The sequence below is a fragment of the Rhipicephalus microplus genome, chromosome 2 (genome assembly GCF_043290135.1).
Source record: "Rhipicephalus microplus isolate Deutch F79 chromosome 2, USDA_Rmic, whole genome shotgun sequence".
NCBI classification, from domain to species: Eukaryota; Metazoa; Arthropoda; class Arachnida; order Ixodida; family Ixodidae; genus Rhipicephalus; species Rhipicephalus microplus.
This window is the reverse complement of record NC_134701.1, coordinates 178,288,972-178,361,060: the sequence shown is the minus strand read 5'-3', so window position 1 is coordinate 178,361,060 and position 72,089 is coordinate 178,288,972. Positions and strand designations below refer to the sequence as shown.

At 45.5% G+C, this 72,089-nt stretch overlaps 4 protein-coding genes and 1 pseudogene across 5 annotated transcripts in view; 3 read left to right on the top strand and 2 right to left on the bottom strand.

The window, feature by feature from the left end:
- The window catches only part of LOC119183258 (uncharacterized), a 9,641-nt gene extending 5,663 nt beyond the window's left edge, over positions 1-3,978 (top strand). The window contains exon 4 of the mRNA XM_075887127.1: positions 3,026-3,978. Coding sequence (XP_075743242.1) covers positions 3,026-3,349 — 324 coding nt within the window. The 3' untranslated portion in view covers positions 3,350-3,978. The remainder of the gene's footprint in view (positions 1-3,025) is intronic.
- Positions 3,979-12,810: 8,832 nt separating this feature from the next.
- LOC142792799 (basic helix-loop-helix ARNT-like protein 1) lies at positions 12,811-17,933 on the top strand (annotated as a pseudogene).
- On the top strand, positions 17,716-24,424 carry LOC142786729 (protein cycle-like). The gene is made up of 3 exons (XM_075884375.1): positions 17,716-17,954; positions 18,982-19,211; positions 23,041-24,424. Exons 1-3 carry the CDS (start codon positions 17,946-17,948, stop codon positions 23,105-23,107), a joined length of 306 nt encoding a protein of 101 aa, XP_075740490.1. The 5' UTR covers positions 17,716-17,945; the 3' UTR covers positions 23,108-24,424.
- An 8,130-nt stretch (positions 24,425-32,554) lies between these two features.
- On the bottom strand, positions 32,555-53,453 carry LOC142786722 (acid-sensing ion channel 1C-like). Of its 2 annotated transcripts, XM_075884364.1 has the most exons (8): positions 53,358-53,453; positions 46,493-46,607; positions 45,252-45,339; positions 37,721-37,766; positions 37,606-37,637; positions 37,165-37,237; positions 35,325-35,513; positions 32,555-33,091 (listed from the first exon to the last, which is right to left on the bottom strand). In XM_075884364.1, the coding sequence occupies exons 1-8, from the start codon at positions 53,370-53,372 to the stop codon at positions 32,792-32,794; spliced, it is 858 nt and encodes a 285-aa protein (XP_075740479.1). In that variant the 5' UTR covers positions 53,373-53,453; the 3' UTR covers positions 32,555-32,791. The 2 variants fall into 2 exon arrangements, with proteins under 2 accessions (XP_075740479.1, XP_075740477.1); XM_075884362.1 differs by lacking the exon at positions 53,358-53,453 and having other exon boundaries at positions 46,493-46,844.
- A 452-nt stretch (positions 53,454-53,905) lies between these two features.
- On the bottom strand, positions 53,906-58,729 carry LOC142792783 (acid-sensing ion channel 2-like). Its single transcript, XM_075885683.1, has 6 exons — positions 58,725-58,729; positions 58,115-58,463; positions 57,300-57,463; positions 55,309-55,427; positions 54,524-54,684; positions 53,906-53,914 (listed from the first exon to the last, which is right to left on the bottom strand). The coding sequence occupies exons 1-6, from the start codon at positions 58,727-58,729 to the stop codon at positions 53,906-53,908; spliced, it is 807 nt and encodes a 268-aa protein (XP_075741798.1).
- Between the last annotated feature and the right edge of the window lie 13,360 nt (positions 58,730-72,089).

Below are 72,089 nucleotides of genomic sequence, written 5' to 3'. Positions count from 1 at the left end.
AGAGACTGGCTCTCTAAAACATTTATTTTCGAAACATTTATTTCTGAACCATCACTCATAAAAACTGTTACTCATAATACCTTAACATTACTCATAAATACCATCAAGGTATTCTCCTAGCGTTTGTACCATTTCTAGTAAACAGAGGTGAAGCTACTTTTAACCACCTGCTCGAAAACTGCCTCCAAACCTTGACTGCATTTCGGGCGGTGTCGAAATGACGTTGCTTCAGTTCCATTTTCGCCACGGAGTACAAAAAAATGGCAGCATATCCACGGAGTGAATGATGGAGAGTGGGGCGAAGAATTCGTCCGCCCATTCGTTCTTGCTTCCGTCCGTCCATGCGTCCGTCAGTGTGACCGTCCATGCGTCCATCAGCCCGTCCGTGCGTGCGTCTGTTCGTGCGTCCGTCCCTGCTTTCGTCCATGCAGCCGCCCCTGCGTCCATTCATGCGTCCATCCATGCATCTGTCTATGTGTCTCTTCGTCCATCTATTCAACACTCCAAGTACTACCATCTCGCATCTTTTCATCATATATTCCCCATATAGAAGCACCGCCATCCAGCGGACATTTCAAGGACTAAACGAGAAGTGGCACTCGCACACTTTCTTACTGCTTGCGCTTCGGGTCCACTTCCCACCTTTAACCACCTCGAGTCCATGTTATATACCAGTTCACTGTATTCATGGCACTGCGGCCTAACGCTCGCTAAACCTTTCGAAAACCAAGGAGGTTACGCCCAGCGAGTATCACGTAGCAAACTTTTTCAGTCAGATAGTGCTCAATGTACATGCCAATGACTGCTAATGAGAAATGAGAGGCGGAGAATTCGGCTTTTACTTTCTTACGGCTTTCCTACGGCAGTATCTACTTCCCATTTTTAACCACCTCGAGTTCATTCATGGTATATACAAGTTCATTGTATTCATGGCACTGCGGCTCAACGCTCGCTAAACCTTTCTAAAGCTAAGGAGGTTACACCCAGCGAGTATAACGTAGCAACCCTTCCTTGTCAGATAGTGCTCAATGCACATGCCGATGGCTGCTAATGGTGATCGCAGCCTGCGCGTTAACTAAAGACCGAATGCTCCTGTCTCTCATTCCCCATTAGCAGCCATTGACATGTACATTGAGCACTATTTTTTATTGTTCAACAACGCACAGAACAAGTCTCTCACCGGCACCACCTTGGAGGTCACAATGTTATACTTGTTACATACTACCGGCGACGAACGGGTGCCGCTATAAGGAGCTTCGCCCCTAAAAAGTCACACCTTTGCCGCAATTACGTAGCAATGAACGCGATAGCTACCAATTGGAAGGACACACAGAATGAAAAGCAGATCGATGCGTGCGCCGCGTTTCCCATGCGAATGTGATGTATGAAACGTACTCACAGGCACAGATGTACGCGAATGACCGTCTAAGTTGTTACTTCGCTGTTCTGAAAAGCGCACACTTTTTGCAAACGAAGACTTCAATGAGTGCAGTGACCTTTGTTCGCCCTGTAACTACAACATAAATGTTCCAGGTAAAGCCCAAGGCCCGCCATAACCCACAATCCTGTTCTCCTCCCCATCACGAAATAAGGGCGCGTGAGGCAGCGTCACTCCCCTCCTCTAAGCGGGGCTAAGTACGTGTGAGAGATTAGAGCACGCGCCACCACGCGATGTGGTGACGCGCGCTCAATGCGCCATCTTGCTGGTAATGCTGAAAACACGATTCCCCCCGAGATGCCCGTCAGCCTCGGTAAGTGGTAGATATGAATACCTTGTTATTTAAATGTTGAAGGACGTGCTCCTCGGTTGCTCAGTGGTTAACGCCTCGCATTCACGATGCAGAGGTCCCACGTTTGATTCTACGCACCGGAGTCTTTTTCTGGATTTTTCTCTTTCTTGCGCTTTCTTATATATATATATATATATATATATATATATATATATATATATATATATATATATATATATACATATATATATATATATATATATATATATATATATATATACATGGTGAATGACGCTTACGTCGACGCCAGCCACAAAATCCAGCGAGAATCCAGCAATAAAAGAAGCCGCGAGGAGCCAGATGAAGACAATATGGTGGCTGAGAGGTTGTTTAGATGTTTTTCCGACGAGGCATTTAACCAAAGTGTACGCAGTGTGAGCCCTTGCTTCATCCTAGTGAAGTTTACAATTCCCCACCAGTTAGGGCCCATTTCGTTGAATGTGTTCTTTTATGAGCGTCTACGAAACACTTCTGCAGTCTTCAGCGTTCACAATCAGCCCCGTAGGAATTGACTGGGTGCAGAACACTTCCTTGTGTTTGAAAAATATGATCACTGTTATGGCTACCTTTCTGCTTTAGCCCACATCGATGCATGGAAGCTATGACATGCGAGTTCATGTTTGGAGGCGCTACCGCAACGGACTGAGTGATGTGAAATCTGGCGAAAATGTATGGAGTCACAATGTCAACGAACCATGCGAAGGGATGATGCAGCCAGCGCGCCATGAAAACTGTCTGACCGTGTCAGAGTCGCTTTGAACACCCCTCGTGCAACAGCACAATTACCTGCGTCTGTCTGTCTCTGTCTCTCTCACCTCAATCTACCTAGGTGATGGTTAGAAGGCTACTACTATGTCCTTTATGCCAACATGTCTTTTATTGCAAATGAGTTCTGTGGAAACCCGCAAAGTGGTGGAAGGGTTCAGAAAGAGAAATAAGACCCCGAACCAGGAAAAATTTTTGGCAAGTAAGCTTTCTTTTTCGAGAAATTCGTATGGATTTTCTTGTGGCTTCGTGCTACAAAGGGTGGTTGTCTTCTTTCCGTTTTTGAACCATGTCTTTTATTTTACGTTTGACTCCATTCTCAGTCTGTGTTTTTGCACAATCTTCTATTTCTTCTATTTCTCCTCTTTCTTCTACTGCTACTACTGCTACTGCGGATGCTACTACTACTAACTTGTCCTCGTGTGAATTGAATTTTCGCACAAGACATGCAGTGTACGTGCTTCTCGCAGGTCTATTTCGACAGCATTCTGACTCGCTCTGACGACATCGCGATGGACATCAAAGCTAACGTGACGTTCCGGAAAGTACTGGCCCGCCTTGACGTGCACTTGGCTCCGTGGTACGACCCAGTGGTGAACCTGACCGTCGGCGCCACCTTCAGTGACCTCCGTTCGACCTTCGAAGGACTCGCCGAGACACCTGAAACACAGAAACTTATCTGGGGCTACGAGAAAACGGCGAAGGACATTGTCGCTCGGGCCATTACCGTAAATGTAGCGAGTGCGTTGACGAAAGCCGCGTCAGAGCTGGTTTTTCCTTGCTGTCACAGCTGATGACATGCAACGATTAGAGAAGATGTTAAATGAAATCCGCATAGCTTTACAAATGATTGCCGCCAAACAATCTGCCTCTAAGTGTGAGCGTGGATATTCACGCTTATTCCTATAAGCAATCTAAAGTAGGCCTATGATGTTTTTCTTCAATTTAGCGTGAGAGAGCCAAACGCATTCCTTGAAATAAAGGCTGTGCATGGTAACTGTGAGGGAGCACCCTTCCCAAAGCTTCCATACAAAAGAGTTTTACTGCAAAAGACCCCTGGCCATTGCGTCAACAAGTTCTTGTATCCTATCGTAAATGTCCCCGGTTTCTTTTGCTCGACAGTCACAACCAAAAAGAGCATAAATGATAACAAGGATTGGCGTACGCGGACACTTAGAGGCCCCAGCGCTAAAAGTTGGTAATAGACAGTTTAGTCGGGCTTCCAAAGCAGCTCTGCGGATGCCCACATGAAGCTGACCAATAGTACATGCAAACGATGTAACAACACCAGGAAGGAAAAACTGGGTGACCCTTAAACTGGCGGTCCCACTCAGGTGACAAACGCTCCGCATTTTACGCAATATTTGCGGACGCACTGTGTTCGCTGCGCTTAACGAATAAATTTCAATTATTTTAAACCAGACACCCCATCATATCCGCTTTACAATGACATCTGGTGTTAATACCAGATTAATACCACATTAACGCCATCACACAATAACAATATCCCATATCGAATGAATACAGATCTCGTCAAGATCTACAGTCATCCACGTATTCAACTATCCTTCGCGAGCTGCATTCCTTTCTGTGTATTTTCACCGTATGATTGAATGAACTTAAAAGAAATAATTCCAGCATCTCTACAGAGTGGTTGATGGTGGGATGGGCGAAGCTCCGGTGGGTTTTCAGTGACACCGTAAATCCTCCGAGGAGCGACCGGCGGGTTCCGCCTGGCGCCGCGCACGCTTCGCTGCCGCTTCCCGCTCTCGCATTCCGGGGTCCCCTTCTCGTTGAGCCCACTTGGCAGCGTCGTCCTTGACGCGCACGGTCTTCAGATCCACCCGACCGTAGCAGCCAGCCTGAGAGGAGCGGCACCTCCATCGCCATCTAGTGTTCATTCAGCCAACCACCACATTGCACACGAACGGATGGGTGGATTGATATGGCTGTACCCTTGAGATCGGGCGGCGGCTAGCACTACCTATCCGTCATACTTAGTGAACCAACAACTTGATTTATCTTTTTTTCTTCCTTAAAATAGTGAAGTTGAGGACTGATACTTTGCAGTGAAGGAATTATTTTCACTCGTGCCTTGATTTCGGCCACGAATCATATAACCTCCTTTTAATTATTTCTACCCGCTTAAAGTCTATTTTTTCTTTGCTGTCCCTAAACCCCAGTGCTTTGAAAAACTCTGCGCCATCATCATGAACTATAGGGTGAAGCCCCTTGCAGGACATTATCAGGTGTTCGGCAGTTTGCTCCTCCTCTCCACACGCACTGCATACCGTGTCAACTCCTTCGTAATTGGCCCGATAAGTCTTGGTTCGCAATACTCCCGTCCTGGCCTCAAACAGTAGAAAACTACCCCGAGTATTACCATAGATCCTTTAATTGGCAATTTCCTGCTTAAAAGTTTGATAGATCTCTAGTGCAGACTTCTTAATCAGGCCAATTCTCTACATATCGGTCTCCGCTTCCTTCACCTTCTTCTTAACCGACAGTTCTTTTTGTTTGGCCCCCTACTCTTTTCTGAGTACTTACCCGTCAAATTTCTGGTTTGCTTCCTCCATTTCGTATCGACATTCATCAAGTACAAGTAGCTGAAAACCTTCCTACCCCCACGCTCCTGCCCCCAATTTCTTCTCAAACTTTATCTCGCTGCTAGCTTCCCTGCCCTCAAATGATGTCCGTCCCATATCAGCTTGTACTCCCTGATTTGTTGCATCCCCGTGAGCTCCTAAAGCAAGCCTACCTATTCCACGTTGCTTCATTTCTAATCTTGCTTGAACTTTTGATATCATGCACAAGACTGCATTGCCGAACGTCAGACCACGAACCATGACCACGAACCATATTCCTCTCACAACATCATACCTATTGTAATTCCGAAGTGACATATATTTTTCATGACTGCTGCATTCCTGGTACCTTTAGTCGTCGCGTATATTTCGTGTTCCCTTAGGTACTCGGTCCCATTGCTTATCCATACGCCCAGATAGTTGTATTTATCTGTCATCTCTAGTGTGACCTCCTGTATTCTAAGCTCACTACCTTCATTATCATTAAACATCCTGACTGCTGATGTCTCCTTACCGGATGTGAAATCTAACCTATCTCGCTCATTACCGCAGATGTCCATCGATCTCTGCAAATGTTCCCTGTTGTCGGCCATTAGCAATATATCATCTGTGTACATCAATGCTGGTTGTGGCTGTTCAATCAGTTTTCCTTGTTTGACAAAAAAGAGGCTGAAGCCAAGTCCACTTCCCTCTAATTTGGCCTCTAATCCTTGTAGGTACATCATGAATTACAAGGGTGACAGAGGTAACCCCTGCCTAAGCCCCCATTTTATCTCTGTGGGCTTGGATACCTGTTTTTCCCATTTTATAACGACCTTGTTACTTTTATAGGTATCCTTTAAAAGATTAGTGACTCCATCTTACACACCTAGTGTGTCCAGTTCTCTACATAAGTCCTATTGAACCACGCTATCGTACACTCCCTTGATATTCAAAAATGCTAGCGCCAAAGGCCTGTGTTCCTTTTCTGCTATTTCGATGCACTGCGTCAGTGAGGTCAGTGAGAAGAGGCTGTCTTTCAACCTCCTGTGCTTCCGAAATCCTTTCTGGAGTTCCCCCAGCACCCCCTGATTCTCAATCTATGCCAGCAGTCTTTCCTTTATAATCTACATCGCCAGCCTGTAGACCACTGATGTCACTGCTATAGGACGGTAGTTGTTTAAGGCAGCTTTGTCCCTCTTTCCTTTATAGGCCATGCTCACCTTAACAAGGTTCCATCCCTCGGGTACTTCCCCATTGATTATTGTTTTGCTCCCTGCCTCTCTCAAAGTCAACTTAGACTTGGGTCCCAGTGCCTTTATCAGAGTAATTGGGATGCCATCTGGGCCTGTTGATGTACTACTAGGAACCCTCTTCTCAGCCCTTTCCTAATCTCGTTGTGAAAATGGAGCCACTGCACCGCTTGATCCATCCTTGTTTATTAAGGTGCATAGGAAACTTATTTGTTGAAGTTTTTCTGTCACCCTTGTTCTTATACATTCAATAGCTTCGTCCCCTTTTAGCCTTACACCTGGAGCAGTAGTTATAAACCTCTCCTCTAGGCTTGTCTCATTTTTCAGGGAGTTTAGATTGTTTCAAAATTTTGCAGCTGCCTTTCTATCCTTTTTATGTACTTCTGCCAGCCACTGAGCCCCTTTCTTCTAATTTTTTTTATTGATCGGAAGGAATGCTTCCCTTCTACAGCTTAGAAAGATGTCCCATTTTCTTTCAACATCATCGGTTGGTTCACCACACTGCTTAGCACGCCTTTGTTTCCTAGAGGCTTCCTGACGTTTTGCTATGGCTCTCTTAACTTCCTGATCCCACCAACTCTTGAGTACGTGTCTCCTTTTCCAGGTTGACTTGTCACGTGCCTTATCAAGCTTTAGTTCAAACAGTCTACTTAGATTCGTGTACGTCCACACTGTTTTAGTATCCTCAGTAATTACTTCTTCAATTTGTTTAGTAGCTATTTCTATTTGCCTTTCTGAATAAAAATTTTTCTGTAGTTGCTCATCTTGTCTCCTTCCCACATTCACTGCTCTTCCAAAACTTAGCTTGATACGTTGTGATCACTACCCACACTTCTGGAACAACATTCATCTAAGTGCATTCCCCGGAGCCTATCATAAATGCTATTTGACATGAGTGCGTAATCCATCGTCGACTGAAGCCTTCCTACCTCCAATGCTATTTGCCCTTCACACTACTCAGCACTGTTGCAAATGAGCAAATCATGCCTTTCACACATATCCATGATCATTTTGCCTGTTGGATCGGTATACCCATCTATATCTTCTATGTGCGCAATCATATTTCCTAGTATAATTATCTCAGACTCTCCTCCTAATTCCTCAGTGTCAATTGTTATACACCCTACCATTACTTGGTTTTCCTCTCTGGCCTTTGCTCCCGTCCACAAGTACACCAAGCCAAGGAGTGTCATTTGCCCAGCTACTTTTTTTAACCATAAATGTTCCGTGCATCAATGCTTAACTTTTTGCGAACACATACTTTTATGTATGAATGCCCCGATTGCACCTCCCTTTTGCTGCCTTCTGTTCTGCTGCAATATTCCCATACGTAGTCCGGATTGCGAGGTTGTTGCTCCATGTCCGGAAGATGTGTCTCCACAACCTCATGTATCATCAGCTCCTCCTGCCTTAACTGTTCTTCTATCTCTCGCGACTTCAACCTATTTCTGCCACCCTGCCTGTTAATACAGCCTATGTCCGATTTAGCTCGGCTCTTGTGCTTACGTCGATTTCCTCTTCCACGGACCCCACGTGGCTTGAATATTGGTGTTCCTTTAGAATTGTCTTTGGATACGCTGTCGGCCTCAAGGCTCTGGGTCTCTCTAAAAAAAGCCATGCCTTGACAACCTGTCTTATTACTAACTCTCCTGTCTGTCGCACCACTGTAATGAATGCCATCTTTTGCAAAGGGGCGAGTGCCGGTCTCTCACACGTCTTGCTTCTCTATGGTTCTCTACGGACATCTCTATAAGACACCGCCATCTAGTAAACTAGCCGAAAAATGGCGATGACAACACAGAACACGTACAGCGCCATCTAGTATATTGTCACCCAACTGCAGTTTGCATGCTTCTCTGCGGGACAGCACCATCTATTGTATGATAAGTAAGACGTTTCTGGGTACGCCGGAAGCACGAGGGGAACGAAGTTCCCCACCTTAGACCGTGGGGAACTTCGCTGCTAAAACACAAATGTGTGTGCAAGTGCATGCCCACACACCCACAAAACTATTTTTCAGAACTTCTTTCTATAGTGTGGCGCTAACACACAGCAAGGTCACCGCTGCACGTAATAGCTGAAGATTTGCGTGACTGTCCCACATTAGCACCTTCAGTGACTTTTTTTTCGAAGCAGGTGAATGATTTTGCTGTCATGCACTCTTGAGAGGCTATACACAAGAACATCGGCCACTTAACACGACCGAAAAAGCGTCACACGACGGCTTGCTTGTGAACGCATGTTCGATATGCATGTCTCCTAACGCCTCCCGTGAAGGACATGAGATCGCAGTTGTGGGCTACAGTGCGGCCTAATCAGCCGTGAACACGCACTGGCGCTCACTCAGAGCAAACATCAAGGCGCGAAACTGCAATGTAAAACTGTCAAAGCAACCAACGGTGTGTCAATAGCGCCGCAGCAGCATTTTGTGAAAGCTTTCACTGTGGGATGCTGATCGGGCTGGGTCACAATGCTGCCCACGGCGAGAACCTCAGTCCGCATCTCAGCGGGTCTTTGCTGTGCCACTCGCGAATGTTTTTCGTCGATCCAGAGAATATTGCCCCCTTGATCGCCCTGTGGTTCCCGACCTTGTGTTGCTTACGTATGAAAATGCGGACGAACGGGGATCTGCGCAGCAACCTTCAGTCGATGAGACGTGTTTTCGGAAGCCAGCGACTTTGTCCTGAATCGTTTCCAACAAGCAGCTATGGTCTATTCGCGTTCTATGCTTCCGAACGCGCGAGGAAAACAAAAGCAAAAAAAAGCGATTGCACACAGCAGACTGAACAAGAAAACACTGGTACTGTGGCGCTTACGAACGAAAGGTCATGCCATCGCTGGCAGCGACATTTCACAGTGACGGCTCAATGGATTTATATGTGGGGTTTAACGTCCCAAAACTACCATATGATTATGGGAGACGCCGTAGTGGAGGGCTCCGGAAATTTTGACCACCTGGGGTTCTTTAACGTGCACCCAAATCTGAGCTCACAGACCTACATCATTTCCGCCTCCGTCGGAAATGCAGCTGCTGCAGCCGGGATTCGATCCCGCAACCTGCGGGTCAGCAGCCGACCGAGTACCTTAGCCACTAGACCACCGCGGTGTGGCAGTGGCGGCTCAAGATGAGCGGGTACTGTGATTTCAAAAAAAAAGTATGTCAGTGGCCAGCATTCTGAGCGTGTGCCTTCTTCGCGGAAGCCCGTCTAAGACGTGGCGTGACCTTTAAGATAGCGCACAACAACGTTGCCAGATATGCTTGAGTAATCGACGTGAATTCGAACCTGTATCTTGGCTAATTCGTTTTATAGAATGCCGCAAGGGGAAAGAAAAAATTGCCACCCACATGTCTCGCATCAAAATGTGAACCTATTGCGTTTATTTTATTTTCCTAGCACAGCCATCACGTCGCTCTTTTTCACAGATTACCTGTTTCTTAGGCGCCGATAACATAACATTGTTGCACAAGGACGAGTGCAATGCACACACAATGATTTGCGATGGGAAGCGTGGAAACTAGTTTGTGATGCGCAAGGCGAATACTGTTCACAAGATTCCTTTTACATGTGAAAGAGTATATCTAGCATGAGATATTCAAAAGGCCTATAGCCCTTGAGGGAAAATGAGGATCACGTGAAGCTTGGCGTCTACTTGCAAGAAGTTCTTTCTTTCTTTCCTTTCCTTCTTTCTATTGTTATTTTCGTTTTTCTCAGAATAAATAACGCCTTAGAATACGACATGCTGTATCTTCCCGTAGAAAACACTCAAACCAACTAACCGCCCCTATCTGACAACATCTGTCGGTGCATCTCGAGGCGTTGCTGCCAAATCAAGTGAACCACTTGAGAGTCAACATGCTTGGGCATATCCCGGCTATACAGCTCGAACGCGGTCCCTGCAACAGTTTTTCAGCATGCATGGCTGGAAAACACGGTGCATCGATAGTTGAGGCTTTTGAGAGCATGTTATCTCCACATTAAAGCACGACATGCAGCCTGGAGCTTACAAATAATTGTCAAAGTCATCTAGAAATCGCTCTCGCAAATGGTGCCGTTATACAAATGATCGCGTGGTAAATATTAAGTTCACAATTATTTTAGCACCATGAGGTGCATAGTTACCATGGGCGCCACACGATGACGCGACGTGTTCACACGGCACTCTATAGCGCTAGAATTACACCTTGAGTATAGAATTGCGCTATATATTGGCCACGAGATCGAGCAGAGTCGCCGCCTGGTGGCAACTTGCCGAAACGGTGAAGTGCGGATTGCTCCTTGCGTCGTCTTCTAGCCACGTCGTGTTTCTATGTGTGCGTACGTCACGCACGTTCTCAAAGGGTGGTTTGTCCACTCATGTCAGCGTGAGTGTAACTGCTTCTATGTATCCCTGAAACGGCGCACAAAAGCATTTGGTCTTGCTCGGCTGCTGGTGCATTGTAATAAGATAAGCGAGCGCAACTTTCCAGAGTGCTGTTTATTGTCATCGTACCCTTCATTCACCAAAATAATTTCAGAGTGAGTGCCGCTTTCTGTTTCAAGCACATCGCATAATGCTCTTGGCATGCTCCCAAACATGAGGACTGTTAAAATCGGTGTGAATGAAACGTTTTATAGCGACTCATTTGTGAAAAAAAAAAAGGCTCTACGTTATGCACTTACGCACTGTAGGTAGGTCTACAACTATGGCACTGTAGGCTATTGATCATGCGAGGAACCTTAGTTGTATTTTTCTGGCTGTGGTACCACTACATAGAAATATTACTATCACATAAACTGTGACACAACGCTATTTAAACTGTACATGAAATAGAGTTACTGTGTGCAACCATGCGCTTATATTTAAGAACGCTTTAGAGAGCCTATACGTTGAAAATTAATTCAGGCGGCATGACTTGTATCTATAGTCTTATAATTTCACTGAAAATTACATCTTTTTACATTGTTTTAGCATCAGTGTGGCATTGTTAGTGACCGACGGAAAGCAGTGATAGTTTTTTGTGTGACAAAAAGAACATTCTTGTCTCATTAACCAGGCATTTGCTCTGTAGCACTGTCATACACGTAATTCATCGATGAAAGCTTTCTGTCGATCCTACTATTTAAGATTTTTACTGGTTCAAGAACATGTGCGTACACGTAGTAAACACAGTGTAGCGCGAAGCGCCGTCGTCCACTAAGATTCCCTGACTATACTTATCGACTGTCCCACAATTCATGATGAACAAAATGAGAAAAAAAAATATATGCGTGTATAAGGTGCAAACGGTGGTACTGCACGAATCGCACAGATATGCGGGCTTTGTACGGTCCTTCTTTCTCTCTTTTTTTAGTACGCAGATGACGAATATATAAATAAGTAGTTGAGTCATGCTGCAGCAGTGCGCATCAGGTGGAACACAAGCTAACCACGTACAAACAACACAGAAAAGACGTAATTTAGTGCGACAGCATTAAGATAGTAACCCAGGGCGAGCATCACTATAAATGGCCGAATTCGCTTTACTCGTGGGTAATGTTAACGTTGCATAGGCGTCGTGCACCGATTCAGTAGAGAACAGCACAAACATTACTGGCATGCTTTAGCCTCAACTAACACAAACACAAAGTAAAGAAACACTCAGCGACAAGCACAAGTCTGAGCCACTTGTGCTTGTCGTTGAGTGTTTCTTTACTTTGTGTTTGTTATTTGCGGCCAAAGCATGTCAGTAACGAAGTACCAACTGGGCCAACAATCAGTATGGTCACAAGCGTAGATATTAGCAGTAAATTGTTTTCAACGTATTTTAACCACCGACCATCGGCTCAGACCACACGCGACGAAGCGCCGCTGACTGCCTATTCACACTTACGCGGGGACAGTGCTGCCACCTATATATAGCCTGATCTCGCCGCGAATAAAATTACACTATCACGTTCATGATAACGCTCAAGGTAAGCTGTGCGTATAAAAAAGGCAAATTTCTCGAGGTTTAATGCCAAAACTAACCTGTATTTCCGTATTATTGCTGAAGGTTGTGGCATGCGCTGAGAAATAGACGTAACTTCTAATATCCTTGTCATTCCATTCTCCCCCTCCTGCGTATAGCTTTCAACCCGCTCGCTCAGAACAAAGTGCTTCGAGCTTGCGACAAATACTTGTACCTGTGCTCACACTTGACGGATTCTTAAAAAAAAGAAAATTTGCGGCACTTTATTCGTAAGGCGATGAACTCATTAATTGAAACTGTTTGTAAATGAGTTGCATGGTCTCTTTGGGGACTATTCTCTTCTATCAGATGCTGCAGGCCTCGATGGTGACCTGTTTTTTTTATTCGCACGTACCGCGGCAGCAGAATAATCAAATGGTATCCGGTTGTTGCCGGTGCCCTGTGTGACCAAGTTAGGTGCCCTCCGGCGGCCCTGATGCCATGCCCCGGACAGCCGAGCGCGTCCAGCGATGTGGCTACCACCTGAGCGCCATGGCCACCCTGCTCGCTGGCCACCCGAGCAACGCGGGGTTGCCGTGCCGCGGGCGGCATTGAGGTGGGAACCGCCTCGCTTCCGCACAGTGAACAACCAGGCATTACAGACAAAAGAGTTCACATTGCCAGTCCGGAACAGCTTTTAAGACTGGAAACTGCTGCAAAAGCGCTTACGTTACAAAATGTACGATATTCACAGCTACTGCGTTAACCGCAATGACGAAACAATGGAGCTTCTGGTGAGTTTTCGTAAAATTGGAGCTTTCTTTTCTTTAACCCCGCCACAGTGGTCCAGTGGCTAAGGTACTCGGCTCCTGACCCGCAGGTCGCGGGATCGAATCCCGGCTGCGGCGGCTGCATTTCTGATGGAGGCAGAAATGTTGTAGGCCCGTGTGCTCAGATTTGGGTGCACGTTAAGGAACCCCAGGTGGTCGAAACTTCCGGAGTCCTCCACTACGGCGTCTCTCATAATCGTATGCTTCTATGTATCCCTGAAACTATGTATCTATGTATCTCATAATCGTATGGTGGTTTTGGGACGTTAAACCCTACATATCAATCAGAGCTTCCTTTGCCGCTTTTACATGGTTTCCCACGCGTTCGTTCTCTTCTCTCTGTATAGCTTAATTTGTCGCCACTTCATAAGCTGCCGCCATTTCTCCAAGAGACCGTAAACAACGCTTATCAGGTTTATCGAAGAATAAAAAGGAAAGCTTTTTTTGTTGCTTTGAGTTCGGCAAAACTTCAACATTAAAAAAGATTTGTAACGCATCGGCTCACAGCAGCTTCGACAGAGCAGCGGTAAGGCTATTCCTTTTCGGTGAAAGAAAATTACTTTCGGAAGCAGCAAATGTTTTGACCAGTCGAATAAAAAAAAGTTTGCTCGTTTCCACCCGTGGCGGCATTGACCAGTCACGGTAAAATAAAAGAATGAACAAGTGATGCAATATTATAGGGTCCCTGCTGAGCGCTAGCCAGCTCTGCAGTACTACAGCAGAAGGCGTGAAAGTGCCGCATAGGCGGCCCGTACCTTAGGCTAACAGCCTAGAAAAATCGTCACTGCAGAAACGGTGGAAACATTTCAGTATATTGTAATGTTCTTTCGTAAATTTTCAGGTCCTCCTTCGTAACAATGTATTTGAGTGATTACTGTGGTGAAGAAAAAACTTCGCCTTAGTTGGTTTCCCCAGCGTGGAGCCAATAGTGACGACTGTTGAAGGGGGTACTCAGTTCTCCTAATTTTTCTCAGTGGGGTGCGCTCGCAACCCCCTTGCCCTTCCCAGCTGATGCGCCTATGGAATATGCTAAGAATTCACTGTCAGATGACAACAAAGGCATGTGCCCACTTCATTTTTTTTTTGTGGGAGCGAGCGGAAATCAACGACTTTTACTTTTGGTGTGCATTGCAAGAGCTTGTATGCCTGCGTTTTATGCCTATTTCAAAGTGTAACCTATAACTTTTGTTTCTTAATGCCAAAGCACGATAATATATAGATATCATATTGACGTTACCGCGGTAAAAGTGTCACTCTAAGTGTTTCGCTAAACGTTCAGCCAACGGGCTCACGGCTGAAGCTGGATTTGCAGGCAGAACCACAGCAAGTTCGAGAAGCAACGCCGGGACAATGGGCATCAGCGAGATGATCTTGGTGCAAACGTGTAAGGCCATGTCCCAGAAGCTGGACAAGCTGACCGTACTCCGCATGGTCGTGCAGCACATTAATACCCATCGTGGTACATGCTCGTCACAATCACTGGGGTCGGAGTACAATGTTCCTTCGAATGCGCTTGCTTTACAGAAGCTTAGCCGAAGATTTACGGCACTGTTAATGAATATTTATTGCACAGAAACCGATGTCATGTATTTGTTCAGCAATAGTTCGTTGTGCAGCGATACCTCGCAGCACTTGCTAGCATTACCAATATCAGTACACCAATCAATCTCATTATTCGACTCGTGAATCATTTATGCCTAAGAGCATTACTGGTGTTCATGGTGGGTGGTCGCATTCAGTTCAGACCATTAATTTCTCTTCCATCATGCAGGTTCCATAATTTCGTACACGGAAGGGCACTACAAGTCCCCATGGTTGTCAAACGAGAACGTCAAAAAAAATTGTTTAACAGGTAAGTGATATCGTAACTTGAATTCTGAAAGTTTATTCCCCTAAATAACGTTCGTGCAACTAGAGTTCGAAGTTACCTACAAAGCTTAGGAATTTTCACTTGCGATCGAGATAGCAATCGACTAGCCATCTGTTGTCGTATTTACTGCAGCTACTTCGAAGCTGTCTTGATCGGACATTGCTTGGTGCCACGTCACATATTCTTTTTGTACTCCCGCACGAATAAACTTTTGCAGCAAGAACCACAAAAGGGTTTATCAGTTATTGACCACGCACCAAAACATACAGTCTTTGCGAATGCTTATCGTGAAAAATCAAAGTTCATAAGCTATAGCTGGTGTGACGTGAGGGTTTCTTACAATGACTTTAATCAAACTTTTTCAGTGAGGCACTGAAGAACATGTATCATTAAGAATGACAGTTACATTTAAAAAGCTCTGACCGAAGGTATTTCTGATGAATTTTGTTTTCTTTCTTTTTTTCCAGGTTGCTGACATTTTTTTGTTCGTTGTGAGCTGTGACCGTGGTCACATTCTGTTTAGGTCGGAATTGGTCAAACAGACGCTAAACTACATCCAGGTGAATGAGAAAGTACCGCGGCATTCTCTCACAAGCATCTCGGTCTCAGCTTAAAACACACGGTTGATACCTCTTTTTGGGAATACTGGTAACACAAAAATAAAACGCGTCCTCGCCGAGGTTGCTGATCATTTCTTGTATATTGTTTCGTCACAAGGGCGAAGGAATGACTGCGTTAGTAACAAATTTCAATGTTACGCGAAGAACGGCAAGCATTCCCAAATTAGCAGCACGTACCTCAAGAAAGACGCGCACGCATTGAGCATATACAGGACGAACTCGGACAAACAACTGTAACAATTTTTGCTTGGTGTTTGAGCAGCTCGCTTTTTTTTCGTAAACCCGCCGCGATAGCGATCAAATTGACGTTGGTACTCTTTTTAACTACTGTAACTCCAAAGCAAACTTACGGTGGAAGCACAGAAGGTATAAAGCACCCAAATCTCGAGATAAGCGTGCGCGCGAGTGAGCCAGTGCGCTGAAGAACATATAACGCGTTTTTGGCCACTCCAACCACGCTATGTGGAGGCGCTAGGAAGCCTTCATGGGTCTGCGCCTCGGAGCCGGCGTGCACGTGCACCGCCAGGCTCGGGTTGGCTGGCAGGACGACCTTTCGAGCGCGCCCTTTCAACGGGCCCCCGTCGTGTCATATCGCTACTGATTACTAAAACGTGCTGAAGTTTCTGAGCTGTAAGGCCTGCCAGCGGTACATGGTGCATATAAATGGTTATCCGGTAACATGTCGGAGGAGGGTCGCTCTGTGGTTTTGTTGTTAGGCGTCGAGCATTGTGGAGTGCGAGGTCACTGGTTCGGCGGCCAACTGCTGTACTTTTTCTTCTTGTTTTTTTTTCTTTGCGATCTTTAGGAAAATATTTCACAACGTCATATTTGTGACAAAAATACGTCATGGGGCCGTAGTGGACCTCGGCATAAAACACTTTCATGTTCAAAAAAACGGAAATAGTGCAGCATTTCACTTATCTTGTTTTTCATAAAAATGTATAAAACGACTCGCAAGAGCTGCGGTGACCGATGTTTCCCAGTCCGACTTTGCAGCATGTCACTGAAAGAGAGAGAGATGAATGTAAGGAGGAAGCATTGGAAAGTTGAAGTAACATTTTGTCCTCTGCAAATCCACTCGCAGCGATAGGTTTGAGAAAGGAAAGAGAGAGACAGCACCGGAGAAGAAAGGCAGGGAGGTTAACCAAGCTTTGGCTTGGTTGGCTACCCTACACTTGGGATTGAGAACAAGGGGGAACGATAGAAAGGAAAGGATGAAAGATGAGGAGTAAGAAATAGGTGGATAATCACAATCGTGTTGCGTAGTTTCAATAGCAAGAAAGAAAGAAATATTAATAGTAAAGGGGGCAATAGTATATAGTAATATAGATGTTCCTGTCTAAACAAATTAGGTAATAAAGTATCACTACTACCCAACAGGAATCGCCACCTTCCCGTCAGAGTAAAACCAACCCAACCCTCACGCTTCACACAAGTTGTAGCAATGCGAATTTTGGCTCAAGACGCTAAACGCAAACTCGGACACAGAACTTGCAGGTAGAGACGCACTTGGTACTGCTCAGAACGTAGGATCTTGGATATCATCTCTCGGGAGGTTTCAGTCTGTCACCAGCTCGCTTGTCTAGGATATGCAAGATCTTACGTTCTGAGGTGTACCGCCAAATGGGTCTCTACCGGCAAGTTCTGTTTCCGAGTTTGCGTTTAGCGCCTACCTTTCTTGACGTCTATATCATCTTTTCGTGTGTTTTTGTTTTCATATGTGCACGTGATTACAAGTTTTGGCTCAGGGCGTGCTCCCGTTAAGTGCTGAAAGATTTGGGTTTTTCCCCGAAATGAGCCAATCAAAGTTACAGTGATGGTGTGTGTGAGCACGCGCGTGTGGGGTATGAGTATTGTTTCACTATACCGTAGCAGGCATTACTAGTGCTGTAAAAAATACAAACGAGCAAATCCTTACAGATGACAGAAACCAAAAAAGAAAACACTGCCATAGACATACAATATTATGTCACCTAACTATCACGAAACCTCGCCGTCGTTGTAAGGCAAAGTGCTTATTGTGCATTATGATGTGTTATGTCGATTTATGCATTCACCATCGCAAAGGTTAATTTTCCATTCCTCTTTTTGGCATTCTCAGAGAGAGAGAGAGAAAGAAACGTCTTTCTTCACAAAAGCATGAAGAAGGAGAGCGTGGGAGGAACTCCTATTTCGGGGTCCCTAGGACGACTTCAGTAACGAGTCGGGCCCGCTGTATCAGCGCTTGGAGGACCTCGGGGATATCTCCTCGGACAAAGCTGGTTTGACGTTCTGCACCCAAGGACATCGCCAAAGTCAAAGAGCAACTCTCTTCGTCGGACCTGTGTCCGAAGAAAAGCCTATCGATGCAACGAGTACGTGCTTGTTTTCTAAGTTGCGCTTCGTTATAATGGCAGTATTCAATCAACGATTCTGACTCATACTATTCTGTACATAAAGAACGAAATGAGAATGGGCATTAAGCTTGCGATTGAGTCGTGTAATCTAACGCTTTTTATTGATCCCTTAAAGGTAGCTCTTGTAACTATACTGCAAACAACAGTTAACAGCTAGAAAAACAAGGCGTCGCAAACCATTTTACGCGTGCTTCTAGTTCACATTATTTTTGACTGATAACCTTGCCGTTTAGTACCGGTGCCAACTAACTTAACGCCGTGAAACAATATAAAGCCGTATACACGAAAGCAAATAGGGTAATTTGGTGTCTTATGACCTGGTTCTCACGCCACTACACACATGACTGAGAAAGCAGTAGTGCAAAAATTAAAAATGGCGCTTTTCATGAATAGAAAATACTATTGTCGATGTATTGTGAAAATCTTGTCTCTAATCAGCTTTTAGTAGTGAAAGCCTCAACTCCTGGAATTCTGAAAAAGCAGAAGTTCAGGGGAATAGTGAAGGTTGAACAGAAGAAAATTGGTGAACATGGAGGGCCGCTCGTGCCGATGTTTCGGCCAGCGGACTTGCCTTACAGCCTTGAACTCAGACATCCTGTGCTCCCGATATTTAGGTCTTTTATAGCTGTGTAAAGCAGAGTTGTCCTTTTTCAACGTAAGTTTAGTCTTATGCTGTATGCACAGGTCGGCGAACTCCCTCATGAGTCGACTCACTCAGACTCATATCGAGCCGTGAGCCTTATTCTGAGTGAGTCCTGGTGAGTAATAATTTGGCCAGTTTGAGTCCGAGTGAGTCATGCACGGTAAAATGTTAGTGAGTCTGGGTTCGAATGAGTCCAGAGCGCCAGATGTGTTTCATGAGTGAGTTTGAGTGAGCTGCACAACTTCTGCCGACCTATGACCCTATGTATTCGTCATGACACGTGACCTTTTTGCCCCGGTTCATGCGGCGATGCTGCTGCTGAAAAAGGAGTTTCCTCCGCAGCCCAGCAGGCTGTGTCCTGGTGCTCGTTGCTCCTTCTTCTGTCGGATGAAATGCAAGACGCAGGCGACCGTCAAGGAGGAGGCCGACACCACGACGGGAGGCCAGCGATGCCGAAAGTTGCACAGCTTTTACCGCCGATACTCAGTCATCCACTGCACTGGCTACCTCAAGTCGTGGGCATCCGCCAACCTCAGTTTGCCCGAAGACGCCCCAACGGATGACAGCGAAGGGTACGAAGACTACGCAAGCGCATTATAGCTTATAAGGGTGGTGGCAGAGGGTCGTCCTTGTTTTTCTACTTGTCCTAGTCTCTAGCCGTCACTTCACGCCATGACAATCATCATGAGTACACTATCTTTCTTTTTGTTGTTGTTGTTATTGTTGTTGTTCCAAGCTGTCAGATTGGTTACGTAACTGTGTACGTAGTAAAGATGCCACTTGTAAAAAGACACGTTGCACGAGCTATCCTCTTACACTCCAAATATTTACCGAACAGTGGGGGGGGGGGGGGGCATGACAGGTATAGAGGACATCGCTCTGATCACCCTCCTTCCCCCACCCTGCTCCAGAAAGTTGAGAAAGGTGTTCCAGGGAAGTACGCAGCGAGAAAGAGACAGACGACATCGTGTGGAACTGAACCAGGCCTGTTCGTATAACCCTGTCTAGAGAAGTTTTAAGAGAACAAGCAAGAATGATCGCACTCGCTAGACTTGCACTAAAAATAAGTCAAAAGCGCTGATGCTGGTGGTTTCGCAGATCTGGCTGGCAATCTTTCCTCCTCAGTGTGTCTTTTCATGTATTATACTTCACCGGTACTTATGAGCTTCCCTTGGGCTAGTCTTTGGCCGATAAGCTAAAAGTAATTACGGACATTTTCTTACGAACCAGCCTTTTACGTTTGGGAAACAAATCTGTTCATTAGAAGGTTGAAGACACTGTTGCGTGACCATCGCAGACTTTACCTGCTCACTTCGCTGCCCGCGGCGTTTAAGAAATAAAATTAAGCTTACTTATGGCGTTTAAACTCGTTTTAAAATAAGCTTACACTGCGCAGAGCTAAGCAATGGTTTTCGCCTCAATGTTCCGAATCTGCAACAAGAGTACGAGACACAGTTTGCGGGTAGTGGGCGAGAGTTTCATTGCGCCACATTTCTCACGTTATGGTTTGTTAACGTGTCGTTCAGGTCCACATCGCCAGCCAATCAAGTCATGGCAAAGGCTGGTAGGTGCCCTGCCCACTTGATGAAAAGTTTGCTCCATCGGTACGTAATCTGTGAAGGAGCGTAAAACTTATGACGCTGTCGACTAACATGCAGTACTTTCTTTCCTTGATTGCATGCAAATGCTTGCCACTGAGTAAAAAGATAGCCTGTAGCTTTACAAGGCTTGGCCCAACTTTTGCTTATGTGAATAATGAAACATTAGGTGTGGTAAAACGTCGTAGAGTTATTACTGGTTTTTGTGGCGAATGTCATAAGTGTCCATATTTCATGGACGTTTTTTTTTTACACCGTTGCTTTTTCCGTATGTTCGTTTTTTTCTTTCCTTATGCTATTTTGTACGCTGTCGAAATGGGTCGTCAAATCCTGTGAAAACTGTCACATTTTCAATCAGAGAGATCGTAGCTGTCATGTGAGTCAATCGAAGTTGGCAAGACAGCAAACTAGACATGGCGGATTTTTACGGCTTTTCCAAAATCATTTTAATATGTGCCAACAAAGTTGTGAACAAAGCTGCCATGTAGCCGTCGAAACATTTTTTCCATCTAATTTCTCACACCTCTGTCCCGACTAGACAGGCTCCCATCATACCGTATACTTCACCTATGCAGAAGCCGTCCGGTTTGAGCACAGAGGCCTGTCAACGTTACGGTTTCCTGTTTCACATCCAAACCAAAATCTTTCCTATATATGAGCTTCTACTCTATCAGTATATAAAACCTGTCAGCTGTGTCGATGAATAAAAACACTGATAACTTTGAATCCCAAAATTGATGCCGCCTGATTACATTAGAGTTTTGAGTCTTAGAGGACAAAATGCTTCTTGAAGAACGCTTTAACTGCTTCAAACGCCTTTGAAAGCTGAGCGTGGCAACACTTCACGGTCGCAACCCTCAAAAACAATCCAGGACATAGTTTGTAAAATAGTTCAGGCAAGGTAGCTTGCAATTTTGTGAAAACGTGTGTCCTGGAGTTTTAACAGACCACGGAAGTTTACTGCTTGGAATCGTACGTTAGGGATCAGGCGGGGAGTACAACCACATTTAGATCTTATGCTGAGCACACCTTATTACATGATATGCACTGGCGGATTGCAGTCAAAAATAAGCAACGGCTGCTTGGAAGTGCACAATGATGTTTTATTCTGCTGAAGTTGAAAACCAATGTATGAAGCTATTCAATCGCAATGAAGTTCTTGGTCGAGCGCAATCTTTTTGTTTCAGGTAGGGATGGAAATAACAGCGCACATTATTGAGTGAATATTCATTTGAAGTGTTGTCAACCTTCGGTACGGGTTACTTCGATTAGGTTTTTATTTTTGAATGGCAGTAAGTTAAAGACTACAAGTGCTTATAATTTTTCGGACAGTACATTTCAAGACAGCACCATACCTGCGACGTTCGCGTAATGCTGGTTTTCGCACCATGTCGTAACGAAGCCACTTTGTGATGCGGTGCTGTGATCAGTTATTATTATTGGAAAACGACTGAAATTAGTACGCGCAGTTTGTGATGACTAGAGATTCAGCATCGGTGAGTGCACCAAGACACTAGAAAAAGCACTTGTGGTGACTCACAATTAAGCCATCACACTTCAGTGTTGTGTTACTTGCAAACATGGCCACATGCCGAGAATAATTAAGCCTTTAGTATACGCACGGTAATGGCTAAAGAGACCCGCCACGGTGATCTGATGGCTAAGGCACTCGGCTGCTGACCCGCAGGTCGCGGAATCGAATCCTGGCTGCGGCCGCCGCATTTTCAATGGAGGCGAAAATGCTTGAGGCCCGTATACTTAAATTTATGTTCACGTAAAAAAACTCGAGGTGGTCGAAGTTTCTGGACCCCATCACCACGGTGTCTCTCATGATTATATGGTGGTTTCGGACGTTAAACCCTAAGCAGTATTATTATTTGTACTATGGCTGAAAAAAAGACATGTCGAACAAAGACTCTATACACGTCGTGTAATAAGATCACTGTCTACAGCTCTCACAGTTGGTACTTGTATCGCTTCCAAGACAGAGGTGACAGTTTTCTTTTAATTCTTTTTATTTTTAGCGACGTGTTACTTACATCCTGGAACCCAACAAATTTGTCAAAGGGGCCCAGCAACACTTTTTGAGCATGGTCAGAAAATGCTGCTGATTAGTAGTAGAGGCTCCCGAGAAAATGCGAGACAAATAATATAGCGCAGCACGTGGTCTTAAACTCACAAAAAATTATCTATGTCAGCTCAAAATTGTTTTCTCTTCTCTCTAAAAATGACGGAAGACGCTCAAAATTTGCGCTTAGAAAGCCACCTATCAGCGATTGGCTGATTTGAACATGGTGTGCTTGTTCATTACAGAGATCGCCGTGAGAAGCCGCGACTTGTCTACGCGTGTGCATGCGATCACACGAAAAAAGCCTCGTATTCGAAGAAAAAAAAAGAGCTCATGGTAACGAGACGCGTGACATACTGTTTTCCCCTGCCATCCCACCCTGCTTAGCCCTCAGTGCTTTTGCCGGAACGAGAGAAGGAAGAACGCAATTGCAGCGTGCGAAAATTCTTTGTAACTCCGCTCGTGCTGGAAAGTTTCTTAATATTTTTGCGGCATTCAATTCTTGAGGCAATAAGCTCTTGCAGTGAATCAATTCTAGGGCTACTTAAAAAAGTGTTTCAGGGCCCTTTTAAATGGTCACGAACGATTGTAACCGCACAAAAAATATGCATTAGAAAATACATGAAACAAGTGTATCAACCATTTCTCGTTCAAATAAGGCTGTAATACACTCACGTGTACTTAGTTCAATAAGAGATTATGCCTGTAGTTTTACGTTCTGCTTCTTTATCCTAGATCTGGACCTGGTGAACAGCTTCGTGAGTCAGTAGATCCTGACTGTCAAAAGTCAGGGCAACAGTGAAGGAAACGATGAGGCGTTCATGGCTCCTCCTTTCCATGTTGTCATGGCGGTCGTCATGAGCTTGCTGCAAGCGGATGCTGGACTTGGTGAACCGGTGGACTTCAGTGGCATGCCGTGGCCTTTGCCATGAAACACCCGTTCTTACTCCTATTTACGTGGACTTCTCTCGCACCGTTTGTTGCGTCGAACAAAGAGGAATACAGCATCTATGAACACTGATGCACAGACATTGTATCTATTGTGTATTCACTTCAAAGTGCGTGAACGTTACCTCACAAAACTATAAGTGACGCTTCGGTAAAGACTGAGCCCAGAAGGAAACGTTTCAAGGAACTGACGTCCATCTCTTCTAGCGTGCTCCGCGGTAAACTACATGGCATGCTTCTCGTAGAGTGCTGGTTTTATTATTTACGCTTCGTGTGTTTTAACAGCGAGTTCTGCTTTTATCCAGCAATGTCGGTTATGTTCTCGTATTTCCCTGTCCACATATTGACGCTGGATCATGTCATACAGCCGCTTCGCAAGCATCGTTGAGATAACTTCTATACCCTTGCTGCGCATTTCCTAAATGCGTGAACGCACAAATTTGCAATCGCAGGCCTCAGAAAAAGTTTAACTAAGGAGCACTGTGACGAAGCACTGCGCTGACAATGATATAGATCACTTTCAATCGGACTGGAGCATATATGGAGCTGTTTGTACAGTACTCGTAAAACAGGCAAAAGAAGTGTCTGATTTACCACGTTTCTGTGTCGTCTCCTTTGCAAAGCGTCAGCCGATTCTCATACTGTGAGCCCTCGGAGGCACGTGATCTTATGCGGGCTTTCACTGACACACAGTTGGAAATGATGGAGGTGTGATTCTGTAGACGCATCATGTCATATTCGACAAGCCTAGTCGTCGCAGCCGTGTTGGCGAAATGATGTGAGCTGTGACATTATGTAAAATACCGAAACACTTCTTTGAATGGTGTGCTTGAATCACGTTGTATTTCAATCAAGGTGATCCTAACGATAATCGTGAAGGCTTTCTTCGTGTCATAAATTCCACAAGCACATGACGATAAGCAGCCAACCAAATTGAGCGATGATTCTGTGTTCGCCATGATGTGTTCGTTGCGATGATTTGAACATAAAAGAAATAACGCAATGATATTATATAGTAAATATGAGGAAACCCCGCGGCAAGTGTGCTCGTAAAATGAAGAATCGAATATGCGAATATCTGCCTCAAGGTCAGGGTCATTACATGAGGTCACCATGTTATTGTTTCATGGCCCATTGTAATAAAGTTATTTGCTTTCTCCTGTTCAAAATACATATGTTTGAAAGATTATGACATGTTTGTTGCTATTGTCGTTATTTTCGTGCCATTGGAGGGTCATTTGCTGGAGCTCCACGACGAGCCATTCTGTGACAGAATAGGAAGATGTTTCTAATGAGCCTAGCACTGGGTACTCATCACACAGGTAACACACAACCCCGATTTGAAACATTCTACTTAGCGATGGCTTGGGCATTTGAAACTTAATTGAAAATTTTCACGAAGAACAGTGCGCTACGAAGCTACCCAAGGGTGCTACTTTCTTAATCGGTGTGGTTATCGGTGAGCCTTACTAAAGCGAGTGAGTTCTACGGAATCCCGCAAGTCAGCGAAGACTTATAAAAGGAAGAAATTTTACCCACACATTCGTAGCATAACCAACGAAAAAATCCGCAAGGATTTTTCGGACAAAGATCTTCTAGTTGATGGACAGTTTGTCCTGGTTCCCGGACCAGGACGAATTTTTTTTCAACTAGAACAATTTGGTCTACATAATTTTATTTTTTGTTAATGTGAGAGAGAGAAAGATAAACGAAGGAGAGAGCCGAGGAGGTTAATCAAGTGAGGACTTTGGTCATTGGTCTATCCTACTGAACCGGAAATCCATGGCAGAAGAATGGCCCACACGGTAAAATGTCTTCACTAGTAGAATGGTGGCATGACTTCTGCAAGTGTGCTTTTTTAGCCCAGGAGCTGAGACACACGACATTGAAGTGTGGCACTAGGGGTTCGAAACTCAGGAAAACCTCAAAGTTTTATTTTATGAGTTTATTTATCTTTAGCTCATTAATAAGATTAAGAGATACGTCCTGCACTCCTGGTTCTTTAGCGTAGTGGGTAAGACACTCACATTTGAAGCGTGGGGCCCTAAGTTCGAAACTCAGTGCAGGATTGCATTTTTTTTATTTGATACATGAATTTCTTCATGGTTCATCCACGAGGTTCAGAGATCATGTTGTTGTGCATGTCTGGGCCTTTAGCCCAGTGGGTGAGGCACTCACCTTTAGAGCGTGAGTCAGTGGTTTCGAAACCCAACGCACCCTACGAGTTTTATTTTGTTTTCTATATATGCTTCTTCAGTGCGATTTCTATTACGTGGCAGAGAGATGGATGGATGAACAGACACCTTTAATCATTGAGGCGGCTTCTATTCCGTTGACGTATATAGAAGCTCCGCTCACAGTCTCCTTTTCGGGTAGTGTAAGTAAATCAAGTCATCAATCAATGTTTATTAGTCGAGTAAGAAAAATGGTAGTACAGTGCAGGTAAATATGCAAGAGATGTCACAGGTTACAAACTGCAGGCTGGAGGTGAATAATAAGCGTGAAAATATTTGTAAGAAACTCTGTGATAGTGACTCAACTTTAGTGTGACGTCACATCGTGCAAAACAAACCTCCTGTGCGCGTAGGAGCCTCCCGAGCAGAAGCTTCCCCTGATGCTTTGGCTTCTCTGCAATGCGTGTCAGAAACAAGACGAAAAAGTTGGGGTTTTTATCACCCCTGATAAGACTCAAGTTTTGTCCCAGGTCACAACTTCCAACGAAGGATATACTGTGCGTTTATATTAGAGCTCACAGAGACGAAGCTTTCCCTGATGCGTTTGCTTTCTCTCAATGCATGTGCAATACCAGCCAAAAAGTTGAGGCTCTTATCACCTCTGATAAGGCTCAACTTTTGTCTGACGTCACACCATGCAACAGAAGGTTATAGTGTACGTTTATGTTACCGAGCTGAAACTTCCCTGACGCGATGGCTTTCCCGCAACGCATGCGAACAATCAGCCGGAAAAGTTGAGGTCTCTATCACAACTGATAAGGCTCAACTTTTGTCCGACGTCACATCACACAACGAAGGATATATTGTACGTTTATATTAGTCTCCCAAGCTGAACCTTCCTTTGATCCGTTGACTTTGCCGCAATGAATGTCAAAAAGTAGTCGAAAAAGTTGAAGCCCTTATCACCCCTGATAAGGCTCAAGTTTTGTCGGACGTCATTGAATTTCTTTAGTGTTTCCGACATATACAAAACAAAAAGGTGCAATATTAGGTCCACCGGCTCAACGTGTGATGTCGAACAAAAGTAGAGCCTTATCAGGGGTGATAAGGGCCTCAATTTTTTCGGCTGCTTTCTTGACCTTCATTGCGGCAAAGCCAACCCACCAAGAAAAGTTTCACCTAAGCAGACTCTAAAAAAAGAGTGCAGTATATCCTTCGTTGCGCGATGTGACATCAGACAAAAGTTTAGCCTTATCAGGGGTGATAAAAGCCTCAACTTTTTCGGCCGCTTTTGGATATGTATTGTGGGAAAGCTTCAGCTCGGAGGACTAATATAAACATACACTACATCCTTCGTTGCACGGTGTGACGTCACACAAAAGTTCAGTCTTATCAGGTAAGATAAGGGCCTCAACTTTTTTTACTTCTTTTTGACATTCATTGCGGGAAAGCCAACACAGCAGGGAAAGGTTAGGCTTGGGAGACTAATATAAACGTACAACATATCCTTCATTGCGCTATGTGACGTCAGACAAAAGTTGAGCCTTATCTGGGGTGATAAGGGCCTCATTATTTTTCGGATGGTTTTAACATACATTTTGGGAAAGCAAACGCATTAGGGTAAGCTTCAGCGCGGGAGACTCTAATGCAAACGTACAGTATAAGCTTCGTTGCACAGTGTGACGTCCGACAAAAGTTGAGCTTTATCAGCGGTGATAAGAGCCTCAACAATTTAGGCTGCTTTTTTATAAGCATAGCAGGAAAGCCAACGCATCAGGGGAAGCTTCAGTTGGGATACTAACTAGATGTATAGGAAGGCATATGTAAACAGGTAGCGTAACTTTCATAGAAGCCCATGGATCCAGTAGTCCACGGCTCGTAGCCACCATCGACGTGAGGTGCGGACAACAACCCTCACACAAAAAATAATAAAAAATAAAATATGGCGTCACTGCCGCAAGTGGTAGCGACGTCGCGCATTCATTCTACATGGCACGAAATTGAAATTTTTCTTAACTGCTGACCTTTTACGTGCGTTAATAATACGCAATCTCATTGCGCCTTAATTGTGTCTCACTAATTGCATGCTAGAGAGAACAGAAACAAAAAACAAGGATTGTGGGAGCAAACTTGTTTTATTAGCCAAATGACGTCCTTGTAATATGCATGAGAAACTTCGCAAAGGCAATTGTGAGACAACTCTTCACTAGCACAATAGAATTACAGTTCGAAAACTCACGTTACCCAATCGTCGAAAACCACTGCAGCAAGACAGCGGCTTGGGAAATATAGTTTTGCCAGCCGTAGAGTACCGCGTCTCGTTGCTTAGCGTGTCGCGTTCACATTCACCAGAGGCGAGTGCACGCCGACCGTTCGCCAGCAAAAGCAGTCGGCAATCGCAAAACTCAACAAATTCTGTGAGCTAGTTGAACTCTGAAATGCCACAATAGTAAACAGCGCATAAAAAAATAAGCAAACGACTGAAGGAACCCACGAAATGAGTACGGAAAAGTGAGCGATGCTTAGTTAGCCTGGCAATGTGTCGAACTAGGGAACACGCCTAACTAAATGCACGCTCGAAGGACAGACCGTTGGCTCTTGTCACCAGACTGCCTGCATGTGCCCGCAGTTTCTGAAACTAAACAAACAAAATCGAGGGCTAAACCACATACCATAGACCAAAGGTTCTTCCTTAAAGTAATCTACTACTTTGCGGTAACAAGTAAAATAAAACTGTTGAAAATTAACGTTTAATTTTTTTTTTGTTTTCAATATTTGTCCCCTCTTCCCCTAGTCGCACTTCATTCGTCGTGCGGTTGTTCATGTCTGTCGCAATAAGTTTCGGATGACCTTTCGTTATGACTTTCACGACCTATTTATATTGATTTTACGTACAGTATATCCTTCGTTGCACGGTGTGACGTCCGACAAAAGCTGAGCCTTATCGGGGATGATTTGGGCCTGAACGTTTTCGGCTACTTTTTTGACATGCATTGCTGGAAAGCCAAAGCACCAGAAGAAGCTTCAGCTCGGGAGACCCTATATCTTTAGTTGCACTGTGTGACGTGAGACAAAACTTGAGCCTTCATCAGGAGTGATAAGTGCCTCAACTTTTTCGGCAACTTTTTTATATGCATTGCGCAAAGCCCATGGATTAATGGAGGTTTCAGCTTGGGAGACTAATGTAAACGTACAATATAAGCTTTGTTGCACAGTGTGACGTCAAACAAATGTTGAGCCTTATCAGGGGGGATAAGGGCCTCGACTTTTTCGGCTGCATTTTTTTCTACATGCACTGCGGGAAAGCTAACGCATCAAGGCAAGCTCCATCTCGGGAGAAAGGAAAGGAGGAAGGAAGAAGCGCAAGGACAGGTAGGTTAGCCAATCTTTAAATCGGCTGGCTACCCTGTGATGGGGAAGAAGGCAAGAAAAGCAGTAATACGGAAAGATGGGATAGCTGGTTTTGTTACATACTGAAGCTTTAGCGCACAGCACGAGGAAAAATATGCTAGTCCCTGCTTCTATATCGTATTTGTCCTCGTGTCTGTGCGTTAAAGCTTCAGAATGCAAGGAAAACAGGCTAACAAAATGAGAAACAGAAAGAAGGGATGAAGATCGTTTTCTTCATCAAAGTGAGTGCCTTTGCCGTCTAAGTGCGCACATGATCACACAGATTCGTTACCCTGAGGACACTCAAGTAAGGTTTGTCATGTCACTATGAAGTTGTCTGTCTACAGCGTGAGCAACCAGCCCATCTTGGAGGTCATTTCGAAGTGGGAATATGTATATTAGGTCGAGTATTATGGAGTTTTCAAATGTAATAAAACTCCTGTAAGGAAATAGTGGAAGAAATAAGCAACAAAACGAAAAAGAAAAAAGCGGGGAGGTTGACCAGAAAGACATTCGGTTGGCTACCCTACACTGGGTGAGTAGGGTAGTGGACAAGAAAGATGAGAAAGAGGAAAGAGAAGGAAAAAAAAGGAGAGACTGACAGTGATTTCGCTGCAGCATGTAGAAGTTCATCGCAAGTCAGAGGTGTTCACACAAACCCGTCTTTCTCAAGAAACAAAGCAGGAATTTCACAGCCATGTGGGCTGTCGAGGGATATGGACGCTGCTGTAATAGCACCTGCACAGAAACGGGCTGATCATCCAGTCGCCGCACTGCGTCGGCAAGTACTTGTCTGTCTGAAGCAAATCGAAGACAGTGGCGCCGCAGGTGTTCGATATTTTCATCTGTGCCGCAAACATCGCATGCCGCACTGTCAGTCATTCTGATTAACGTGGTATAAGCTTTCGTGAAAGCAACTTCCAAACAAAGGTGATAGATAAGCGAAGCTACACTTCGATGTAGGCCTGGTGAATGCCGGAGTAGTAGTGAAGGGTAAAGCTCGTGCAGTCTATTACGTCATATGCTTGGTGTGTTCCACTCAGTCAGTGTGAGACTGCGGGCCAGTTGACGAATCTGCCTCGCCGCGCAGCGTTCCGATTCCGCTTTTAAAAGCGGAATCGGAACGCTGTTTGCTTCTTCGTGTGACTTGGGAGCAGCATGATCTGCAGAATCCTTTTCGCTTACAAAAAGGCCACGACATTGTGTTTCTATGGTTACCTGGGCGTTGTAAGAAAATAGTAAAAGAAAGATACGCTAGTGGGGTCGGGCTTCGCACCTGGGGCGTAACGGTTCAAAGGGGAGTGCCTTGACCACTCAGGTAAGGGTCAACGTAGGCCGAGTGCAAAATATTTTAATCATATGAATACTCTGTACCAGAGTTTCAAAATGAGAAAACAAAAGGGAACACTTTCTGTCATAACATTGGCGAAGTCTTTCGTAGTGTGGGGATAAAATCCCCTTCCAGGAACACTAACATTCGAAGACTTCAAGAAAATTTCGGCTTTGCGAAAACATATTTTATTGCGACAGCAATTATATGGACACTCTAGTCTGTATTTTGCCACCGACGTCAGCGTCGCCGTCGTTTACCGTATATGTATACGTAGATATATATATATGAAAACTCAAGAAAAAAATAATCCAGGAAAAGACTCCGGCGCGCAGAATTGAACGTCTCACCTCTCAATTGTGAGTGCGAGGCGACGGCCGCTGAGCCACAAAGGAGCACCTCCTCTAATGTCGAAACGGGAAACATTTTATATCTACCAGTTACCGCTGGCAAAGGCCACCTAAGGGGAACTATTGTGTTTTCAGTATTACCAGCGAGATGGCGCAATGAGCGCGCGTCGCATAGAGATATTGTATATGCGGCCTTTAGGTAGCTCCCATGTATATCCTGTATGCTCCCGTAGGAAATACATGCAGTTGCTAGTCTCATAAAGAGGCAAACAGTTACAGTACGCCGGAGAACTGCACGTTCGTCACGCGTCCCCAGAACCAGTGTTCCTTGGCGCGTCTTTATAATATAGTAATGTGCATCTCTTCGTGGTTCAGCTGCTTGTTTTTTGCGCGTTCATTGGATTGTTTTCGTGCCCGAGATAAATTGTGAAAGGAGGGATGCCGACATGCCATGAAAATGACAAGTGTGTAGTGTCGCTTCAAAAGGGACATGATGTTGAGTGACATCTAGTAACGTTACGTTATTGAATGTTCTCAGAGCCTGCAATTGCCGGGAATGTCAGAGTAATACTGTAGAGCACTGTGCCGACAACTTCCACTGACCAGCACTGTTAAGGGGTACACAAGCAGATCATTACATCTTAGTTGCAACGATGTGACAGAAGCGAGACTTCGACGAAGATGCAGAACGTTCGTCGTGAGTGAAAAAGTATCATCTTATGAGTCACCGAAAAACTGAGAATGAGGCCAATAAAATAAATAAATGATAATAAATCCTGGCGCATAGTGGGGACCGGTCCAGGGTTGCTTGGGTCCAAGTGGGGATCAAACCAGGGTTGTCTGCATGACACGCGGATGTTCTACCACACGGCCACGCCTCTGCTTTTGTCAACTGTGAAGAGATCTTCCTCTGCTTGGAAATGCCATGAAAGTAGCTTCCATGCTTCGCAAACACACGCATCGTGTATGCATGCTTCACAATCAAACATGAAATATTGCAGTAGTAATGCGTGGTACAAGCGATGGTTGCCAACTGGCGTCAGAATATGTGATTATCAGAATGGCTCCATGGTTGAAAGCCGGTACCCCACTACAAGAGGCACACACACTACTGCATCTATTCTCTTAAGGCCACGTAGTGTGTGCATTGCAAATCAGAAAAAGTTTCGTGCCGTAAGTGTTTGAAGTATGCCCTGGGAACAGGATGTCGTTATCGCGTTCAACTCCGAAAGGCGAAGTTTTGGGGTCCCCTAATTATCAACCCAGTGATAGACACCAAGGCAACACGTTTGAGCTTCGCTGAAGCAAGAATCTGTATGGAGTGTTTCAGCAATACGTATAACGAAAGAGTACTGGGGAACGAAAAAAGGCAACGGTGTCTGCGAGCAGACCTTGGAGTGTTAGAAGGCCTGCTCCAACGACGACGTGCCCGTAAATCTATGAGAGTTTCTGGCTCTAGATTTTGGATACTTTTTCGAGTCTGTGACTGTCTATGATTAAACAGGAACGTCTATGCGCTAAACACCAACCTAGAGACAACGTAGTGTCAGCTAAAGCACAGTAAGAACCTATAAGCCACCACATTAAACTCCATAATCGTCCAGCTTCGCTGTTTTAAGCCTTGAGCGGCTTCGTGCAAGTTTCGCCATTTTTTTTCCTTATTAAAGGCACTCAATAGTGAAAGCTGTATAGAAGAGAAGCATCCTTACGTGCGTCCTTACTCGTCCTTACGGGCTCTTAAAGACGTAATGGCACTGGCTGAGTCAAGTACCCGTGATTTCTCTTAAACACGTAGGGGCGCTGGCTGGGTCAAGCACCCGTGACGGTAACCCTCCGTGGAATTTACAATTCTGGTAACGTATCAGGACACTTTATGTAAACTATGTACTACATGAGAGCACGAAGTTCAATGGAATTCAGTTGTTGACCGTCATTTTCCTACGTAAACATAGCGAGCATTAGCCAGCGCAAGGGCGCGCACGTCTAAAGGACGTGCACTGCGCTGAGGCACACTGATGAGGTGATTAGAAAGAATAAGTAGGATTTTTTTTCGGTTATATATCTTTATTTCTGGTGACGGTTTTTTTTTTTCGTTGAAGTTATTCGTGGTTGTCGACGCGAACTCCCTTACTGAATTTCCGTTGATGTCGTTTTCACTCTAGATAAAGCGCTATCTGTTAAACATGCAGCATCACCTTGCATCGAATAATTTCACTTGCGCTTAAAACAACCTTCTAGCAATCTATATAATTTATAGCAAGCCAAGATAGCACGCAGACGTGTTTTCCAGCATCCTAATTGTTATGCAGATCACGTTCCTCGACGTACTGCCGACGTATTTCAGGCAGCAGGGTGGGACGCACGCCCAGGGACTTGAGGTCTAGCAGATGCCGCCGTCCGTATCGTCCGAAAATAGATCCGGTCACTTGACCGCCGTTACCCCACACGTTTTGCTGGGGACGACTAAAGGGTACTTGGGGAACAGAAATGCGGGAGCGGAAGTCGCCACCACGGTGCCTGATTGGTGGGGCAGGGTAGTAGTCTAGCGCTGCCCTTCCCGGGTAGGGACCGGCGAGGTCTGAGATCTCGTGTACCTGCACACGGAAGCGTCCGTTAAGTAAATGTCAACCACAATCGTACACAAAGTCGACGACGTCCTGTATCGTATCCTGTAAATATTGCGTTATAAGCGAAGCTATTATAACTGCGAGAAGTCCGCGAAGCGATGGAAGGCGTACGCCCACAACAAGGCGCCACCAGATCTATGAGACTTGCGAAGGCTTGGTTTCAGCACGATTTGTCTCTGGTCGGACTACCATGCCACTTATGTGACTGTACGAGAGGTGCGAACCGACTATTTCAGCGTGAGCTTCTTACTCCGGAGTTAGCACATATGTGTTATGGCTGTGTTGCTTATTAAGTGAACCTCTCTCTGCTGTAAAATCAACGTATAGGAGCCACTAGCATCACCTAGCTAAAGCATAGCGACGACCTAGAAGCAACCTATAAACAACCCTCATCGTCAAAAACAACCTAAATGCAAACATATTAGTCTTCAGAATCGTTCACACGCGCATATTTGGGCCGGTCACTACACGATCAACGAAATGGAAAACAGCGCGAAACAAGGGACACTAAAACAGACGGACGAAGCGTACATCTCTTTCACCAATCTGTGTTTCGCACTGTTTTTCGATTCTCAAAATCGTTCAGTATCGCTGTTTCAAGGCTTGCGCGACTTACTACTTCGCACAAGCTTGGCCGATTAATTTTCCTCATGCTTAAGTCAATATATAATTGTGGGATCACCTATTTCATGTATAAACTCGACATATGCCTACCAAAAGCAAAAGTGCACAGAAAGGAAAGGCGGGAAGGTTAACTAGTCTCGCTGCGCACCCCTCCCTATCATGTCAATGTATGGGGGCCGACATTGCGCCCCCCCCCCCTCTAGCGGCCCTCCCTGTTATGCCAATGTATGAAGCGGGCTTTGCGGATGCTCACAATGACTGAGCCGGCAGCGATTGGGGCCTCAGTGCTCACAGTTAGTCACCGGTTATTAAAAGCGTGCACTAGGCCTAAAGTGGCGCTGGGCCACACACGTCGTTTTTTTTTTTCAGCGATGTGTCAATCTAGCACTTTTTTCGGTAGTTGCCACATTGTCTTCATTCTTTGCCAATGGTTACCAGAATATGCAACACCACAATCATGCAAAAGTCGAAATGATTGATCAGCCATTTCCATGCTTTTTCAGCAGCGCAAGTGTACAAGATAGCTACCATCACGTTCACGATGCGATGACCATCCGCTTACGATGCGTCCTGTCAACATTACTTTCAGTTCTAAAACCACCTTGTGGCGCAGCAATGGTCTAAATTAGAGAGAAGGACCCTTTCGGAGCAGTTGGGCGTAGTAATTTCTAGTTGGCGCAGGTTTCTCACCAATTGTGGTGTAGACCTGATGACTTCAAGAGACCGCCTATGCCGCATTTACCCGCGATGACCTTTCAGGACGACATTCAAGGATGGTTCACGCCGTATGTATTAATTAACTGATTACCCATGGCTAACAACCTTGGTGGCTATAGTTTATTGCAGCACTCTCACTCCGAGCTAGTGAGAAATAAGACAACTAAGCAAGTTCGATAGCGTAAGCTAGTTGATATGGCATTATGAAAATGCATACGTATGTCAGTGCAAAGCTGATAAGGCCAAGGATATATTTCTTCATCCCGCTTTTCAGCTGTAATAGTCGCAGTATTAATCTTGGGATTATATATTTCACAAAAACGCGGACGTTGGCTAGGTTTTCGTATGCAGAGCTAGGGCTTTTATTCTAGGTCTCACTAAGGGTGTAAAATTTGCTGTCGTAATGCCCCCTAAATATAGTGCTTACAAAGCGACAACCTCAGCAATCAGTGATAGTTCACAATTACCTACGAAAGCTAACGCTGTGTATGCAGGCAGCCTCCTCAAGCGACTACATCAACCTACAAGTCACTATTTGGAAAATTGTGTCTGTTGAAAAACTTAAACGCAATGTATTAGACTTTATAAAGCGTACACCACTGAAAACGTCATAGAGATTGCACATGAGGTGGCTCAACAGTTCATCACGTCCCTTCAACAGTAAGCCACGCATTGGGCCAATGACAATCTGCATCAGTGAAACGGCAAGCCTTCGATTTCATGTGAGGCGACCATAATTGTATTGACTTTGCGTCAAAGTTCCAGCAGTAACTTCTATTAGGTGTATTGCGTCAAAGTACAGCAATGAATGTAAGCCGGCTCATATATTGTCGAATTGGGCATAGTTTACGTGTCGTACCCCATGCTTGTAATCCTGATGGTGACCTCCTCGTTGTCTCGACAAGTGGCGCCGCCTGGTGGTGAAAGGTCTACGCCAGAGAAGTCGGACGGCCCGCAACAGGGCGTCGAACATTCCGAAGAGTACAAAGAAGGACACGCCCAGGTACATGCCATTGATGCCGCCGATGCTGCTGACGACTCGGCTGCCCTGCGGTTTCACATGGGTACTACAGAGGCGGCGGAGCAACAGTACATGAACAAATTCAGGGTGGAGGCTCACAGCTAGAACACACTGTGGTATCATGCTTGTCGCAACAGGAATAAAGAAATGGAAATACCATAGTTAAATTGATGCGTCTTGTCTATTTGTCAATTCTTGGTTCTTTGTAACCTTGCGGGTGCGCCAAGTACCAATGTAGTAGACATGTTACATCAAACATCTTAGCAAAATGACGTCTCTAACATGCATAAACTTGATATGCATCTATTATGCCTCAGCGTACGAACAAAGCAAGCCTGGTACATTCCGCTACGGCACTTATACCAACCGGACAACAGGTTAAAGCTAAGGGCTTCAAAAAAAACTCGTCTTTGTCAGAACGATAATAAATACAGGCCTCTTAGAGCATAACTTTGAGACTTGAACACTTTCAATTCCTTGGTGTCTTTATATCGCAGCGACCTGTTTATTTGGTGTGAATTTCAGCACTCTGTAGCCGCGCGTACACTACCAGTGAGTCTAGGTGAGACCGTGCATGCTCTTCATTCTTGTCGCGCGAGAAATGTGTCATCCTAGCAGAGCATGCCAACCAATGGTTCATCGCGCGGGATGTGTGGTCGTTATATCATCATTGGTGACTAACTTCTGTACTCGCAATGGTTAGATGCGAGGCTTCTTAGGGTCGAGCTCAATCAGGTGTGCGACGTGATCACCCTTACTGCGCATGCGCGCCCCATTCCTCTCTTCTTCTACGCTTGCTCCTCCCATTTGCTCTAGACATTCTTCCCAGCGGCGTTTACACCTCCGTTGCGCATCCGCGTCCCCTCCGCTCTCTCACCTATCCTGCGCTTCCCCTCTCTCGCCTCGCAACGCCGACGCAGGCAGCATCTGCTAGCGAGTTTCTTGAGTGAAAAAACTGACCGCTCATGCTGCACAACCGTTCACTGGCCCCGCATATATAGGCACAGAATTTGGCCTCCATCATAGTGCCGCAGTTGGAGATTTTCCTCTGCGTTGTATAGCAATAAAAATTTTAGCAACGCCGATTTGAGAGCCAACGTCAATGCCACCGCCAGTGTAAACGTTAGCGCCTACTGCTTCGCATCTACGCATGGTTTTCTTTATCGGGAAATGGTGTTTTTTTTTACAAATAACTGCAAGCACTTTAACTATAAACGCTCGTTCAAACCTTTGACTAGTTCCGATCGTGCGACCATTTTCGACAAGCTATCAAAACCCTATTCAGAAAGCCCGCTGCTCACACCAGCATGTGAGCTATATGTGCGTCACCGCAAAGCATTCACGTCTGCTCGCGTTGACATTACTTCGTAAAATACGCTGCCGGCTTTTTCCTGCACATCCGATTGGTTCAGATGTGTGATCACAGACACGTGACTGAAAAATTTAGCAACGCGTGACTGAGCCAGAGTAGTCGCTTTGCGACCCGAGCTGCCATTTGTGACGTTTCGCGACAGATGGCCCTGCGACTGCCTCGATTGTGTGGCCAGTGCTAGTCGTCGGTGCGAAAGAGCCTCAACTGAGGACGCACCAAAGCATCTCAACGAAGTCCTATTTCGTAATGAAAAAAAAGAACGTGAACTGTCTCTGCGTGACAAATTCGAGCAGGCTGAGCACTCACGCTATATTTTGGCACGGACGTGACCTTGAGGTAGGTGTCTCGAGCGAAGTAGATTGCCACACGAGCAAAGGCCCTGTAAGGACAAGGAGACACGTATTGCCGTCTTAAAGCAACTGTCGACAAAGTCACTGCGTAAAACATTCAACATGCATTGGCTTCATTTGCGGCTGCTCAGTACCATTAGCCTCATTTTTCGCCCACAATCGATGATCATAAAGTTTACTTCACCTATCATAAACTATGTGTCAAGCTTGGCGCCAGCTCTTTGGCTTCATTGATGTCTAGTTAGGAGTCGTAGTAAACGCATCTATCATATAATATGTATGATAAATAAGGTTATACAGGTCAAAAACAAATAACACGTCTCATACTCAAGCGCATCCCTACTAGCTTCATGACGTTTGAATTTTGCTTGCGAATATGCTGTCGCAGAACGCTTACCTTTTTCTGCCATCCGGTGTAATGCCGAAAGACTGGCGTGACCAAAAAGAAGCAACAAGCAGTATTTTATAATTTCGCTTCCACTGCTGTACTATTCCTGGGTCCCAGTTCTTACCTCCGGCAACGCAGCTCGAGAGACTTCCTTGTGGTACTCGACATTCCTGAAAAATTATGAATACGTGTACCCTTTAATGCAATGACCTTTCATCATTTACATAATTTGTTCTTTTATTTTTGTCCCACAATCATTGGTACAACACCGAGAACTGTGTTAGTAATATTGTACGGTGAATTCGAAAGCCTATCAATATGGCACTGTGTTCTACGTGGTGCCATGAGTGGGCTCAGCGGGTTTCAAGACAAGTTGTAAATTGATCGCTGGCGCAGATGTTCCGAGATAATTGATTTAGGAGGACCTTGAAACACTTTTTAAGTAACAATGGAAAGAAATAACTGAAAAATCTCATTGCCTCACGAGTTAAACACCCCAAAATTTTGAAAACCCATTCAGTACAAGCGGAACTAGAATTATTTGTCGCACGCCGCAATTGCATTCCCTTTTCTCTCGTTCCGACAAAAGCGCTGGAAGCTAAGCAGGTGCTGGTAGCATGAGAAAAAAAATACGTCACGTGCGCCTAGTGACCTTGAGTACTTTTACTTTTTTTTGCTTCGAATACGCGGTTTTTTCAGTGTGGTCACGTGGCACACCTTGACAAGTCATGGCCTCTCACGGCGATTCCTGTAACGACCGAGCGCGCCGTGTTCAAATCAGCTAATGACTGATAGTAAGCCTTCCGCGAGTGATTTTTTAGCTTCCTCCGTTATTTGTCGAGAGAAGAGAGAGCGATTTTTAGCTTACTGATAATTTATTGTAAATTTCAGGCTGCGTGCTGCGCTACAATACTTACTTCACGTGTTTTAGGGAGACTCCACTACCAATCGAGAGCGTTTCCAGACCATATTGTAGCGATGCTGAGGCAGGCAGGCTAAAAATCAAGCGTCTTTAATAGGGCGAACTTGTGCCCACGAGTCTAATGACTATGGTCGTCGAAGCCCGAGCAGTCGAGTTGCACAGATCCACTGTCTTCCTCTTCCTCGTAGGTCGCGCACGAACGCGTGGCGCATGCCTGCCCGGTCTTGCCTGGTACTCGTGCCACAATGATTGCGGCGGGCTTCTTGAACGTGGCCAACCTGTCGCGGCATTTTCCCTCCTCAGACGCATCGTCCCGATGCTTGAGACACTGAAAGGATACATACGCACTCTCACTCGTTTTCCGACAATCTGTCATGATAGGGCTTCATGCGGACTACGTGTACCTCTTCCGTGGGATTGTGGCGTCTTGAGCTCTCGTATCCAGCGGATCTGAATTCATAAGTGGCGTCGCTGATACGGTTGAGTACTTCATAAGGGCCGAAGTATCGGCAAAGAAGCTTTCCAGAGAGTCCGCGGCGGCGCACTGGGATCCATATCCACACTCTGTCACCGGGATGATAAAGTGCGTCACTGCGTCGCTTGTTGTACCGACTAGAATCGACGTGCTGTTGGTGGCGTATTCGGTATCTTGCCGTTTGCCGTGCTTCTTCGGCTCTTTGCAATAAGTCATCTAAGTCAGGTGGATAGCTGCTTTCGTCCCGTAGTGGTAACATGGCATCCAGTGGAGTGGTCACTCTTCGGCCGAATACTAGTTCGAAATAAGCAACACAAGTTGCTTCTTGAACGGCTGTATTATATGCGAATGTTATGTAGGGTAATATTTCATTGCACTGTTTATGTTCAACATCGACATACATTGATAGCATGTTGGTCAGAGCTCTGTTGAGGCGTTCGGTTAACACATTCGACTGAGGGTGATACGCCGTTGTTCTTCTGTGATCGGTATTTGTCATGCGCATCAGGCATTGTATTAGCTCTGCAGTAAATTTGGTGCCCCGATCCGAAATAACGACGATGGGCGCCCCATGTCTGAGCACTGTGTTATTCACAAAGAACTTGGCGACTTCGGCAGCTGTCGCACTGTACAAAGAGTCAGTCTCAGCATAACGGGTCAGATATTCTAAGGCTACGACTATCTATTTCTTGCCTGTGCACAATGTCGGGAAAGGTACTAGGAAGTTCATGCCGACTTGTTGTAATGGGGCATCCGGAGAGTCTATTGGCTGGAGAAGGCTGACTGGTTTTACGGGTAGAGTTTTGCGCCGTTGACAGTTACGACAGGTTTTCACGTAGCGCTGCACTGATGCGAGCAACTTGGGCCAATAGTACTCCAGGCGAATCCTGGCGAATGTTCGGCTCGCACCCATGTGTCCAGATGTTGGCTCGTCGCGGCATGCATGTAGAATTTCCTCTTGCATGGCTATGGGCACGACTAGTAAAAACATTTCGCCATTAGGTTCGAAGTTCCTCCTGTAAAGGACACTTCCTCGAAGGCAAAATGTGGAGAGCCCTCTGGAGAATATGCGAGGGACTTGAACCTCGAAACCCTGCAGGTGGTCTAAAAGCGCCAGCCAATCCGGGGCATCTCGCTGCTGTTGAGTGATTTTGGATGCGTCGACAACGCCTAGAAATGGGAAGTCTTCCTCTTCAGGTACACTTGGATCGATGGGAGACAGTGACAGGCAGTCGGCATCGCTTCCAGATTTGTGTACGACAGTAACGTCATACTCCTGCAGCCTAAGGCTTTATCTTGCTGGTCGACCTGACGGATCCTTGAGGTTTGCCAGCCAGCATAGAGCATGGTGGTCACTGACAGCTCTGAATGGTTTACCATATAGGTAGGGTCGAAACTTGTTTACAACCCAGATGACTGCGAGGAACTCTTTTTCAGTTGCAGAGTAGTTTGCCTCAGCTTTTGAGAGTTTGCGGCTGGCATAGGCTAACACTTTCTCTTGACCATTTCGCCACTGGACCAGGATAGCGCCGAAGCCGACATTGCTGGCATCGGTATGGACTTCAGTGTTGGCTGTCCCATCAAGATGGGCAAGTATTGGTGAACCCTGTAGCTGTCTTCTTAATTCGTCAAAAGCTTTCTGTTGCTCGCTTTCGCATGTGAAGGGCACGTCGTTTTTTGTTAGTTTTGTAAGAGGTTCCGCAATCTTTGAGAAGATTTCCAAAAATCGCCTATAGTGGGATCGACGCACTGACTTTTTGTCTCTGGGTGTAGGGAACCTCTGAACAGTGGCTAACTTTGCGGGATCCGGATGAACGCCGTCAGAACTAGTGAGATGACCAAGGAATCGCAACTTTTCGAAGCCGAAGTGGCATTTTTCTGGTTTGATTGTCAAGTTTGCTGACCGGATGGCTTCTAATACTGCGCGTAGTCGCTATAGATGTTGGTCAAACGTTGCAGAGAATACCACCACGTCATCCAAATACACTAGGCATGACTGCCATTTCACTCCCGCGAGGACAGTGTCCATCATTCCCTGGAACATCACTGGCACGGAACAGAGGCCGAATGGAAGTACTTTTAGTTCGTAGAGGCCATCTGGTGTTACGAATGCCGTCTTTTCACGGTCCCGCTCATCGACTTCTATTTGCTAATATCCGCTTTTAAAATCCAAGGAGGAGAAGAAGTTTGCGGATCGCAGCTAATCTAGTGCATCGTCAATGCGTGGCAAGGGGTAGACATCTCGTTTAGTTACACTGTTCAGTTTTCGGTAGTCGACACAGAATCTAAGTGTGTTGTCTTTCTTCTTAACGAGCACTACAGGGGATGCCCATGGCCTATTCGAAGGCTGGATGACATCATCCGAAAGCGTCTACTCTACTTGCTTCTTGATAATTTCCCGTTTTTTTCTGACACTCCATATGTATGCTGGCATATATGCCTCGTATCATCTTACGTTATAATTCTGTGTTTCGTAATTGACGTGCCCTGGACCTTCGAGGCAGTTGAGTAGCAATCAGAGAATTCTTTTACCAAGGCGCAAATCTGTTTTATTTGACTGTCTGGAAGGCTCTGGTTGACAGTCACGGATGTGCCGATGTTGCAGGCCACTGGTCGAGTGGTTGACGTCGTTAAGCTGCATAGTTCGGTCGCCATACAGAAGTGGTGTAAATAGGCATTAGCCGTGCCTTGAGTGATGTGTTGAAGTTCAGTGGAAAAATTTGTGAGTAGGACATCTGCACGGCCATTTGTCAAGTGAACAAGACCCCGAGCTACGCAGACACGTTAGTTCAAAAACAGCCCTACATTTGTCTCCGCTATGCCTTCGCGGTTGTACAATGCGTCATTCTCTACGATCACCATCATACTGCAGCGTGGCAGCACAGTTACGTCATCATGAACAACGCGTAGAGCCGTTAGGCGTCGTTCCTCAGATTCCTCCATAGGTATAGCTAGTTCAGTCGAAAACTACACGCTGGACCTACGCAGGTTAGTTACGGCGCCATTAGCTCGCAAAAAATCTATTCCTATAATGAGTTCCCTTGAACATTCTGGTAGCACAATGAAATCTACAAAGCAAATAAAGCCCCGTATTTCAAGCCTTGCAGTGCATCTGCCAAGGGGCGTAATAATGTGACCGCCTGCCGTGCGTATCTGCGATCCACTCCACTGTGTGACAGCTTGGTTCAGCTTCTTCGCCATCTTGTCACTTATCACTCAATAATCAGCACCGGTGTCGACTAAGGCATTCAGCTCCCATCGTTCCATTCTCAACAGCAAATCTGAAGTAACGCTTTCGTTGCTGCACCCATCTACCGGAAATACACCGTCATCACCCTCAAACCATATTGGAGGATCTTCGTAACTGACGTTATCAGCGGCCTCACCTCCACAGGTCGCTTGCTTCAGTTTTTCGGGAGTGGACTTGGAGAACGATGACCAGGCAGCCTTGAAGATGCACGTGGGCTGGATGACCGGTAGCGCATAGGCGATGGTGACAGTGACTGATGTTGGCGTAGAGGTGGCGAGTTCTGGCGCATGGACAAGTACTCCTGAATCTCCGCTGGTCGTTCGCCGTTACAGGGGCACGGTGCATACGACGGGAAGCCTCTTAATCTAGCCTGTCGGTAAGGGCAGAATCTGTACAGATGGCCCGCTTCACCACAATGAAAACACAGAGGCCTGCGCTTGTGATCACGGCAGACGTCACTTTTCCTGGGCCTATGCTCCACATAGCGATGTATACTACGTGCTCCTGGTGGCAGATAAGTGGCCACTAGTTCCCGTGGACGAGGTGCGCAGCGTGCTGCAGGTGGGAGAACAGTGGCCGCCATCGCAACTGCTGCATTGCTGTGTACCGTGGCGTGTCTGAGAACTTCATAGTATATTCGAATAGGTTGAACCAGCTGCAGCTCACGTTCTGGCTCTCGTATAACCTGCCTCAGTTCGTCACGAACAACGTCTTTAACAGATAGTGTAGTTGGAGTCTGGGGCAATTCCAGTCTGCTCAGTTCTTCTCTAATAACTGATCTAATGAGCTCTCGCAGGGCTTCAACGTTGTTTTGCACTCCTCCAGAGAATACCTGTGCAGATGCGTAGTTTATTTTCCAGTTGTTCTGCTAAGCGCGCTGTTCCAGTGTTTTTTCGATGGCCTTCGCTTCCGAATAAAACTCAGCAACTACGTTTGGGGGCTGCGGACGAGAATGGCGAACAGCTCTTGTTTCACTCCGCGCATTAGATGGCGCACATTCTTATCCTCTGCCATGTGGTAATCTGTACGCTTGAACATACGAACCATGTTCACAATGTACAAAGCTGCGCTCTCATTTGTGAGCTGGTTCCTCGATTGAACAGCAGCCTCCATCTTTTCTTTCCGGTCTAGATTCGCGAACGTGGCCACCACTTGTCGTCGAAATACCTCCCAGGTAGACAAGGATGTTTCATGGTTCTCAAACCATGTCTTTGCGAAATCTTGCAGGGCGAAGTGTACGCGACGGAGAATCTCTCTTTTGTCCCATTCATTCAAGCTCGCCACTCTCTCGAACAGGTGCAACCAATCTTCCACGTCCTCGTTCAAGTCGCCATGGATTACTGGCGGCTGGTGCGGTTGGCTGATGAACACTTGTGCCGGTGTTACCTGGCTAGTCATAGTGGTGGCGTCCAACGTTCTAATTCCCCTTGGCGTGAAGTGAAGAGGACTGAACTCAGATGAGTCACCTCGAAGACGGCGACTTGCCCTATGGTGTACAGCAGTCACTTCTATGGGGTTGACACGCTGGTCGTCGGGGCTACGCTGTCATGAGCTCGCAGGGCTTTGATTCATTACGCCGCACCTCCACCAGAAATGTAGCGATGCTGAAACAGACAGGCTAAAAAAACAAGCATCTTTAATAGGGCGAACTTGTGCCCCCGAGTCTTATGACTATGGTCGTCGAAGTCCGAGTAGTCGAGTTGCACAGATCCACTGTGTTCCTCTTCCTCGTAGCCCGCGCATGAACGCGTGGCGCATGCCAGCCGGGTCTTGCCTTGTGCTCGTGCCACGGTGATTGAGGCGGGCTACTTGAATGTGGCCAACCTGTCGCGGCAATATTCCAAAAGTGTTGCAGGGCTCTTTACCCTCAACTTCAATCGCCAGTTGCATACGTAAAACCTGTTGGGCGGCCAATCTATTAGTGGCGCAGATGAAGACAGTGCCATGTTGGGGGAACACTGGCTTCTAGCAAGCGACAAGAACAAGCTAAGCATTATTCTAGCTCTTCCTTAGTTTCAGTTCATCGGGTCTGTGCTAAAATATAGCAGCGCTCACCACCTTCCTCCTACGAGACGTTGTTTCTGGTTTGTAGCTTGCTAGAAAAGTGTGTTAAAAAAGTGGGTAACAATTCAGACTACTAAGTACTCTACCAGTTCTTCGTGGCGTCTGCTGCAACACCGTGAATGTGGAAATAACCAGATGACTTGATGAGTTTATTGTAAGTTGGTGTTACGGAAGCTCCCACAGTATACGATCCACCCTCGTTATGTTGCAAGGACAAAGAACGCGCTGCTATTTAAATAATTTTTATTCCTTCTCATCTGGACCCTCCTTCTCCAGATTTCTGAGATTTACCCAGAAATGAACTCATTTCTTTACGACAAGACAATCCGCTTACAATACAGTGCAAATTTGTTTACAATCTTCACGTACAAAAAAAAACAGAACGTCGTTCTCTCTAGCTACAAAGAAAGAGTTGGAACAAGAAGTTAACCAGGTTAACAGCACGGCCGAATACTCTGCATCAGAAGCGGGGAAAGGGCAGCGAAGATGAAGACAAGGAAAGCAGAAAATAAATAGTATCCGTACATTGCCTTCTATGATTTCAACAGCTTTAAAATACCATACCAGCTCTTTCATAGCGCTCTTTCATACCAGCTCTTTCCTAAGCCAAGCGACAGAGTCACTTTTGATGTGTGCAGTTCTTAGGCAGTGGCGGATGCAGGATTTTTTCGCCAGGGGCCCAGCCTGTGAGAGGTCTACAGAAGTTGGACTGATAGCACCTAGGCTACTCAGGTGACACTTTGTCGAAAATGACGACAGAAACCGACAGCGTAACGGAAGAGGGTCGACAACATAGCCATAAGCTCGTGCCTTAAAGGTTGCCGAAGCAAGTTACGAGCCTAAATTGCGTCTCACACAATTTCTCAGCGTTATAATGTCAACGACGACGCAGTAAGAAACAGAATCACGCATTCCGGGTCTCCGGTGTACCGTCGGCAACTCACACACATGACCTGTGGCACTTGCACACATGCTCCGCTGATTCCAGGCCCATGATGGCCTTCACTTCTCTGATGCACTCGTCCTGCGGCTCTGTAAATTAGAGACAGGGGAATAACAAGGGCATCCTAATGTGCCTTAGTCACTGTAGTTACATACATACATACATACATACATACATACATACATACATACATACATACATACATACATACATACATACATACATACATACATACATACATACATACATACATACATACATACATACATACATACATACATACATACATACATACATACATACATACATACGTGCATACATACGTACATACATACATACATACGTACATACGTGCATACATACGTACATACGTGCATACATACGTACATACGTACATACGTACATACGTGCATACATACGTACATACGTGCATACATACGTACATACGTACATACGTACATACGTGCATACGTACATACATGCATACGTGCATGCATGCATGCATACATACATACATACGCACATACATACATACGCACATACATACGTACGTACATACGCACATACATACGCACATACATACGCACATACATACGCACGTACATACGCACATACATACGCACGTACATACGCACATACATACGCACGTACATACGCACGTACATACGCACATACATACGCACGTACATACGCACATACATACGCACATACATACGCACATACATACGCACATACATACGCACATACATACGCACATACATACGCACATACATACGCACATACATACGCGCATACATACGCACATACATACGCACATACATACGCACATACATACGCGCATACATACGCGCATACATACGCGCATACATACGCGCATACATACGCGCATACATACGCGCATACATACGCGCATACATACGCGCATACATACGCGCATACATACGCGCATACATACGCGCATACATACGCGCATACATACGCGCATACATACGCGCATACATACGCGCATACATACGCGCATACATACATACATACATACATACATACATACATACATACATACATACATACATACATACATACATACATACATACATACATACATACATACATACATACATACATACATACATACATACATACATACATACATACATACATACATACATACAGCTTGATGAAGCCTAAAGGGCTTCTTGCAGAAGGATCCAGAGTGAACATGGAACATGGTGGCTACTTCACCTTCGCAAATGGGGTATGCTTTGGCTCCCCTCCTGTTCGACGTAGTGGGCAGGTCCCGATTTTCGCAGCCGCACATACTACGCGTGTGGTCCTGTTCGCACAGGTACAGGCAGTCCTGCACTCGCAATCGACGACTGTGGTTATGTCGAGACATCGAAAACAAACTCTGCTGCCACCCTTCTTGCTCAAACAATATTTGACCTAAAGCCTTTTCGTTTTGGAGTGATAAAAGAGGTATTAAAATTCTAAAGCAGATAGTAAACCAAAAGTAAATTTAGAGCAAGACAGTTGGTATGTAGCACGTTTCATGTGTGCATGCGTGTGCCAGCAGCGCAGTCAGAAATATTTTGTGGCGTTTCAACCATACTTTATATATGTTCGTGCGTGCGTTTGTATGAGCGTGTTGGACACGCGAGCAAAATAGAAGAAACTCGCAGGGTCTGAAGCCCCCACCCCTGTGCTATGCCTGTGGTATGTGTGGGGGGGGGGGGGCGGAAACGTGCGCACGTTTCTCGCAGATAGACCACATTTAGGGTTAACAACCATCGAGTGGTGGGTGGCGTGGTGCTCGCGCGCAAGTTCATCATCGTCATGTTTAGCGCGCTAGCGCCACCAGTGGCGCCTGGAGGTGAAGCTGGGCGTGGGTACATGAAACATGAGTGGTCCTTCTTTCTGGCGCATGGCGGCTGTCGTAGTGGTTGTCTCCTGACGGGGTACCATGAGATGCGGTGACCGCGGGCCGCCTCCCGTGGGACCCTAGTGGTGAGTGAAACATGGGCAACGATTACGTTGTGTTTGTTGTAATGTTGATTTACTGTATGATAATATTGTATGAGGCCCCGTCGAAGTGGTCTAGTGGCTGAGGTACTCGGCTGGTGGCCACAGGCATAGCCTCCTTTATTCGTAACTGAAATAAAGGAGGCTATGCCACAGGTCGCGGGATTGAATCCCGGCTGCGGCGGCTGAATTTCCGATGGAGGCGGAAATGTTTAGACCCGTGTGCTCAGATTTGGGTGCACGTTAACGATCTTCAGGTGGTCTAAATTTCCGGAGCCCTCCACTACAGCGTCTCTCATAATCATATTGTGGTTTTGGGACGTTAAACTCCACATATCAATCATTCTTGTATGAGGTTCATTTATCGTGTCACATGTGACATAGCTGATCTGGCTGCCGATATCGTCGATAAAAAATGACCCCATATCTACATGTTACGCTGCAAATGTCGTCGAAAGGCGATAGTCTTGCGTCTGGGCAGAGTGAACAAAACGTTTATTTGATCTTCTGCGCAAGAAAATCAGTGAATGGTATTGTCAGCGCTGCGTTAGAGTGCCTCGAGCGTGCAGCGGAGGCGAACGAGTGCATCGAGTCACGTCACACGTGAGACATGAGGGCTATCTGGCAGTTATCATCTAAAACGCAGCGCGTGCGCCCTGCGCGCCCGTCTCGGAAGTGATAAGATGTAGAACGCAAGGCAACGGGTAGGTGCCACCACCATGTCGTCTTAGCAAACCGTTGGAAACCCTCGCCTTTTCGTGCAAGGGTTGCCTGGTCAGCGCAACGTGATAAACGCTACGGTCCTTATAATTCCTTTTGTATGCCTTTTTAGTAAAAGACACGCATACAGAATATTGACGTGTTGTTATGGTGCCTCAGATATGAGCAATAATTGCTTATTCATTGACAATCGCACAAGTATGAACGCTGGCTCTTGAGCAATGTTGCTGGGCGCTGCGGATGGGGTCAACCGTTTGGAGTATCGTTTAGCCACTGTAGTGCCATTTAAGGCACCGTTAAGGGTGGACAAACAGACAAATGTACAGACAGACAGACCAAATTTTTTTGTAGCAGGTCCCCAAGAAAGACTATCGTCTTTAAAATAGTTAAATAAATGCTGTGTTAGGTTTGTTCGACCATGTCTACTGTTTCCATGTTTCGAAAGCGGTAGCGTTCTCATCTAGACCCCCAAAGCGCGCGCGCGTTGTGTGTGTGTGTGTGTGTGTGTGCGCATCAGGTCAAGCACATACCTTTAGTTTCCTAAATATTCAAAAAATATATTTCAATAAATTAAGTTTTTACGAAGTTAATGGTTCTGGTTATATGTTATATTGAATCCCCACAATATCGGAGCCTAAGCGTACCTACTATAAGGCCCAGTCAACTGTCTGGATAAATAATGAAAATATATTCAATAGGTTTCGTTAAAGAGCAGAAGACTTTCTCATGAGCACATGAGATTGTGGCGGCACTTGGTGAAGCAGGTCTCAACCATGTACTTCTTTCTACACGACCTCCAAGATCTGCTGTGGTAGAACACGACAAACACTCAAACCAAAGAATACACCACGTGACACGAACGCTGACGTGCGAGTGTAGCAACGGACACATTAATCAAGCATTAGTGTCTACTCAAGATTTTTTTTATTTCGTCCATTTAGCTTTTCCGATTCATACTACCTGTTTTAAGCAAGATTACTGAAGTAGGCCAACCCATGATTACCTCGTCGCGCTTGATAAAGAAGTGCTTCATTTCACCATAGCATGCTCACTTTGCGTCAGTTTCTTTTTGCAAGACCGATAATCTGAATGATTGTTGAGTCAATGCCCAATGTGGAGCAATCACGAACCCACCTCTGTTACAGCACCATCTGTAACGAGACAGATGGTGCTGTCATCCTTTTAATAACTACATTCCTTTATAGCACTTGCGTCGTTATGTTCTCTAATTGTTTCCATCATCAGTGCACGCTTCCTGTAACGATAACTCAATAAAATGCTACTTGAAGTTGTGCGTCAATCTAAATGTTTTGCTCGGTTAAAGGGGCAAAAGGGACATGTTGGTGCACAACTGAAAAAAATCAGGCTGCAGCGCAGATATATTTACCGATAGCTGAACGAATATCTGTGGCTTGAAAGTTTCGGTTTGGCACTCGCGATTTTACAAATACCTTATGAAAGATAAAGCGGACGATCTGACTAGTTCACACTTGCGAAAATTAAAAGCGACGTCAATCAATGACACGGCGAATCATGCTAATTGTAGTTGTTCGTTCTGACAGGATGTGGCATGTACGCGAACATGGACACTAAAAGAAAGACTCGGACAAATCAGGTGCCTGACTAGTTTAAGTCTTTCTCCTGGTGTTCGTGTGTCTTCCATGTCCTGTCAAGGTGACGTTAATCAGGCTGAGATACGGTCGAAGTTCACTTTCCACCTGGTTCTCGTTCTTCTCTGGTACCCAGTTTGTCGCGTTGGATTGTCGGGAAAGTTGTCATCTCGGTACAAGGGGCCTTACCGTATCACACGACAGGTAATGGACGTTACCTATAAGCTCGTTCGAGTCTTCGAGACTAACTTGTCTACAAACACCCCCAGTAACGTAGTGCAAGTCCGCAAGTTGAAACTATACCGCCCTCCTTCTGAAGACCTCGTATGAAGTGCACCGAGGCGGCGCTTCTACAGCCAGGGGGTAATACTACGTAGCTAGCACGTCAAGGGGGAAACATTCTACATACAGAAGAAGACGAAAATGACTAGCTTGTCTGCTGTGCGTGCTGTGCCAATGCCACCTAGACATCAGGCCTGCTCACTGCTTCCGTGACGTCGCTCGTTTTTCCCGAGCAAGCGTGCGTACGGGAGTCTGAATCAATTGCCCCAATCGTCTCCCCTTAAAAGAAAACGTTCGCGGCAAAGTTTACGTGCTTAAAAGCTTTATTCTGCCTTTTGAGTAAAATAAATGCACTGGTAATGTATCGCGCTTTGAAGCATTTGGAGACTCCTCTGTGGGCCATTTCTTCCACGATAAAGCCAAAGATTGACAATATCGAACATATGGTCGATTTATAAGTGAAAAAGTTGATGGACCAACAAATTGACAAAATAAAGAGGTAAATTTTGTTCATTTTTTATTTATTTACTCACTTACGCTATCTAGAAAAGGCATAGAAACTGTTCCTAACTCATTTGCAAAAATTCTGCAGTTTTATTTGTACTCTTTCGAACATCTGTCTTCATAGACACGAAGTAATTGAGGAGAGTGTGTGCTGCTGCCACAAGTATGGTATTCAGCAAAATATCAGAGTGATAACCATTGCAAGAGAAAACAATATCTTTTGTTTCACAGTAATCTCTTGTGACTGACACAAGAAGCGCCGTTTCCTCTTTTGCTCTGGCCCCTCTCGCAGTGATGCGTAGCCGGTCATGTAACTTAGGGCATGAGAAAACTGTTAGTACTGGGTTTATATTAAACCGTGTAGCCCGCGTAAGTGCTTCTATCGCACTGCTGGTTTTCGGGATGGTATATTTTTGGTAGTGGTTCATAATTATTCTAGCTTGAAGTAGAGATTACACACCTGAAAACCAATTAGGAGAGTTCTTTACCGTAAGTATCTACACGCATATGAATTTCAGGGAAACATAATAGACTAAGGTTGCGACCGCTATAATATTGCATTAACATGATAACAACACCGGCAATAAAATACTATGCACAACACCGATGCACTAAGTAACGCAACAGCCTTCCTTCCATTGTTATCGCCCAAGTGAACAGAGGTAATACAAGTCCGTGGTGCTAATCTCCCGTTGCAAAATTTTTGCTGACCCTGAAGGAAAAACGCCTGTTCTACAAACGTTCTGCAACGCGCGTTTATTAATTTAATGCCAGGGCCTACGCCAACAAGTCAGAAACACACATAACACATTTATTTCGGAGCAAGAACGGAATATGGTGGCGACCGGGCCATTGGAACGACTTAAAGATATGTAGTACGGACAACACGTACCTCACCTTCGGGTCACGAAGAAAACGGATGCCCCGCCGCGGTGGTCTAGTGCCTAAGGTACTCGGCTGCTGACCCGCAGGTCGCGGGTTAGACTCCCGGTGGCGGCGGCTGCATTTCCGATGGAGGCGGAAATGTTGTAGCCTGTGTGCTCAGATTTGGGTGCACGTTAATGAACCCCAGGTGGTCAAAATTTCTGGAGCCCTCCACTACGGCGTCTCTCATAATCATATGGTGGTTTTCGGACGTTAAACCCCACATATCAATCAATCAACGAAGAAAATGGATGCCGACATCAGCTTGACGAATAACACGCTCCCATTTTGTTCTTTGGTCGTGTTTAGGAAACGAGAACACTCGCGGCATCGGTCCCTTTGCTGCGACAAATCGCCACGCAGCATCGCCCAGGCCCCCGCCGCGGTGGTCTAGTGGCTAAGGTACTCGGCTGCTGACCCACAGGTCACGTGTTCGAATCCCGGCTGCGGCGGCTGCTATTCCGATGGAGGCGGAAATGTTGTAGGCCCGTGTGCTCAGATTTGTGTGCGCGTTAAAGAACCCCAGGTGATCGAAATTTCCGGAGCCCTCCACTACGGCGTCTCTCATAATCATATGGTGGTTTTGGGACGTTAAACCGCACATATCAAGCATCGTCCAAGCATTCTGATTTTCAGCCGTACAGATTGCGAATATCCAGTGCACTAAACGCATCACATATCAGCGCGGAAGTTCACGGTCACAAAAAAAGATGGTATTCTCAAGTCGCCAACAAGAACACTAGCACGCGACAAAAACTTTCGTCTGGCTTCGACGAGAGCAAGCGTAGGCACGTCTGGGTAGCGAAACACGCTGGTCAAAACTGAGTGACGTCAGATCCCGTGGCTGACACAGTGAGCAGGTCTAAAATAATCTAGGTGGCATTGACTGTGCTTGTTTTTATAAGTGGAAATACACTCGCAAACAGTCACGTTTCGTCTCATTTTGCGTAACATAATCTAGGAAGAGACCAGTATACCAGCCGGAATGATATCTTAGTGTAGAATGATGGTGAAAAGTACCAAGCACAAGGCAAGAAAGACCACGGAATGTTCAAACTTGTTGGTAACCACAATGGTGTCTGCAATGCCCACGAACTATACTGATGGCGAACTGTGCGATTCAAGGTGGTGCCCGCAGGAGAGTCAACCCATTTGTTAGCATAGGAACAGATATGCGTGCGTCCATAATAACCACAATAAGTTGCGCTAGATGCCATGCGCCAAAAAAACTATATGCTTTTTTTTATCTCTATCGCCGCTATTGCACATTAAACACAATCAAAATGACTTAGGAGAGTGAAACAAACATTTACGAACTAAAAGACGAATGACTGATAGCCGTATTACGTTATTCATAATAGCACTTTTCTGAAGAAGAGTAGAGCGCCCTATTTTGAAGTATCGCCTATTGAAGATCGCTCAGTTATAAAAGAAAACAATGATTTAAAAAAAACACTGAAGGAAGCTATACACAAGTGAAGCAGCGTTAGTCTCAGCTGAAAAGGTGAGAAGATAACATTCAACTAATCTGCATACCTACAGAAAAACTCCTGAAGCTGGTATGTGTATGCGCTGTGGGCCATCACTGTAAATGCTACTTGCCATGCATATTCATGAGAACTTCACGTCTTGTAAGAACATATCAGGTGTTTTTTTGCGTTTCCGAGGGCCCCGTTTTTTCAAATGTGCTGTAGGTATGCAAACCCATAGTGTTTTTTTCCTGCCAACGCGTTCACAATCAGGCTAGCACTGCCAAACAAGAGAGCTGCTGCTAGAGCAGCCAGTTTGTCGTCTGCTAACGCACGTGTCCTTGGTGGGGTGACAGTCTATGGGCATTGCGAATAGCGCAGTAGAAGAGCGTACGCTACCAAAGCGGAATGAACCGGGTTGAATTCACAGTGCTGCATGTATACCCTAGTACACAGCGTAAGAGTGACCAGTTAAATTCACTCTCATCAGACATTTATTTTCTGAGTGAAGTAAGCACACAGTGATCGGCTTCCACTGAACCATTCACCGAGTTTGAACCGGTGATTGCGCGTACTTACCTCTCTGGTGTACATGCTGTTGTTGCGGCTGAAGCGTCTCAGAGAGCGAGGCCAGCTACTGCGGCAGGGATACTGGTACGGCTCTGGAAGGGCTGCCCTTTTCTCCTGAGAATCACCGCAATTGGAAACCGAACAATACAGTAAGGGAATAAACTAAGATGCACACGCACGTACAGTTTGCTACCCTACTACCGAAAACGTGCAATGAATGAAACCTCCTTCCCGAGCCCAATGCTTCTTAGGGGAATGAAACCTGAAGCTTCATTTCACCTGTGGAAGGTGGCTGACCAACGACGGTATCTCTGCCCGTTAGACAGAGTTGTATTCAGTGGTTGTTTGAATGTTTTACTCAGCCAGGTACCAAACGCTCACCATATCTCTCTCTCACTCTTATACCCTTCGCCGGAGCTGCTGATGCCATGCACCCACACATTTCGCTATTAAACCGCTTCACGGGGTGGTATACGAACCGCGTGCAGCTATCCCATAGGAACTACGAATCGAACCCGCGACCTTCTATTCAGCAGCCTAGCAGCGTAACTACTAGACTACTGTGGCTGGCAGAAAAAAAATATTTTTAACGTTTTTTGAATGGAAGAGGTCAAATTTTGGAGGCGCGCATGCACTCGTTTTCTATAGCCTGAGTCGCTTTGAAACTTTGGAACTCACACACCAACCAGCCATTTCTTATATACTGCGCTGTCTTCCGGTCTCTATATACCTCGTGCCTAAGATATTTACTTCTATCACTCATCGCGTTGTGTTTAGCTTTTCATTCATAGCAGGCGACAAAAAAAGAAGTTTAGACAGAAGCAGCTCAAGCTGTTATCTATTTATATTCAAACGCACCACTATAATGAGACAGAATTAAGACAATGTAACTGTTATAACCACACATAGCAAACATTGCCCAACATCATTGAGCGCTTTCCATCATTGTGTCAGCACTAGCAAATATTTGTTATATTAGTCATATCAATATAACATTACCAAGCACTTATCCACCATCATCTAACAGTGTCAGTGCTGGCAGCGTCCAATAAATAACGGTAGTCCAGAACACTACCCCATACCATTTAGTGGCAAATAATCGCGTAGTATATACACTAAGGAGTATTCTCTGTCGCCCGTGCGATAACGACAAATAGACAAAGCGGGACGCTCACCATCGAAAGGCTTATGTAGGTCACGTATCCAGGCTCCACGAACACCACGTCGTTGCAGAGCACGGGGCGGAAGCCGTGGCCGTGAACCACGACCACGAAGCCCATCTCCGTCGTGGTGGGCAGGTACTCGGGCGCCTGGGCGTCCAGCACGAGCTCCAGACCTGGAGCACAGTGTAAGAAGCTTTTACTTAACAGTATTCTCGCATAACAGTATTACCGCACACTTTTGCAGATCACACGACTCTACAAAGAGAGTATAATGAAAACCTATTGGAGTTCGCGTGTCTCTTTAACGAGAGTAGTATACGTGCCAAGTCTGAACTACTAAAGAAAGTCAAACAAATCTTCTATCTTTTTAGTGTAGCGTAACAAATGTCCTCTTCCTCTATAAGAGCGGGACACGTGCGATCGATCATTATACAATACACCTACAAAATATCACTTTGCTAAAAAGCTGATCTATTGTGATTTACAGATCACAATAGATCGCATGTATTTCTACAGACGACAATATATTAACAACTTTTCGCCTGAAGGACCAACAACTTGTAACAAACCATAGCAAATAAACATTGATTGATTGATTGATTGATTGATTGATTGATTGATTGATTGATTGATTGATTGATTGATTGATTGATTGATTGATTGATTGAAGACGACCTACTTGAATGACAGCAGCAATGTTCATCCCTTAAATGTGTTGTCCGGAGTATGGTTGCAAATTATACGTGCGTTTAGTCGCCTTTGATGGCTTTACTGGAGCTCATCTTCCTTTATCTTACCGTCTTCGGGAGCGGTGGCCGTGTGGTACCGGTAGAACTCTTCATTTTTCCGCTCAGTTGAGCCGCAGTGGAAGCAGAAGCAGTTGCCGTAGTGCGAATCGAACGTCGGACTGAAGAACCTGCGCGTGGAATGCTTCTGTAGCACGCCCGAAGAATCCGCTTCGAAGCTACACCTACTGAAAATATGTATATATACGTCAAGGAAATAAGTGTAGGGCAACATGAGCGGTACCGGTGGCTAATAGACTGGACTGCCATCAATCGTGACTCATTTAAGTGTGGCAGTCACACTAATCAGACCGAACATCGCTCACCATTTGTCGCTTCTTAGTCGCCAATCTGGCACACGCACCCGCAAATACATACGCGCGCATGCAGGCACATGCACGGCACAGACACACCGAGAAAGAGAGAGGCGTACGCACCTGGACCCTCTGTGGCGCCGACCAGAATTAGAACAGAATATCGCGGTGGAAGGAGTTTGTATCTGATGCGTTCGCTTAAAAAATAAACTAAAGTTTTGTTCTGCTATGTGGATATTCCTCCTGCACAACATGTACCAACTTGTTCACACAATCAACATCCTTACCCTTCGATTCATGTATCTACTGCTTTTCCGAGCCCATGCGTTCAGTATCACGAAGAGGCGTGACATTGAGGCCGACGATTTCGTTTTTTTTTTTTCAGTGCAGACTCTCTCTCTTTTAAAGACAATCTGCAAAGCTTGAATTTAAATCATACCCTTTAGAAATCATGCTCACTTCGTTGCTGCAATGGCAGCAATGCTTAGACTTACCAACCACAGCTCGGTGGTTGCTCTGGACTGTGGTGAGTCATTGTGATGTTGAGCTAAGGTGTACGTACAAGTAACTTCCAGCAACTCTTCCTCAAACATCATTCGAAAAATATGGCTTATAATTAATGTTTGCATATCACCCACATAATATTTAGTGGTGAAGTCGGGAGGCTGAAGCGGAAATTAGACAGTCCCAAACAGTTCGATTCGTGGAATGGCCTGTCACAAATATTGGGGCCGAATACAACAAAATTTCCTTTCGTCTTGTTCGTAAGGATTCTCTGCCGTTGGCCAGCCGGCTTCACTAATGATACGACCAGCATAAAAACTCCCTAGAATTTTATTATAGGGTACGGGGTACTTTCGAATATGGGCTTCAGTGAAAAAAATTAAAGGTTTGCTACAAATTTCTTTGGTTCATCCATTCACAGAGTGTACCAGAATATTTTTATATTACAGCGGCAGCCATTATAAGCACCCTGGAGGGACATTTCTGTGGTCAGCTTCGCCATCTTGTGCCACGTAAAGTCCTAATCAATAACAACGCACCACGCGAAGTATTTTTCATGTGCGAGCGAAAGCTTCCGAGTGCGAAAGCGGGCGTGGCTGAAACAGAGACGAAACGCGCCGGCTGGCTGCGTTGGGCGAAGGAGCGTGCTGGAGTACCGAGAAGGAAGGGGAGCTGCGTCACTCGGCCATAAATTTCAAAGTATGATAAAGTATGGGCAGATGATTCCTACCTATTTTTGTATAAGTTCCGGTCCCAACTCTTTGTTGACATTGTTATAGCGACCGATATCGTGTAACCTCCTCGCTCTTTTGAGTGGATATATTCCCCTTACGCCAATGTTCTGCACAGTTACGCGGCGTTGGATCCTAATAGACTTAGCTGCTAGAATTACTTTGCATTACATCCCGATTTTCGGCATCACATGCATATTGATTGATGATTGATATGTGGAGTTAACGTCCCAAAACCACCAACTCATTTTGAGAGACGCTGTAGTGGAAGAGTCCGGAAGTTTGGACCACCTGAGGTTCTTTATCGCGCCCCTATATCTAGGCAAACGGGCCTGAAGCATGTTCGCCGTCACTGAAAATGCAGCCGCCGCGGCCCGGATTTGATACCGCCGCCTGCAAACCAGCAGCCGAGTGCCTTAGCCACAAGACCACCATGGCGGGTCTACTCGCTTACATTTGGTCGGTGCAGTTCTTTTGCGCGTAGCGGCAATACACGATCATGTCCCATATCTGGTGACCGAGACGAAAAAGACGTCGCACGGTGCTACGTTCCTCCTTGTGCCTTTGGGCCATCCATACTTGCAGCTGCCTGAATAGTTCACCATCACCGCCGTTGGGCTGCGCACACCGAAGCAAGGAAGGGGTAGCGTAGACAGATGATAGGAAAAGTGTTAATGTAACGTATTTTGGAACACTTCGGACTACTTAGGTGGAGGTACACCAAAAAGTGACCTTGCAGCATGCACGCCGGCCTAATTAAAGGAAGATTTAATTTATTTATGGACCTAAAATAGCAGCTCTGATATTGACCCATGACATCAGGTTCAATCGAATGCACAGAATAGAGATTACTAGGGGGAACTGTGGCTGCATGCGATCGTTCAGATTACATGATGAAAATGACATTGAAAGCGCATGCCTTTCTTCCCACTTTGTGTTAGTAACTCGAACATTTTTCTTGCGAGATCTATTGCAATTTACGTTCCTATACAACGAATAAATATCATGCGTTTTTGCCGACACATAAGAAATTGTACCTCCTACCAAAATTGAGAAACTAATCATTGTAGGTAGTGTACAGTATATGTCGTTAAAAATAATCTACTTGCGAAGACAAATACAAGTCGGGTTTTATTAAGTTCACAATAACTTTCGATTTCACGTATATACAGGTATTAATAGAGGTAAACACGTGGGCTACGAAAAGAGTCTGCATAAATATATATTTGCGGCATTTTCTGTCGTCATTTTTCCACCTCACATTCTCACCTCATCGTAGGTGGCGTTGTCAGCGCAGTTCCGTTCGAGGACCTTCGTGGGCGCGCCCTTTTTTCCGTGCAGAGTGGCTTGCGCCGCACAGAGGCGAGACCGTCGCAGCGGGTTGGCGTTGCACACAGTGACGTCCGGGAAAGCCATGGCGAGGCCCTGCTCGGAACTGTAGCTCGTGGCCACCGGGAAGGCGGCGTACTCGCTGAACACCAACAGACACTCGAGCCCGCACTGGCCCACCAGGAGAGTGACGACCAGTAGCCAGCAGAGCTTACGCAGCAAGCCACCTCGCCTGCCACATAGCACATCGAAGCCGGGACCTCCGGATTCGGCCACCAAGTCACGAAACCTTGAAGATTGTGCAAGGGACACTGTGTGTAGACGAAGGCGCTTGTGTTTGTCGTTCCTTTTCTGTCCTCTTTTCCACGCTCTTTATATCTTTCAGCAAGCCCACCGACAAGCCCAACTAAGCGTCCTCATGATGCGTACACCGCCGGTAAGTAAGGCGTGAACATGTGAGGTGGGGAAGCAGGGGAGTGCCCCTTCCTTATTATGTAAGGGGGGGGGGCGCAAGCTCTGCCCCTTACCTTTCTTCAGTCGGACCTCTCACGGCATTTTTAACGCATAGGATTACGGTATTCTTTCTTTTTTGTTTACAATATTTTTCTATGAACTGCATTTAACAAACTGTCTACTTCCGCCTTCCCCCTGGAAAGCCGAGGACTAATGGAAGACCTTTGTGAGAAGCACGTCATCCCGAGGGGATGCATCTCCCCGTCCCGTCAGGGTACGGCCCGCCGATGCCGCCCCTTATAAGGGGGAGTGAGCGTTCTCTCCGGATGAAATAAAGTTGTTTGCCTGCCTGCCCTTTATTTTCATTTTCACATACATTGTGGAGCTCATTTTCTTTTATATTCTAACAGAAACGGGTGTAAGAGGTGGAGGTCAAAATTCACGCACCCCTATTTTAGAACCCTGCGCAAGCCCACTACTGATAGATCACGCTCATCCACCTCCTAGCGCGTCCCTCAAAGCAAGAACATTCAGCATATGCAAATACTACTCGCGGACCGCTTCACATAAAACAGACTCCCACAAGGCGTGGCATCTGCCCAATTTTTCTAAACACAAAACGAAATCAGACTTTGTAAAATGGAGTTGATAGTTTTATGGTGCAGAAGGTGAGGGCAACTTAGCCCTGCCTGCTACTTCTTTTTTTGTTGTTGATGGTGATTACGTCGTTATTTTACATTGCGTGTACAATATTTGTCTGCATTTGTCCTTCATCTTCACTCGTATATAATCGTCATCGCTGTGAGCACCTTATTCGTACGATGAATTGATGAGACGGCTCTGCTGAATAAACGGCGTCGAGACCACCATATCACTGCTGTCTTGCAACATATTTATATGCCTTGTTTCTGGCATGGAGTGGTACCCGGCATAAAAAAAACAGCAAAATGTGACCCCACATATACATTGCATGCATGGGAAATGTCCTATAGTGTCGAAGGACAGTAAGTCGCTGCTCCTGTTTATGTCATACACCCCGCTGTGGTGGTCGAGTGGCTAAGGCGCTCCGCTGCATACCCGCAGGTCGCGGGATAGAATCCCCGCTGCGGCAGCTGCATTTCCGATGGAGGCGAAAATGCTGTACGCTCATGTGTTCAGATCTGGGTGCACCTAAAGAACCCCAGGTGGTCGAAATTTTCTGAGCCCTCCACTTCGGTGTCTCTCATAATCATAAGCCGGTTTTGCTACGTTAAGCCCCACATATCATATATTATCAATGTCTGCGTCATACAAGGTTCTCACGTTAAAAGAAACTTCCCTTTCGTCCAAAGCACACTGTAGCAGCGTGTAATTTCTACACAAGCGATCTCGTTTTTTTATCTGCCTGCTCTTTTCGAGTCTTCAGAGCACAATCCTATACCAGAATGCGTCATTTCTAAGTTTGGAGAACGGGTGTGCTTGCGGGGTTTCGCGGCCTCAAAATCAAGCGCCTCATTTTTCCTTGACTCCATTTAGAAAAATACGCTCTTGGGGCAAGTTTTTAGGTTATTTGTAAGGTTATATCGAAGGCTCGTTTAGTCTGGTTCTTCTTCGTGGCATTTCTTTCGTTTCTTTCGTTTTTCTTGAGCGGCGCTCTGCGCTGATGGGGTGTTCATGTTGCTTAGGATCATGCGCATTGCGCTCATAAGGGTCTGCAACATGTTGATGACCTGGCAATCCTCAGTTGTCTTTTCATCAGTGGTTCGTGATGGCATCCAAGTGCTGGACACTTTGAGTCCGGTGCTTGCTGCTCTAAGGTAAAACGATGGCCCGCAACATGTTATCCTTTCGAGAGGAGGTCAAGAACGCATCTGTCCTTCAGTGGAATGCCAGAGGACTTAGGGCGCGTATGTCCGAGTTCCGGCAATATGTATTCACGAACCAGTTCTCCATAATTGTGATTTGTGAACCGAACCTGTCAGCTCAGATGAGACTGTCTGAATATGAGTGCTTTATGCCTTCTACCCATGGAGACCACTGCAAGGTTGTTGTGTTCATACGGCGCGACTTAACTTAAGTTCATCACCCTGTAGCCCCTGACGAAGAAAACCAGTACGTTTGCCTAACAGTAAAAAACAAGAAGGCCACATTCACCATCATCGGAGCCTACTTACATCCATCAAGTCGTCTAGACCGTGAGTGCTTGCGCGGAATTTTGAATTCAACTCTCCAGCCATAGGCGACAACTGGCGACTTCAATGCCCACCACTACTTATGGGAAAGCTCCAGGGTCAACACCAGAGGTAGACAGTTAGTGCATTTCGCTTCTTAATGTGAACTTATCCTCGTGAATGCCGGCAGCCCTACTTATCTGCGTGGACCGGCCTATAGCAGTTGCCTGGACCTCACTTTCGTCTCACGCTCGTTCGCCAGCAGAGTGCACTGGTTTTCGGATTTGGAAACTAGGGGTAGTGACCACATCCTAACATACCTGAAGATTGACGGCTTTCCAAGTCTCAAGTCCTCCAGAGCCGTCCAGTGCACCGATTGGCAAAAATACAAGTTAATCATGGAAGACCATGTTGGCCCCTCACCCTTAAACCTAGAGGAAGCAATAAAGAGTGCCCTACAGTCAACGACGCGTTCGCTTCCGGTGAGCTCATCTCGCACTGATATGGACATTGATCTCGAGAAACTCCGAGCGATTCGTCGTCGTGCAGAACGACGTTATAGACGCACGAGGTCACTTGATGATCTGAGAGTGGCCAGACGCACACAAAAGAAAATACAGCGTCACATGGACAAGTTGGACAAGCAACGATGGGTATCTTTTTGCGAGTCTTTGGATCTCAGAAAGCCTCTGTCACTGATCTGGAGAACTGTCCGGGGTCTTCGTACAACCATTACTCAGCGCTATCCATTAAAATCTCTGGCAATTCACTTACGCTGCGAAGAGATTGATGTCGCAGATTCTTTCTGTCGAAGGGTTTCCTGCGGCTCAAATTCAACTGGGACGAATACGCCTGACTTTTCTGTATTCTCACGTGATCCCCGAATGGAGATTTCGTTTTCAATGGACGAACTAAAGGCTGCGCTTGCTTTGTGTAGACGTTCTTCAGCGCCAGGACCTGACGGCATCACTTACTGCGATCTGTGTCACCTAGGAGATCAAGCTCGGAAGGCACTCTTGTAGCTGTACAACGACTCCTGGCAAACTGGCATGGTTCCACAGGAATGGAAGTCAAGTCGCCTGACTCCACTTCTCAAAGCCGGCAAGTCACCCTTGGACATTTCCTCTTACCGCCCAATTGCCCTCGCGAGCTGTGTGGGAAATGTTATGGAAAGGATGATTTTAACGCATCTGGAATGGTACTTAGATTTCTACGAAATATATCCAGATGCCATGTCCGGATTCAGACGAGGCCGCTCGTCAATTGACAATTTAGTTGACTTGGTGACATAAGTAGAACACCAGAAGGCCTGCAAACGTATATCTGCTACTCTATTTCTTGACGTTAAAGGAGCATACGACGATGTCACCCACGAAGCCATTCTCAGCGCACTGGAAGGAGTTGGACTCGGTGGCAGGATATATACGTGGGTTCAGAGCTACCTACAGAATAGATCATTTCATGTGCAGACAGAGAATGGCCCGACACCCGAGTATTACTGCAGCCGAGGAGTCCTTCAAGGTAGAGTGCTAAGCCCGACTTTGTTCAACCTAACACTCATTGAACTAGTTGGCAAGAAACCAAGCAGTGTACGACTTTCCATTTATGCTGATTACATCTGTGTGTGGACATCAGCTGTAACTCGACTTCTACTTTGCGCTCGACTCCAGAAGGCAGCATCAGTGACATCGTACCACTTACGCAAGTAAGGGCTCGAAATCGCAAGTGATAAGTGTGCAGTCGTGGCTTTCACCAGAAAACCAATGTCCGCTTACGGCATATCAATTAACGGGCAGTTGGTGTCATGCAGCCGGAGTCACAGGTTCTTGGGAGTCATAATCGACCGAAACCTGTCTTGGACACCCCACGTAAACTACGTGAAAAAGCGGCTGACTGCCATTTGTCACTTATTCAGGTTTCTTGCTGGGAAAAGTTGGGGAATGTCTGTCGAGTCTATGTTACAGCTGTACAAGGTACCATTTACTAGATTCCTGCGGTATAGCCTACCTGTTATATCTAACACGTGCAAAACTAACCTGCACACAATTCAAAATATTCAAGCCCAAGCGCTTAGGATATGCCTTGGTTTACCCCGCTGCGCATCGACAGCTGAAACAATTGCCATTGCACAGGACTACTCGATCATGACGCACATCACCATTGAAACGATGCGTACAAACCTCAGGCAACATGCTAGGAATCCTTCCCACCACTTGGCAACCCTCGCTACTGAGAGGCCCCGCACGAAATTTAGTGCAATTGTCTGTACTCATCGTGCGTCGATTACGTCAGGTTTTACGTCTGCTGAGAAACTGGTGTATCCTCCGTGGTGCCGGACACTTCCACAAGTACGTGTTTCAATTCCAGGAATACAGAAAAAATCAAATTTGCCTTCATCAGCCCTAAAACAATTGAGCTTGAGCCTACTGCACGAAATGTACAACAACCACGTGCACATATACACCGATTGTTCAACCACAGCGTCTGGTTCTGGTGGTGCGGTGGTGATTCTAGCTAGAGGAGTCACTCTGCGAATCAAACTGTCACATGTCACTACGTCTACGGCGGCAGAACTTGCGGCTTTGCGTGGCACCCTAGAGCACATCAAATCCAAAGACCGAGTAAATGGGCTGTGTTTTCAGACTCAAAACCAGCCCTACGGAGCATGCAGTCAGTCCTTCGATGAGGTTGCCATGAACAATTACCTTACGAGGTTGTGGAGCTTGTTCACCACGTCACAGAAACAGGCCACGAGGTCAAGTTTCTGTGGCTTCCTGGCCATTGTGGGATCAGTGGCAATGATTCCGCAGACTACGCGGCTCGCACATCGCACCAAGGAGAGCACACCCTTCCGATTCCCTTGTCAAGGACTGACGCTGCACAGCAACTTCGTCACCTGGCACGTAGTCTGAGTCTGCAGGAGTGGAACACCCCAAGCATAATACATACGAGACTATACCAAATAAACCCTCGACTAGAACTACGACCACCATCTGGACTTCGTCGACGTGAACCTTCACTTCTTTGTCACCTTTGGTTGGGGATTGCCTTCACACAAGCATATAGAACCCTCATCGCATTGACCGACAACGCGGAATGCGACGTCTGCTGCACCAAAGAAGACATCGACCATCTGATACGCCATTGTCCTCGATTTGCCTCTGAAAGACAGAAGCTTTCGGATGCATTGCGACAATTGGACGATCGCCACTCTCTGTGCAGATGCTACTGGAACACCGTCGTCGCCTTTCGTCGGCTCAAAAAACAGTCAAAGCTGTCTTGTGCTTTTTGACGACTACAGGCCTACGTGACCACCCTTAACTTTTGTGTAGTGCCACCGCTGCATACGCGCCAGCCGATTGACTGACAATCCTCTTTTTTTGTTTTTTTCTCTCTCTTTCTCTTCTCTTTCCCCTCTCTCATCTTTATGCCCCCTTCACATTCCCCCAGCGTAGGGGGGCATGTGCCTGGTTAACCTCCCTGCCTTCCCTCTTGTTGTTTATCCCTCCCTCCCCCCCCCCCCTTTTGAGTGGCGTCTCACTGTATTCGGCGTCTCATTCCAATCGCGCAAAGACTGCTAGTTGGTTGCAATAGGCCAACACCATTCAACTCTTTTCACTCATTGTTGAGTGACTGTATTTTTGTTCCCCAACATGCAAGCTCCAACGTGCTTATTATGCCAAAACATGGCCTCAAATTGATTGCGCATCCGTCGAGTGCGTCGGAGGGAATGAGTTCACTTACATTGCTTTTCGAACACCGTTACCGGAAAACGTCAACAATGGTCGTTGGTAACTAGCGATGATTGAAGTCCTGCAAAAAATAACAATGAACAAAAATAAAATTCGGAAGTCAGTCATCTCTTCGAACGTACCAAGGCATTTCTTTTCTATCTTACGAAATTGAAGAACTGACTAAGTTAGAAGCCAAAGCAGTTGCTGGTGAGAAGTCCACATACAATATACGTGAGCAAGCTCCTCCTTTGAGATTATTGCTCATTATTTAGGATTATTGCTCAATTTTGAGATTACTTGCTCGAAGACCTGTCCAGCAGTATACGACATATTTACAATTAATGTTTTCAAATAAGTGTAAAGGGAGCGAGGGGGAGGGTATGCCGATTCGTGCCTTCTCCCAAGGAAAGCTTTGGCATTCAAGCAAAGTTTAACAGCAGCCGATGAAGTCGTGGCAGCCGAATATATGTCTCTGTTCTTATCCAACCATTACGAACGATGTGCCGTCCCCCGCCGAGTTTCCTGAATACACTTTCAGGCGCTAGTCTGTATGGAAGCTGCAACACATGGCAACTCAGCCAGCATCGGAAATAATGGTAGTACACAGATTTGTCCAATATTCGTTGTTTCGGCTCTGTTTGGCTCCACGACCTAGAGCTGTTTTGCGACAAAACAATGTTCAGCAAAGTTTTAGCATTGACCTTTCACAACCTCGACCTTTGTGTCCTTTTTAGGCTCGCCATAACCTCCCTTCCTTTCACTCAACCTTACTCTCTCTCTCTTTGTGCTTTCCAACTCAAATCGGCTCGCGAAGTAATCAATGATTCGTTCTTTTAATTGTAACAAAACCAAACCCACTGATAAACAAAGCCACAAGCTCGTTCGAAGCCTGCAAGCACAAATACTGCACATATTTGTGTAAATACCCATGATTTCCGTATTGGCTCAACGATTGCAGCACCAGAGTCCCCTCTAAGAATCCTTAAGTAACTCTATTCTACCCCTACATGCAATATACTTTGTCAAAACAGAGTTAAGCCACCACACAATCCTTTGGAAGATAGAAAAAAGAATAAAGCTTCGTAGACAACACAATCACTCCATTTGCTTTCAATGAAGACGCAGTGTCCAGTTCATAACAGCGTATACGTCTCTCGTTCTGCCCGGTTGCAATTGGAATTCTGTGGAAAACTGAAAGCATAACGTCTTGCAAGACAACAATAAAATTTTACAGCCTCCCTTCACCAACCACAGCTACTCTATTTATACATGTCTTGCAGTAAAAAGAAAATAGTGGTTACGCTAAAATAAGTAAACGAGTGCTAGGGAAAGGAAATGTCGATATTAAACAAGCATGGGAAACGCATCGAAATGGATCCTTCTTTAGCAATAGTTTCCTTCAACATTAGAACTTTCACAAACACACGCGGCAAAACTACCCAGCCTCAGAGATCGTTTAGGCAGCACACGGAAACCCGGCAGCCGGCATTTACCAATAGCAAGCCAACATTATTCAGCTCTAGTCGACATTATCTATCATTTGTCACGCGCTTAACATGATTCGGGGCTAATCCCGGCTGCTAGAATTATGGAGAGAATGCTTCAGTCGAAGTTAACCGAAAATATATTAATCCTACCTTGTCACTCAGAATATGAGTAGAAGGGGCCAAAGGAATAGCCGTGAAACAAATCGCTTGCGACTGTTCAACGTACGAATGTAAGAGGCATGACTTTCGAGAAGCTTTACGGCACTTAGAGGAAAGAACCTTCTGTTGCAGAAAAGGACTTGGGCCTGCGGCCGGACTCGCGTATCTGTAAAGAGTGCCACCGAAATGCGTTTATGCGGAGTTTTTCCAAGACTCTTTAAATATACAGGCCTGTCGACCACGCCCTGTTGTGAGGAGGCTGTTGTCGCAGTGCTTTCTTCAATCTCAAGAAAAAAAAATTCATTCAGCGCTCAAACTTGTACAGCTAAGTGTGCAAACCAGGATTGATCAGGATCCATTCTTCGTGCACTTCATAAATGTTTAACAAGACATTTGAGAACTACTCGGGCCGGAGACCACAGTCAACCAGTAGCCTAAGTTCAACGCTATATACGTACTTTTCATCTTTTTTTTCTGTGCATATTTAACACAATCGATAAGAACTGTCAAAATCAACGTGGGTGGCCCAACACCGTAAACAATGTGCCTCCTTCAGTCACGCATTCTACATATATCAGCACGTGCAAAATAAAAGTTTATATTTTTTCTCTCAATTCTGTCCAGATATACTTGAATGCGTTACACTCAGAGTTGAAAACGCGCGTGCGTGGGAGAGGGTAGTATAGGAACGCGGGACGCTACGGTTCAGTGTTAGCTCAGCTTGATACGGACAAAAAAATAAGTGAACGCCAAATATATGCGTACTTCTGTCCATGCATACAAAAGGGTCAACGAAAAAACATGTCGGCCAGGGTCCCATTAAAATTTTCAAGGCTTCACATGACTGGGAAGGTCTGTTGGTCTCATATAGACTTTTCCCATAATATTCGATTACATCTGATTTATTTATTTAATTATTTATTTATAATAATTATTTATTTATTTATTTATTTATTTATTTGCAACAAAAAATGTGGGAGACCAGCGAAAAAAACCTGATATAATCAGCTTAAGGGCATCCTGGCCACCCTACACATGTTACAACGTGAAAGTTGGTAACGAAAAAAAAAACAGAAATGCACATGTAATAAATGGCACATAAGTGTCCTTCATGCATAAAAAGTAACGTACTTTCATGGGCATAAAAACATAATAAAAAACTTATTTCTCTTGTACAACAGCGAAAAACGAAAAAGAAATAGATGGCGTCGTTTTTGAGGCATGTTCACTATAAAGATATTCAGGTGAAAAGTCTCCATAGTTTTTTTATTGGGGTTTCCGGAATGCCGAAAAGCTGCTCATCACTGATTCTATTTAACAAAGCTGGTATAGCGTGTACCGAAGCATTTGTTGACCGTAGTTAGTACAACATTTCTTAATTTGCCCTTCTTTTGATTTGCGTATTATATACTTTATTAGGGTAGCGTTTATCCTGCTAGCGTTTGTAGTGTACTAGATTTTTTTTTCATTAGGCTAGATTTATACTGCCGACACAGATTATAGTTAAAAATTGACTTTACCGGGACAATGTTGTGTGTTATAAAGATGTCACTGGTGTGTCAGAGGTATGAAACCTCGCCTGCTAACAGAATCAGGCGTTTTTTTGTAAAACTGCGAGCTTGTCAATGTTTTAATTTGTAGTAGTACCCCAAACTGGCAATCCATAATTAGTTATTGGTACGAATACTGCATCATACAAGAACATGTTGATACTTATCGGGCATTCAAAAGAGACACGGCGCATCACACATACTATACTAGATATTTTGCTAATAAAGTTAATGTGGTCATCCCATCTCATGTGTTCATGAGAATACACGCCTAATGTTTTTATTGATGGTTCAAACTCAATTGCTGCATTATTTAAAGTTATCGGTGCTAGTTGAACGTTCTTGTTCCGTGGTCGAAACAATATTGCCTTAGTTTTGCTAATGTGATTTTTTAATGAATTTGAGCACCCCAGTATTTTGTTTTCGATAGCACTTCGTTACCTCTTTTAATTAAGTGTGATTCTGACAGATTGATTTGATTGATATGTGGGTTTTAACGTCTCAAAACCACCATATGATCATAAGAGAAGCCTTAGTGGAGGGCTCCGGAAATGTTACCACCTGGGGTTCTTTAACGTGTACCCAAATCTGAGCACATGGGCCTACAGCATTTCCGCCTCCATCGGAAGTGCAGCCGCCGCAGCCGGGATTCGATCCCGCGACCTGTGTGTCAGCATCCGAGATACCTTAGCCACTAGGCCACCGTGGTGGGGTAAGTGTGATCCTGAGTTTCCTGAAAAAAAAACTAGCTGGTGTCATCTGCATATATAATAAATTTGGCTGTATCAACGATCGTCAGAATTTCTTTTGTGTAAAGTAAACATAAAAATGGTTCTAGGATACCACCTTGGGGAACACCACTTCTCACTGGTTTTTCATCCGATATTTCTTCCGCAACAATTACAGATTACTTCTGCGTTTCAAATATGATGAAATTAATTGTGGTTCTATGCCTCTAATGTCGTAAATTTCCAACTTTCTCAACAAAATGCTGTGGTTAACAAGATCGAATGCGTTTGAAAAATCCAAGAATATACTCAACACTATTTCCTCACGTTCAAACATGTAAAATATAATTGTTTCTGTTCAAGGAGGGCAAGCTCGATGGACTTCTTACGAAAACCAAATTGCGCCGGATGCATAAGATTATGGCGGTCTACGAAAAATGATGAGCGCTCCAAAATTATTTTTTTAACCTTTCGAAAACACTGGTAATATGGATATCGACCTGTAGTTGCTCATTTCATTTTTATCTGCCCTTCTGAATATCATTGTCAATTTTGCAATTTCCATGTCACGTGAAAATATTCCTAATGACAAACTTTGGTTAAACATGTGGGTTACAATTGGTGCTAGAATATCTCTTACATATTTCACTGACTGTATTAAATACCAGACAAATCTGTGGCTTTACTGCTACTTAATGCCGTAAAAGACGAGATAACTTCATTGTCGGACACCAGCGTAATAAATATTGTATGTTCTGTACAAGAATTCATATCAGTAATATGTGCATCATTATCTAAATAATGGCCAAGAGTAAAAAATATGTCTTTAAAGCTGTTTGCATAATCACGACCTATTATTTCTACGCCGTTCTGTAATATCTTAATTGTTTGTTGCTGTTACTTCCCTTTTATTGTATTCAGAGTCTTCCAAATATTATCAGAGCATCTCGCAGTCATATTTTATGTGTAGTAGGTATTTATTTGTGAACCTTCGTAGCCGCTTTGTAGCATATGGATTGATTGATTGATTGGTTAGTTGCTTTATTTATTTATTTATTTATTTATTTATTTATTTATTTATATGTGAGGTTTACCGTGCCAAAACCACCATATGACTATGAGAGACACCGTAGTGAAGGGCTCCGGAAATTTCGACCACCTGGGGTTCTTTAACGTGCACCCAAGTCTGAGCACACATGCCTACAACATTTCCGCCTCCATCGGAAATGCAGCCGCCGCAGTCGGGATCCAAACCCGCGACCTGCGGGTCAGCAGCCGAGTACCTTAGCCACTTGACCACCAAGGCGGGGATGCTTTGTAACAGAGTTCCTAAACTCCTTAAACACCTTAAGAGCCTCAGGGTTTCTATAGTTTTGATGAAAACCTTACATAATCAATCTCGTTTTTCTGATTCGGCTGAGCGATTTCTCAGTCATGCAAGGTTTCCTGCGTTTTTTGAGCGTCGACATATTTTTAGGAAAATGAAGAATTGTAGGAAAACTATGATAATCGCGAGTGTGCTGGCGCTACATAAACCAACTTAGGGCTAAATCAACTACACTGCTACATAAATCAACTTAAGCGCATGGCAACTAACCACAATAGACGTTAAGCCAACGTGACGGCTGTATGAAAGGAGTACATATGTACTGTTTATAAAATTGGGTAGGCAGGACTGCAACCACTATTAACGTTTCACGAAGATTGGCGTCTATTTGAAAAGTAGTCCCGAGACCTGGCGTACCTCTGTGCTGAAATGCTTCACCTGAGAACTTTTTAATCTGATCGGCCCACCTAACTCGCCGTCTCCCCTTCGTGTGTTTGGCTTCTCTGGGAATCTAGTCAATTACCCTTAATGACCAGCGGTTGTCCTGCCTACGTGCTACGTGCCCGGCCCATGTTTATTTTTTCTTCTTGATTTCAACTGTGATACTCTTAACCCCGCGTTGTTCCCTGACCCACTCTGCTCTCTTTTTGTCTCTTAGGCTTCGTTACACCTATCATTTTTCTTTCCATCGCTCGCTACGTCCTCCTTAATTTAAGCTGAACACTATTTAGACAGACACACAGACAGACAGACAGACAGACAGACACACAGACGCACAGACAGACAGACACACAGACACACAGACACACAGACAGACAGACGCACAGACAGACAGACACACAGACACACAGACAGACAGACGCACAGACAGACAGACAGACACACAGACAGACAGACGCACACACAGACAGACAGACAGACGCACACACAGACGCACACACAGACGCACAGACAGACATACGCACACACAGACAGACAGACGCACGCACAGACAGACAGACAGACAGACGCACGCACAGACGCACACACAGACAGACAGACGCACGCACAGACAGACAGACGCACGCACAGACGCACGCACAGACAGACAGACGCACGCACAGACGCACACACAGACAGACAGACGCACGCACAGACAGACAGACGCACGCACAGACAGACAGACGCACGCACAGACGCATGCACAGACAGACAGACGCACGCACAGACGCACACACAGACAGACAGACGCACGCACAGACAGACAGACGCACGCACAGACAGACAGACAGACGCACGCACAGACAGACAGACAGACGCACGCACGCACAGACGCACGCACAGACAGACAGACGCACGCACAGACGCACGCACAGACAGACAGACGCACGCACAGACGCACACACAGACAGACAGACGCACGCACAGACAGACAGACGCACGCACAGACGCACGCACAGACAGACAGACGCACGCACAGACAGACAGACGCACGCACAGACGCACGCACAAACAGACAGACAGACAGACAGACAGACAGACGCACGCACAGACGCACACACAGACAGACAGACAGACAGACAGACAGACAGACAGACAGACAGACAGATAGATAGATAGATAGATAGATAGATAGATAGATAGATAGATAGATAGATAGATAGATAGATAGATAGATAGATAGATAGATAGATAGATAGATAGATAGATAGATAGATAGATAGATAGATAGACAGACAGACAGACAGACAGACAGACAGACAGACAGACAGACAGACAGACAGACAGACAGACAGACAGATAGATAGACAGATAGATAGATAGATAGATAGATAGATAGATAGATAGATAGATAGATAGATAGATAGATAGATAGATAGATAGATAGATAGATAGATAGATAGATAGATAGATAGATAGATAGATAGATAGATAGATAGATAGATAGATAGATAGATAGATAGATAGATAGATACGCTCAAAGTCACCGAAGTTTGCTAACAAATGCTTCGCATTTAAAAAGTCAAGTTCCTCCCGCTTATTACGGCATGATTGAATGTTGAAAAGGATACAGTTCAAGCACAGCTTACCATTTGCGAGAATTTTTTTTCAACTCTGATAAGCTTATCGCTTCAGAAAGTAAGGAGTCCATAACTTATGAATAAAGCAAAATGCTAACAAAAAATACGCGCAGTTTCATTTCATGTCACAGTTTTCGAGCAGCATGTCAAGGTCCGCTAAATTCCGGACGACTATCGCTTGATCATGTTCAGTACGACGGACGAGAACCTTTTCATTAGCTGGCCATGCAAATCAAAAGCCGTTGTTCAGTGCCCATCCCCTGACAT

What these genes read in the sequence shown, in the direction of transcription:
- LOC142786729 (XM_075884375.1), top strand. An exon ending in CCAACGGATGACAGCGAAGG is followed by an intron (nt 19,212 to 23,040) that starts GTACGAAGACTA and finishes TCTTTATCCTAG; the next exon opens with ATCTGGACCTGGTGAACAGC.
- LOC142786722 (XM_075884362.1), bottom strand. Translation starts at nt 46,646, where the DNA reads ATGTCTCGACATAACCACAGTCGTCGATTGCGAGTGCAGGACTGCCTG. An exon ending in AGCATACCCCATTTGCGAAG is followed by an intron (nt 45,340 to 46,492) that starts GTGAAGTAGCCA and finishes TCTAATTTACAG; the next exon opens with AGCCGCAGGACGAGTGCATC. An exon ending in AAGTGCCACAGGTCATGTGT is followed by an intron (nt 37,767 to 45,251) that starts GTGAGTTGCCGA and finishes ATAATTTTTCAG; the next exon opens with GAATGTCGAGTACCACAAGG.
- LOC142792783 (XM_075885683.1), bottom strand. An exon ending in ACAACGCCACCTACGATGAG is followed by an intron (nt 57,464 to 58,114) that starts GTGAGAATGTGA and finishes CGGTGTGCGCAG; the next exon opens with CCCAACGGCGGTGATGGTGA. An exon ending in AAGAACTGCACCGACCAAAT is followed by an intron (nt 55,428 to 57,299) that starts GTAAGCGAGTAG and finishes TTCCACGCGCAG; the next exon opens with GTTCTTCAGTCCGACGTTCG.